At 30.1% G+C, this 72089-nt stretch overlaps 5 protein-coding genes and 1 long non-coding RNA gene across 8 annotated transcripts; 5 read left to right on the top strand and 1 right to left on the bottom strand.

The window, feature by feature from the left end:
* Positions 1 to 5779: 5779 nt before the first annotated feature.
* Positions 5780 to 6563, top strand: CLE12 (CLAVATA3/ESR-RELATED 12). Its single transcript, XM_088095627.1, has one exon. The coding sequence runs from the start codon at positions 5949 to 5951 to the stop codon at positions 6264 to 6266; it is 318 nt and encodes a 105-aa protein (XP_087951753.1). The 5' UTR covers positions 5780 to 5948; the 3' UTR covers positions 6267 to 6563.
* A 7455-nt stretch (positions 6564 to 14018) lies between these two features.
* On the bottom strand, positions 14019 to 21981 carry LOC124829594 (protein CHUP1, chloroplastic-like). Of its 3 annotated transcripts, none has more exons than XM_047303132.2 (9): positions 21312 to 21981; positions 21083 to 21174; positions 20208 to 20936; positions 18359 to 19717; positions 18126 to 18257; positions 17754 to 17935; positions 17321 to 17432; positions 16309 to 16452; positions 14019 to 14220 (listed from the first exon to the last, which is right to left on the bottom strand). In XM_047303132.2, the coding sequence occupies exons 1-9, from the start codon at positions 21394 to 21396 to the stop codon at positions 14197 to 14199; spliced, it is 2859 nt and encodes a 952-aa protein (XP_047159088.2). In that variant the 5' UTR covers positions 21397 to 21981; the 3' UTR covers positions 14019 to 14196. The 3 variants fall into 3 exon arrangements, with proteins under 3 accessions (XP_047159088.2, XP_087952791.1, XP_047159089.2); XM_088096665.1 differs by having other exon boundaries at positions 14019 to 14227; positions 21312 to 21977; XM_047303133.2 differs by having other exon boundaries at positions 14019 to 14227; positions 21086 to 21174; positions 21312 to 21974.
* LOC148194650 (uncharacterized) lies at positions 14458 to 15976 on the top strand. Its single transcript, XR_015781609.1, has 2 exons — positions 14458 to 15307; positions 15371 to 15976. It is a non-coding gene; the product is annotated as an uncharacterized LOC148194650 (long non-coding RNA).
* A 15066-nt stretch (positions 21982 to 37047) lies between the features above and the next one.
* Positions 37048 to 39678, top strand: LOC124829589 (uncharacterized). Its single transcript, XM_047303126.2, has 2 exons — positions 37048 to 37715; positions 38286 to 39678. Exons 1-2 carry the CDS (start codon positions 37506 to 37508, stop codon positions 39507 to 39509), a joined length of 1434 nt encoding a protein of 477 aa, XP_047159082.2. The 5' UTR covers positions 37048 to 37505; the 3' UTR covers positions 39510 to 39678.
* Positions 39679 to 54321: 14643 nt separating this feature from the next.
* On the top strand, positions 54322 to 55011 carry LOC148194651 (protein IDA-like). Its single transcript, XM_088097882.1, has one exon. It carries the CDS (start codon positions 54489 to 54491, stop codon positions 54768 to 54770), a length of 282 nt encoding a protein of 93 aa, XP_087954008.1. The 5' UTR covers positions 54322 to 54488; the 3' UTR covers positions 54771 to 55011.
* Positions 55012 to 62684: 7673 nt separating this feature from the next.
* On the top strand, positions 62685 to 70589 carry LOC124829588 (phosphoenolpyruvate carboxylase 4-like). The gene is made up of 20 exons (XM_088096494.1): positions 62685 to 62990; positions 63415 to 63578; positions 63753 to 63867; positions 64187 to 64264; positions 64379 to 64447; positions 64596 to 64674; positions 64760 to 64836; positions 64913 to 65008; positions 65593 to 65728; positions 66036 to 66140; positions 66301 to 66368; positions 66445 to 66690; positions 66830 to 66955; positions 67027 to 67128; positions 67199 to 67345; positions 68166 to 68264; positions 68592 to 68680; positions 68978 to 69104; positions 69192 to 69398; positions 69600 to 70589. Exons 1-20 carry the CDS (start codon positions 62835 to 62837, stop codon positions 70422 to 70424), a joined length of 3111 nt encoding a protein of 1036 aa, XP_087952620.1. The 5' UTR covers positions 62685 to 62834; the 3' UTR covers positions 70425 to 70589.
* Positions 70590 to 72089: the final 1500 nt, after the last annotated feature.

Genomic DNA, 72089 nt, shown 5'->3' on the forward strand with positions numbered 1-72089 from the left:
AAGATATTTATTAAAATGTCTTTAATAAGAAAGAGAATAAAGTTAAAAATAAAATTTTTAAAAAAACTGGGAATGCAGGATGTCATAAGGCTAAAAATGAAGTATTTGAAAGTGCAGGATGAGATGTTGAAGGTGTAGAATGAAACATTCTAACATAAAATAGGAATGTGAATAGCAAAACCCAGTTAAGGCCCACTACTCATTTATACTTATTTTGTGCTTTGGGCTGTCATTCTTTCGACAAACCTAAATATTTTAATGTTGCTTCCAGCATCCTATTAAATTTCTCACTGCATCCCATTAAAAGTTTTTGGAAAATTATTTCAATAATAGGAATGAGATGATTGTCTTCCAGAAAAAAAATAATTCTGAATTGATTTTAAGGTGTTTCAAGAAATGAAATTCGGAATGATAGGATTGGGAGATAAATTTGATATGGTGCAGAAAGCAATAACCATATTCTTTCAAACCCATATCTTAGAGTACACAGTTACGTTAATGTGTTGACTCTACCATTTACAGTTCGCGCTTTTACCTACACAGTCCCCCCTTTTTTTAATTAAAAATAATATATTATCCTTATTTTTTTCTATTTTTGCTAAACACTCTTATTTCCGTACATACGACCTTCGTCAGCTATATTTTACATATTCATACCATTGAGTATTTGAGTTTCTAAAATAGTGTAAAGTGTTTGGAATTATTATTATTTGACCGGGACTTATTCTAAAAAAATCGATGCATTTTAAATTATTTTTTGAAAATCAAGAGAAACCTTTGAAATTTTTTTCGTATAGGACTTTGGACATATCATAGTTTCGAATCAAATTTTTTTAAAAAGAAAGTCATTGTATATTTTTTCCGAAAAGACTTACTTTTCGTAGTTTTAAAAAGTACTTCAAAAAAGGAAAAAAGAAAAAAAGTACTTTAGAGAAAATCATTCTAAAAAAATAAAGAAAAAAAATTATAGTTTAATTAAATATAATAAAATTTCAATTCTCGAAATTTTGATTAATACTATTATTTCAAAAATACTTTATTTTCAAACTTAAACATAATTACGAATAAATATAATTGAGTGATTTGGGAAAATTACTTTCATGAAAGTAAAAAATAATAAATAAACTTAACTACTATTCTTAATTAACATGAAAATTATTAATTTTCTTATAATTAAGATTAGAGGTAATGCTTTAAAAAGGTAATTATGTTTTAAGATACGAACCAAGAGTTGGGCTTTACAAAAAGAAAATAAACAGCCCAGTAACGTAGTAGCCCGATCCAGAAAAAAAAATAACGTAGAAGTTCGAAGATCAAAACATTATGAAAATCACTCAACTGCCTAGATTTTTCTTTCCAAAGTTTTGTATCGACGCAGTGTTACAAAAATATTTGTTAGTTTCAAATTCCTAACATTTTCTAGTTATGTTTTCAGTCTTTATTCTTGATTATGATTAGTTTAATAATAAAAATGAAAAATATTAATTAATAGAATTCAGATAGACTAATATAAGTAGACTTTTTATCACCTAATTTTATAACGTAATGTATTTCATATTTAATAGGAACATTTTGTTTTTCTTAATCAGTGATTACTCTCAATATAGTATTATTATTAAAAATAATTGTAATTTGATTATATGTTTATAATTTATTTTCTAGATATTAAGTTTATATATTTTGAGTGATGGTACAATAATGTATTTTATAATATATGATAAACAAAAATTTAAGTACTACTCATTAAAAAATACATATAAATTTTATGCAATATTAATTACTTTTTGTTTTCTTCTTTACACAACATAAAACATATATTTAAAAATTTAAGATGGAGTAAAGTAAAAAATATATGTTTAAACCTCGAGTCAAAGCAATGATAAAGTTTGAATTTAAGTGATTGCGAACAAAATTAAATTACCACTGATTCCTCAGTAGATAATAAATAAATGAAATTGTATATATTTACAATTTTAGTTTTTAAATAAAATATATAAAAAAACTATATTCATATATACCAATTCACTTTTTATTTAAAGGAAAAGAAGAAGCCCTTTTAGAAGTTGTGGATTTAATTTAGCAAATACGTATATGTATTTCTGCATTTATGACTTTGCTAATGATAGGTTTGTTTTTGTATAATAATGCTTGTATTATACCAACAACATTAAGTAGGCATAAATATGTAAGGATAAGAAACTCTTAATTTATTACTATTTTATTATAAAAGGGTAAATCTAACATAGGAAAAACTACGTGAAAAGAGAAGTAGAGTGGTAAACTTTAAAAATAAATTAAGATCAATAGACTCTTTCCTTGTATTAAAAAAAATATAACCATATTTTACCTTTTCTCTAACTATTATTTATTTACCTTCCTCTTTCGAATTCTCTCTTTCTTGTCCCTTAGTGAAATTAAACAACTGTTACTACCTCCAGTTAAAAAGGTTAGTTATATTTAAGATGTAAATGATTAGAGTTATAAAGTTGGTCTAATACTAAAAGTTAAAAGAAATGATAAAAGAAGTTGTGGGTTTAATTTTTTCACAAATATTTAAAAAATATAAAGTTGGTTTGAAAGATTTAAAAACAACATTGGAAGAGATTGTAGGTTCAAATTTTCCAATACAAAAACTAACAACTAATATTTACTGATAAAGAAAATTTTAAATGATGTTTGATTTTGCATGATAATAAAGTATTTGTTAAGATAAAATGAATTAAGGTTCCATGCATTATAATGAAGTGATTGACTATATACGTAAATTTATATTGCTTGGTAAGATATAATTATTTCCTACAGCTAAATTTTCGTCAATGGCCAATGAATGTTTGGTAATCGGTAAAACGTATGTCATACTGAACCCTGTAATGGTAGTTTTGTTGTGTTCAGTTAAGCACTCTTGATTTCGTTAATTATTGGATTGTTCCAAGATAAAGATTGTCTTTCAAATGTCACACTTTATTTAGATCGACATGTTTTGAACAAATATTAAATATCAATAAATAAATATTCCAAAAAGCAATGATATATAAATATTTATTTTATATAAAGAAGTTGATGTACTTGTAGTGTTAGAAATGAATTAGAGTTAATGACATGTTTCTAAGACTTTTTTGTGGTATTATTTATTTTGGTTTATCAACTCTATAATTTTATCTTAATTAGACATAATATAATAAAAGAATATGATATAATAATGTATGATTGCATGGATGTATACAAAATAATAAATTATGTTCAAATAATAATTTAATTAAAATTACAACAGCGGAATGATTAACGCATTCAACAAACTAAGAGGGGTGAATTGGTTTCTTATCATTCTTTTAATCATTTTCTCAAGTAAATATAAATTCCTTAAAACAATTTAAACAAATTATACGAGTAAGAAAGAAAGAACATTGCATAGGTAATTTTTATCTTAAATCGGATCACAAAGATCCTACATCCAGTTATTAATCTGAATCGAGAATTAATGCTTTACTAGCACAAACCAAAGAAAATAATAAACAAGTTGAAGGTTAGAACACCTTTCTTATTACCCGAAATTCACTTTCCTTGAAACACATAAGGGATGAACACCTCCTTCGAATGTTTTACGAAGGATGACCACCTCCTTTAAATCTTCACAAAGGATGAACAACTCCGAATCTTCACAAAGATGACAGAATTTCAACTCAACAAGAGCAACAACACTCAATCACACTCCCAGTGAAAGTTCTCACTCTATGCCAACACGCAAAGTTCTCAAAGCCACAATACAAGGGTTATACAAACCCTAAAACACTTATCATTGCACACTACAAATAAGAATGTAATCCATTATCCGCTAATTAACATGTTATAATCAACGTTTAAAATTCATAATTGCTCGTGATAATCAATTATGGCAAGTCATAATTGATTACTGATAATTGATTATTTATAAGTTGATAATAGATTATCTTGACTATTTATAAAATGAGGTTTTCTATATATAAACCTACTAAATTACAAAAGGTTTAACATAAAACAAGTCTTAATATATAAACCTACTAAATTACAAAAGCTTTAACATAAAACAAGTCTTCATTAAGATTTTCTTGCAACAATATCACTTAAGACTTGACTTTTAGACGTAAACAAAACTTGTTCTCTTCAGCTTTATGCTAACATTATATAAAATTATTTTTTTTTCTAAATTATGTAAATAATAAAAAAATAAATTTGAATTAAAATATAAAAATTTACAAACAAACATTAAATTATAATAAAATAAATAATTATCATTTTTCATATGTATTCATTACACGAATGAATCTCGTTGGAATCTTTTAGAAGAAACTGTATTAGAAAGATTTCACAACAATAAGTCATCAGCAAATTTATATAATAGATTGTGATATTATCTTTAACTCAGTATTACAACAAGTTTGTTGATGTTCTCTTTATAACTCAATATTGTTAAAAAAATTATAAACATTTCATTTATTGTAAAAGTATTATATTATATGATCATTTTTATATAATGTATTTTAAAAAAAATTTAAAAATATCACAATCACAATTATGATAAGGAAGACTGTTAATATGGTAAAAAAAAGGCAATATGAGTATTGATTGAAAAAATATTAAAAATAATTATTTTAATTTACTGTATACTGTATAAAAAGTCTGTTGAAAGTTGAAAACAGTTATATTCTATTTGAATGGGTTGAACAGTGAAGAATTGGGGATGCGGATATATTGATTTGGGTATTTGGGCTAGGATGAAATAAATAAATAAGAGATACTTGTTTTTTCAGAGATTAAATTATCAAAATATCTACATGCCAACCTTATAGTTAAAATTGGGAAATTACATAAATATCAACAAGTAATTGTTCTAGCTTTTCCCCACTTTTATATTGCCTAGTATATATATATATATATATATATATATATATATATATGGCACACACTTTTTAATTTCAATAGCAACCATATATTGAATAATCTTTGTTTTGGTTTGACTATTATGCTATATATAATTAATTACAGTTTGCTAAATAATTTAACCAATTAATAATTTAACAAGTTCTATTAAATAAAAAAGCTATTCATAAAGCTTGGTTGTGAAATTTATTAAAATGAATTAAAAATTTATAAAAATGTCACCGACGAGTTCTGTAAATTCAAATATTTAAGTTCATCAAACTATTCTCAACAGTTAAAATGCTTATCTTTAATTCAATCAATAGCAGGGAAACCTCCTAATTATCCATAATGTAGAAAAAAAAATGAACATTAGACTGAACAATAAGAACAAGAACAAAAGAAAAAAAAAGCATATAATAATAATTATAGAGCCTCTCTCTAAATTAACTTTTTCAGATAATTTCATCTATTACTTTGTCCTTCACTTTTATGCAACAGTGAAAATTGTATTGTCCCCTACCTTTGTGAAATAGTTCTCAGATTGCTTTGCCGATAGAAAATATGGATTGCATATTCCCCACCCTTTTGTTAAGTTGCAATACACTCAAAACCAGCACGGACCTTTCCTTCTACCCAATCATCTCTTATTTTATTTCATTTTTTTTTCTTCTTTTTTTCAAAAGATAAAAGGTAAATCTTAATTATACTCATTTTCCCAATGCATCTGTAGGTTATACAAGAGAATATATAATCATGCATAATTGTAGATTTGACAATTGACATTATGATTCTAAAAGTTGAGTATTTTTTTCCCTTTATTTCTAAGGAACTTCCATTGGGGAAAGTGTCTCCTTCTACCTCCCATATTCCTCCCTCCTCTCATTCAAAATGCACCATAATAAAAGGTACTAAAAACTCAGGTTTCAATGAAAACACCAATTCACACACATTTCTCATCTTAAACCCTTCTCAAAACTCTATCTGCTAAATTCCTCCATATCTTTCCATGCGTCCTCTTCTCACCCTTTGCCACCTCCTTCTCTTCCATCATGGCCTTAAAAATCTCTCAACCACTTCACATTCTTTTGTTGCTGTCCCTTCTATTGCTAGTTTTTCATGAGTTTTACAATCTCAAGTCCAACATCAGCAACAACCACACCGCACAACCGACACCATCTCATCACCTTTTAACAGGCAGAAAATTTCTTGCTACAAAATTTGACTTCTCTCCTTTCTTCAACCACCATCATAAACACCGCCAACCGGGTGTTGCAGTACGCCATGATCCTTCGGACACAGAGATTGATCCACGTTATGGGGTCGAGAAGCGTCGCGTTCCAACCGGTCCAAACCCATTACACCATTGATCATGGCTCAACCGGACATGTTTTGCAAAAGAAAAAAAAGTGGTTAGTAGTGGAAGCTTGATAATGATATCACCTCATTACCACTAAATATTTTTTGTTTTCTTCATTAACTTTCTTTTCTTCCCTTTTTCCTTTCACGGTCTATATATTGGAACCAGAATTTGATCAAAATTGACCTACCTATTGTGTATATTAATATATCTATCATCATCACCATCACACTGGCACCATGAGATTGTACTTGTATATGAAGTTCATTTGTTTGAGTTACTGAAAGTGAATACTATTGATTTTGGAGTTTTGAGTGCATTTGATTTTTTTTCTGTGATTACCATGATTTGCTGATTTCTTGAACGTAAAGATTCATGAAAGTTATAAAAAAGGGAAACTAGTGTTGAAACATGAGTAGCTGAGACGGCACAACACATTCTGGAAATTTTTAGTTGGAGCAGAATAATGATATATATAATAATATGATGCGTTTGGTTAGCGTCAAAGCATGATTTTCTCTCTGGGGAGTGAAGATTAATAAACACACTTTCTCATTGCAAGTCATCGTAAGTGGTTGTGGTCGACAATGTGAAAGGATTTATTAATCCAACATTGGATTCAGATTTCTCATCAGGCGCATTTTTCTTCATATTTCCTCTCTCTGTATAAAAAATCCAATTAATTTATTCACTGGTTTTATTATTAGGAAGTTTATAGTTATAGAGAAAAAAATATTTACATATGTTTGTCTTGTAATTTTTTTATTAGATTTTTTTATTTTTTTTATTCTTCTCATTTTTCCTATTTTGTCAAATAATATTTAATACTCTATTCAAATTTACCTAAATCTAAATTACGATTGGCTACTTCTTATATTATTTTCTTTTTAAAATCTCAAATTGAATCATCACGAATGTTTGTACTAATTTAAAGGAGTGGTTATATTTTTACAAAATTATTCGTTATATTTTCTTTACTAAAAATAAAAAATAATAATAAAGTTTTAGAGATTAATTACTGATCATAATATATATAAAAACGATGTTCTTGCAACACATTTAAATAAACTTGTATGGTTGAAAAACGTGGATAGACAGACAATTAAATTAAATAATAGTATTTTGAAAAATACAAAAATAATTAGAGCGAGTGAATATTTATGACAAAAAAAATTATTCACAGAATAAACGTGGAATTAACTTAGGTTCGTTTGGGATACGTTTACATCAGCAGCACAAATGAAAAATTAGACTTTCTAAAACATGGAAGTAAGAAAAGAATTTTATTATTTAGCAGATTTTAAGAGGTAAAGAAATATACAGAGCTAATTATGAGTTTGGGGATTTATAAATTTGTGATATAGAAAAGCTAGGAGCATTTACAACCAATGATGGTTATGGTTCCTCAATTAACATTTAAAAGTACTATATATGTGTTTTTCTCTATGAGACAAGTAACCTCTTTGGTTTCTTAAGATTGAGTTGGGTGGATGTCAATGAACCTAGATATTGTGGGCCAAAAACCTATCCTCCATATTAGGGGATAATCATATCAGTATATCTTCATTATCACTTCGTTTCACAATAATATAGTTTCTCATAATAATAATAAATGCGATTATATACATAGTTAAAAATGAATAAGACACCAATCACTTTATATATAAATGTTACACCGTGAACCATTGTTTACAAATTAAAAAAAATATTATTATACATCTTTTACATATTTATTTTTTCTCTTTAATTATGTCTGTGAATTTTAACTACCTTGGATGATGCTTTCACATCTTCCTTTATTCTCTGCCTTGTCTCTTACCATAACACATGTCATTCTATCACCAGCGATCATCACAAAGGACACAGAAATTGTTGATGCGAGGAAGAAACTCCACATAATTGTGCACCTTCTCTACCCCTACATGTTTCAACTGTTCATGGAGATTCACATGGTGCAATGGGACAAGGTTTCGAGTGAGAAGTTCCAATTATATATATTAATCTTACATTTCATTATGTATTTGACAAATTCTATGAATACATTACCTAATTAATATAATGGATATATATTTTCAGTAAAAAAAATGTATTACATATAGTAAGGCATGATTAGAATTAGATTTAGCAGGATGAGAAGATTTCCTTATCATGATCTTTTTAAAGTGGTGCTTTCGGATGTTGATGTGCGTAATTCATTGATATGATGAGGGACAAGAAAAAGGTACTGATACTTGATGTGCATAATGCCAGCATATTCTAAACGTATGCCTCAAGCTTTTGACAAATTATATACATACGGTTCAAAAATTTTAGACATTTATAATTTTTTTAAATACAAAACCTAAAAATAAACTAAAATAGATGCTTTATCATATGTTAACTTTTATTTATTTAAAATACAAGATAGATATCATTATGGAATATAACATCTTAATCAGATTTACATCTCAAATAAGTTTATATCCCATAATTCCATTGAAACATGTTTAAGTGAATGTAAAAAAACACAAAAGATAATGAAACCAAACCATGCAAGCCAAATAGAAAAATACGAAAACGGGTAACTCATCTATTCTTATAAAATACTTTGCGTAACATCAAATAAAAAATTTATTTTTATCGGTCAAACTAAATTTAGTTAATTCATTAACATGTTTGTTTTTTTTTATCATATTATATGAATTATATATATATATATATATGAGCAAAGTTAAGATATTTCCCTCAGCTCTCCCTAATGCCCCATATATAGTGTACCATGGAGACATTATTAAACAATGTAATGATCAATTATGAATCATATTATAATCAAAGCTTATGTCTACTTGTTCAATAGCATTAATGACAACAAAAATATGAAGAATGCTAAAAGAAAATGGTTCACGTACACCATTTTTCGCTACACTATTCCAACACCTTAGCATAGTGTAAAATATTCAATGTTTTAAAGTGAAAGATGACATGGTATTGCTCCTTTATTTACTTGATGAGAAGAAGAAGCGGAACCGCGGGGTGCGGGTGGCATGTGTGAGAAATGGAAAAGGATAAAAATACAAATAAATACAAATAAAAGGAAAGAGAGAAGTAAAAGATGAGGAATAAATAAATAAATAAATGATGTCGACTCAGGGAAAGAAATGAAAAAGAGAGAAGTGATAAATCGTGAATTTGTACTTAGGTAAGCTCTGTTTTTGTAAATAATGGATTTAGTGTTTTTAGTTCAAGGTAACCATTGTCTTAAATAAGTTTGTTGTATACAAGTACACATGCATACAAGGTCAATGTAAATTTATTTATCTGTTGTATAAATGTACACATGAATACTTGATCTTAGGCATGAAATTGAGTGATTGTATATTGACTTTCGCTTATAAAAATATTCTAAAACTTACTTAGATCTATTGGATAAAAAAGTATCAAATAGGATGGTTATATTGACTTTCTCTTATTAATTAATGTTTTTAAAAGCTTAATCATTTTACATTTTTTATCCAATTCAATACAGTTTATTATAAATATTTCAAATTATGTATAAAAAATATTTTTCATTTTTTACTTACCTGACCTTATTTAAATTTACCTAAACTTATTAATTACCCAAATGAGTTTTGTCTTTTTATAATATTATTTTCATTTATTTTTTAAAACTAAAGTCAACAATTATGTTCATTAAATTCAAAAATCCAATTCTTATCACAAATTAAATAAACTCTTTTATATGTTTACATATATGGTGTCCATCATGTTATAGTAGAAAAGAGTGACCCTCATGCTGGTTTTCACGTGTTAAATCATGGCAAGATACTATTCATGTTACAAATTCTGAAATGCTTGCTCGGAGACCGGAAAACAAATAATATTAACATTGATAATTATATATATATATATATATAAATGAAAATGTTATTTTATAATTAATTTTATAGAATTCAGTTAAATTTAAAATTTATTTTTTAAAATATTATTCTATTTGTCGAATGAAAAGAGTAAATGTAAACTCCACAACTATCCTAGGAGCTCAAATTATTCCAAATAACACTGAAAAAAAAAAGTTATTTCTCAACATATTACTATTTTCTTGAAACCTAAAAGTTAAGAAAACCTATTTGTCACGACCATTACATTTAAAAAGAAATAATGATGAACATAATTAATATCTTACCTGACACACGTTCTAAATTTTACCAGACACGGAAAGATCTAATTGTACATGTTTATTTTTCGTACTCACCTATCGAAAGTCTTTTTACTAAGTTTATCCCCTATATATAGTTATACATATAAAATTATTATAAAGATAAATTTGGTAAAAATGATTTTAAATAGCTCTATATATTAAATTTTATTAAACCATTAAACAAAAAAGCTAAAAATAGTTAATAGTTTGGAATGGGTTGAAGAAAAAGTAGTGTTGTGTTTTTGATGATGTATTTAAAATGTAAAATTAAAAAGGGTTTGCCGACTGTCCGGGTTGGCGTAGAGAATAATGGGTTCATGCACTTATTCAACCAGCTATGTCGTTGTCATACTGCATCTTCAAGTTTAGATATTAATTAGCACTTGTAATGTAAAGTAATGGATCCTGTGGCATTGTCATTGAAAGATATACATTGTTGCAATTGATGGAGCCAAAGACAATGACCACTATGATTGCAATTCGTACACAATAACTACCCAGACGAACAAAGTGAATGTGGAACCTTACCTAATAAAAAACCTTCAACTTCTAAGTTCCACTCTGCCCCATTCCTGGGATCCTCATATATTGTCAAATTAATTCTCTGCTACGACTTTTATGTGGAATAAATTTTATCACAAACAAATAAATACTTTAATCGCTGCAAGAAAATATTATATTATTAATGATAAATAAAATACTTTGTTAAAAATATATTTTTTAATATATTTTATCAATTAAAAAGTATCCTTAAAATATAATTTATTAGTACAATTTTGGATTTTAAATACTAATAAAAATATCTGTCAATAAAAAAGGAAAAAAAGTAAGGAGGAAAAGAAAGAGTAAGAAGAGGAGGAGAATAAGAACAAGGATGTCGGAAGCCCCACATCGACTAGAGATAAGGCCAAATTATAGTATATAAGTGTGGTGCAAACCTCACTCTACAAGCTGGTTTTGTGGGGATGACTTAGGCTTAAAAACTCACTTTCTAATATAGTATCAGAACCATGGTTAGAGTCTACTCTAGCGAGTACTCTAGCGAGTTTTAAGTAGGCATTCTATTCTTCTATTCACCTGCTATCGAAATATTTTATGAATGAATTTTAGCTAACAAAAAAATCATTAATAAATTTACTTTATTAACATTTTTGTGTGACTATATTAATAAATTTTAACAGTCAATAATACTAAATTTTTTTATAGTGAATAATCTCAATTACTTTTAATAATGTTATAATTAATGTTAAATTAAAACGTATAAATAATTGTAAGTTTTTGATTTTACGATATATTAATTTATATTTCAAATTATTAACTCTATGGTATAATACGAGCTAGTCTTAGAACATTTACACCCACCTATTTAATTTTATGTTTGACATATATTTTTCTCATTACGAGTGAGTATGTTAAAAACATCAAAATAATTATAAATAAATTTAAATTAATATATATATATATATATATATATATATATTTATTGTTTTTTCATTTAAATTGTGTTAATCGGTATAATTAATTAGTAATTCTTTTAATATGTAATTGTGTTGGAGAAAAAAAAATTACCATTTATAATGATTCTATTTTATACGGCTGAATTTGAGTGAATTGTTATGAATAAAGATACATGTATTATCACAAACCATCAATCAGATCGATTTAATTTGTTAATGATTACAAACAGATTCTATGCTTACTTTGTAACTCACTTTATGATCACAAGGGAGTGGAGAGAAATCTATTAATTAAAATTTGCTTCTACAAATATCATAGGTCACGAAATCTTCACTGTTAATGTCTGCTTATTAATTATTGTGATCAACACTCTGATTAATTAGCTTTCACGGTCTTTTTTCTTTCGTGTACAAGAATATATTGTAAGTTCACCTTTTCGTAATTAATTAATTACCATCTAATTAATCTTCAACGTTAACAATTAATCAAGCACTTGGTTAAGGTGGAACCATCCAGTAGATTATGATATGAAGCAACACCATGTAATCACATCTTAAAAAAAAAAAAGTATTATAGGATTTCCTCATGTAATCACATCTTACAAAAAAAAAGAAGTATTATAGGATTTCCTCACGATCTAGCATCAAATTAATCTTTATTAATAAAATGTTATCCAATAATAGTTAAATTATTAATATTTAATATAAATATAATGAGATAAAACTAGCGTTTTCACACAAAAAAAAATATTTATTATAAAGAAATTGTCAAAATATTTGTTCATTGATAATTATTAAAATATTTTTTCATCGATAATTATCAAAAGATTTACAGACAATTTTTTCGTTTATAATTATCGAAGAATTTGTTTATAATTAATTACAGGATTTATCCATCGTTAAATTTGTTTGTAAATACATGGGTGACAAAGTCAAATACAATTTGTATTATTTATTTATTACACAAACAAATAATCAGACCTACACATAATATGTAATTTGTATCCAAACAATCAACTTTCCTCCAAATATCGAACTACACAATATAAATATAAATTGGATCTTGTTATCTAAACAATCAAACTTGTAACATTATATTCAATCCACGATGATTTAATAAGACCTCCAAATATCTAACTGTATAATATAAATTGGACGTTGATATGTATTAATAGCACTCTCCAACCAAACAGTTCATATAAAACAAAAGAAAATGAATATTTATAAAAAACATAAAAATCATAAAATACTATATATTTAATTATATAATCCTAAATTTTAATACATTTTATTTTTTAATTTTTAAAAATAAATATAACTTTTTTAATTTAATTATATATTTTTTTCTTTTTTATATATATTAAAGAATCTTTGATAGTTGAACTTAATATATCAAATGATATATATATATATATATATATATATATATATATATATATATATATATATATATATATATATATATATATATAATTTAAATATCAGTAATAAAACATTATTTAACACAAACGATTATATTCATTCGTTGTTTAAGATTGAAGTCAAAATACATTAAAATTAAAAATAAAAACAAATTTTAATTTAATGTTCAAATTTAAAGACAAAAACATGTCTAACTATGTATATAATCAAGAAAAATCTGATAATAAATGATACAATTAACTCGAATTTTGACTAAATAAACTTTTTTATAACTTAGATACCTTTTGTTTTAATAATAAAGGTTACTAAACAGTGTACTTTGATCTTGAGCAACTTTTACAAATAAAGACAATAGACAAAACCTTGAATCAAATTTAAAAAATTAAATAGTGGAACATGAAGTACATTCCCGCAAAGCACTGTTTTTTTTTTTTCATTTCCTTGTTTAAGGAGAATAAATCATTTTAAATCATAAGTGCTAATTCGAACTCGTCCCAAACTGACAAAATAATCTAGCCGACCAGATTTAGATACAAATATTATGTTACTGTTGAGCATGTTTAAATACATCAATTTAATCACATGTATTTTATTTATACTTATAAATTGAATTTTGTTTATTTATATTAAAATTGTTACACAAAAATATTTACCATTTTATTTAGTTAGCTTTTTTCCGAGTCAAATTAGCATTTAGCACATTGAATGAAAATCGAAGCAGAAGAATGACATATACAGCTGACGAGGTAACACACATTACAGAACCAATAACATTTGTGGAAAAAAAAAAAAACTTCTGTTGATCATCTATCTATGTTTCTGGCTACTACTATCTTCACCTGTTGGAGCATGGATGCTGCGGCTTCTTAGTTCTTCAAAAGCCTTCATGCTCTCGGTATCAAAACCTCCTGCAAACTAAAAAGAGTTGCACTTATTTATTTGTGAGGTTGCACCAAGAAAATGCATAGCCTATTTCTCGGGCCAACAGTTTAGCGGCCCAACTTGTCCCATGACAAATGTTGACGGTTCCCTATTTCATTATTACTCAAGGATAACTTCATATATATATATATATATATATATATATATATATATATATATATATATATATATATATATATATATATATATATATATAGGCTTAATAGCCTCTTTTGTCTTCAGGTGTGTTCGGTTTTGTCAATTTGGTCATTGGTTTTAAAAAAGTGTCTACTTGGTCCTGACTTGGGAAATTTTGTGTCAACTTTGTTCCTTCCGTCAAAAAGAAACAAACAGAGTTAATAGTCTGATGATATTACAGTTTCTTTTCAATTTTTTTTTTAATCTTTGGGCCACCTATTCCCTCCTGCCACGTCAGTTTTGCCTTTCCCAAACAGCAGAAACCCTAATTCCTCCACCGTCAGCCAAACCATATCTGCCAACACCACCTTGCCGCGCCAACACCACCTTGTCGCGCCACAACAGTGAAGTTCAAACCCTATCCAACTGTGCCGCCGCCACCCACACCGTCAATGCCGCAAAGAACCTGCAACTACCACATCGTCTTTCACCATCAATGCCGCAACCACCCACACCGTGAAACCCATCCACCACCATGAACCATGTCGCATTGTCACCACCATGTCGCGTCGTCACCACTATGCCGGAAATCGCACAACCAGGTTCGAACCTACCCTCCATCATCAATCTCGCGCAACCCAAATCACCAACAACAACATCATCTTCTTCCTCACAATTAAGACCCAGAAAAACCCAGAAAAATTCCCAATTTTCGAACTCCCAATTCGCGCAGAACAGAAATGAAGGCATACCATGTGGTAGCCCTTCCCCACCCAAAAATTAGGGTTTCAGACTGGGGAAGAGTGCTTCTGCGCCGTTAACTCGCGAGAATTGGGTTTCGGCCTTCCCATCTGTGGTGGCTACTAGTAACGAGATGGTGTTTGGCAAATTGGAGGTCTTTTCCTTTTTGCAGGCGGTGAATTCAAGTGGATGGAGGTGCGAAGATGCGAACTCAGATCTCGTAGGATGAGGCTTTTTTTCTGATTTTTTGGTTTGCAGGTTTGGGCTTGGAGAAGGTGATGAAGGTGTGGTGGTTGCAGGTTCTCGCGTTGAGTGGCACGATTCTTACGGCAGCGACGGCCTGAAGTGGGCTTTGCAGCGCAGTAGCGATGGTGATGGCATGAGGCAGTGGCGGTGGTGAGGTCGCACTTGGCTTTGCGATCCTGCATGGAGAGGTTTGCTCTGCGGCAGCATGGCGATTTAGGGTTTTGCTTGGTGTGGTGATTTTTGGTATGCAGGTTTGGTGATGGTGAAAATTGGTGGCGGAGCTCGCGGGTTTGATGGAGGTGCGAGATGGTGGTCGCGGTAGCGTGCGTGAGCTCGTGATGGATGGTGCCTTGTGGCTGTTTTGTAGCGCTGGTGGTGGTCTAATGAAGATATTTCATGGTGGCGGCAGCGCATGATGTTAGCAGCGTCGTAGCTGTTGACAACGGCGATTGTGGATGGTTTAGCAGCTAAGGTTTGGTGCTTGATGAAAGTTAGGATTTCTGAAGATGGTGATCACGTGGCAGCCAAATTTATACTGTAAAATCCAATCTGTAACATCCACCTCAACCTCTCATTGACATGTTACCAATTTATAATGTCATATCATCAATTCATTAACATCGTTAGTGTTTTTTAACGGAAAGGATAACATTAACACAAAATTTACTAAGTCGGGACCAAGTAGACACTTTTTTAAAACCAAGGACCAAATTGACAAAACCGAGCACAACTGTGGACAAAAGAGGCTATTAAGCCTCTATATATATATATATATATACACTTTTTTTTTATGCCAGCGGATCAAGCATTCTCAGGTTTTAAAGGAAAAGCTCTTGCAGCCAAAATAATGGAGTTGGAACCAGGTAAGTAAACTCTGTTACTATGCAAAATCAGTTTATTTTCATGAGGGATGTAGAAGTGAAAACAAAACCAAGAGCCTTAAAAATTACCTGATGAACACGAAACGCAAAACGTACTCCTTGCAGAATAAAAAACTCTCTGTTTGGTTCCTTGTCGGGTCCAGATAATATATCAAGTTCGGATGCAACACGTTTCATATACTTGTTTGCCAGTTGCACAGAGGAAAGCTTGATCTGCAATGAGAGAATTACCAGTAGCAACTACTGAGTGACCATTTGATAGCTTCAAACAGAAGCAGGCATCAACAGCAAACAAAGGCATGCACTTGTTATTATATTTTTAAGTTTTTAGTTATCTCTATTTTGGTCACTTGAGATATTCTTACTACTAGTAATTAGATCATTTTAGATTGAAGGGAAGCCTCGGTGGGTCCTACTTGTACTTAATGAAATAAACTTGGAATATGGGTATCACTAGAAGTATTCAATGGTTGTTCTACATCATCAAAACAAAAAACTATTCAGAGTCCTATCAGTTAAATACATTTTTTTCTCCCTATTCTTTCAGAGTATTCATGTCTATTACAATACGTGAACAATTCTGTTAAATTGGCAAACGGGATACTATTTAAGATATGATAGAATTGCATTTCCAAGGTGTTTCCTACGCGTTCTAAGGAAAATAACATAAATTTAGTGCGAGAGAAAAAGTAGAGTACAAGGGGAAAAAAACAGATATATTTATAAAATTTCATAAAGAAAGATCTTACACTTTTAATGAAAATATATAAATGATTCTGGGAAAGGGAGCTAGAGAATCAACTGGCACAATTAATTGGATTATTTCACTCGTAACACTAACCAAATAAAAACTTGCAACTTCAACTTATAAACACATAAGAAAGAAAAATAAGAAAAAAAAAATCAAATGAATTAATTCATAAACTAAAATTATTACCTTATACACAAGTCTTATTTTTCTTTTCAAGAAATGTTAAGGGAGAAACTCAGTCAAATATGGCTATAGAAAGAAACCACCTTCGGGAACAAGTTCTTTATGTTTAACAGGAACACAAACTGATTCTGTAATTTAGAAGTATACCTTTCCCATAACTCCCGTATCTAATAGCCAAGTCACTGGTATTCCAAACTCTTTGTACCGCGAAATAGCCATATCTCTTGTCCGTAAGATTGCATATACGCTTTGCTCCACTCTAGAAGCAAAAATAGAGAAAGATGGAACATGTACACCAAGAAACATTATAGAGAATAAATAAGCTTCACTCTATATCTATAGAGAATAGCAAGGAACATGTACACCAAGAAACATTATAGCACACAAGTTTATCACATTTTATGTTTGTGACTTGAAATGTCTGAATAGCCAGCATTTAAGTAGACATAAGAAATAGTTTGCATTCTATTCGGATAAGAGTCATTCTGGATTGTGTTTTCAAGAAAATATCCACCAACGATTGACCTCTTAATCTAGTATTTATGGTACATCAAACTATAACATGAACAATGACGCTTACTTTTCAAGCAATGAGTACATTTTCTGCAAAGCAACATCACATGAATGTTTGGGGTCATCGGTGAAGGTGGAGACTTGCTTTTCCAATTTCATCAGATCTTGATATTCAAAAGCTGCCTCCCTCAGCACATCAGTTTTCCCTTCGGGCCAATCAAAATGCTTGAGAACAGTTCGTTCATCGACCTTGAAAAAAGGAATAAATTGAGATGAATAAAATGCACATTGGATGTAAAATTGTAAAGGACGAATGCAATTTATGTGGAAGAACAGCACAAATGATCAACTTCCATACTATCTCACAAGATCTGCAATTTATATGAATTCGTTTCTAGAAGCTTGTTAATGATAGTGGAGCAATGACACAAGCACTTACCAAGAAGGAAAGCTCCCCATCTAACCAATTCACAAAAGCCACCAGATCTTCAATCTTATGGAAGGAGGCTGCTCGAACTTCATTTGCCAAGGACAAGACAAAGTCGCCCTGTGTTTCCACATCGGCTTTCACCTAGGTCCATATACATTAAAAATAAGGTTCTAAAATTTGTAATGATAGAAATGACAATATAAAAAAATAACAAAACCAGGGTAAATTTGTAATGTACATACAGCTAAGAGGAATGATGATCTGTTCTCAATCTCCCCGATCATGTTGCTCCTAGCATCAGATGCATTAGTTGTAGACGAAAATAATGATGAAGTTTCACTCTTTTCTTCTCGTTTCATCAGTGTCTGATAAAATTCAACTAGCTCAGGAAAACGGTGAACTTTATCAGAAGCTAATGCTCCTCGTGATAGGTTTCCTAGTGGAGTGGGAAGTGGTCCACCTGGTGGTGCTGGTGGGGGTGGAGGAGGAAGAGGCACAGATGGAGGGCATGATACTACATTTGAAGAATTTGAATTTGTACAAACGGGAGCACCACCAAATGGTTTAGGAGGTGTCTGAGGCACCCTAGGTGCCCTCTTCTCAATGTGGACAAGGTTCATCTTGCTAATGGTTTGACTATCACCATTCTTAGCATAGTCAGGATGATCATTTGAACTACCACAGACATGTGCCTTCTCCTTTAATTGAGTGAGTTTTGATGGCAAAGACACTGTCCTCTCTCTTTCAGCCTTGGACATATTCAAATTTGAATTGTCACCAAACTTTTGCACTCGTGCTTTCTCAGCCTTTTCCTTAATTTGTTTTTCCCTTTCTGAGGCCAATTTATGGCGGTCTTTATATGCAGGATATTTTCCATCCAGATGCCCAACCACTGTCTTAGACATCAATTGGAATGAAGATGCAACAGAGTTTAAAGATTCACAGGATGAAACTCTTCTTATGCTAGGAAGAGCTAGTGTTTCAGGAGAATTAGAAGGTTCCTGATCATTCTGTCCAAAGGTAGTGATGGCTACAGAATCACTAGCATTCCTTTGCATCAACGATTCCAGGGAATCCCTAGGTCTACTACTCATATTCATCCTGCTAGGAGAGCCACCTGAAAGATATCTGGCTGGTGATGAAAGAGCACTTGAGTCATCTTTGCTTTTGCCCCATTTCTTCAACTTTTGGATTAAACTAGTTTTCTTGCTAACACTACTATGTTTACTCATAAAACTATCAATGGAAGAAGTATTGTCAAAATCTTCACTGCCTGGTGAAGAGGTATGAGAGAAGTAGCTATCAAGATCTGTATCTCCTTGTCCATGCTCTGATCCGGCATATTCTAACATTATCTGCTTAGCCTTCTCTTGTGATTTTGGGCTGAGACTTGTGTTTAGATCACGGGTTGATAATTTTCCAGGAGGTGCCTGGTAATTCTTCAGCTCATACCTTAAGCATGCATTTACCCAACGAAGATATACAAGCTCTTCAACTTCACTGAACCTATTAATCTGGAGTCCTTCTACTTGCTTTAGCAAGTCTTTATTCATATGCCTCAGGCTACTTACCTCCTCTTTTGCCTTGGAAACCATTTCATTCTGCAGTTCAGGGAAAAACATCTCAAAATGAAATTATACTCATTACGAGTAAAATATATAAATCTAATAACTAATTTATCACTATCATGAAAGAACTACACAACCACTTTCAACATTTTTTCTCAAATAATTTCCAAATAATAAAATAATCGATATCGATATACATCTTAAAAAGAAATTGCTTCTAAATGTTACATCTTAAAAAGAGGTTTCTTTTATATGTATACAAACCTCATTTAGTTAATGCTTGATTACTCTCAACCATTGAGGTTAACTTTCAATCATCATTTCTTACTTGTGTGGCAAGTGTTCAGTTGGCTGACAAGGTAAACAGCGAGGACTCATTGATGTTAAATCATTGATTAAAAAGAATAACTTTAGGTAGCTGAAAACTTATCATACACTTGTTCAACTATGAGCAATTCTTAAATATTGGTTTCATGCATCTGTTTAACTCTTAAAAGGACAAAGTTTACTGTATGATTCTGACCTCATTGGAGAGTTCTGTAATTCTAGAATCAGCAGCATTGAGTTTAACTGTTAATTCTCGCTTCTCAAGTTGAAGTTCTTTATTTTCTCTCTTAAGCTCCACAATTTCAACCTCCAAGTCATTCAGAGCTTTCAATTTTTTTCCAATTTCAGCATCTTTCTTGACAGCCTCTTCTTCCTTCATCACTAAACTAGAAACTTTTTGTTTAAGCAACAACAGCTGGGTTTTTGCCTGGTTAGCCTCAAGCTGTATCTGCCTTCGCAGTTCCTTGATTTTGCTTCTTGCTGCCTCAAGTTCTGTTTTGGCAGAAGCTCCATGTGTGAGCTCTTCTTGAAGCTTCTTCCTCTCTTCATGCAAGGAATTAATGGTCATTTTAAGCATATCTATTTCTACAGTCTTAATATTCAACTGCCTTTGCAACTCCACAAAGTCTGCTTCCTGCTCCTTCAAACCATAGTACTCAAGCAATTCACCTTCGAGTTTCACTTCCCTCTCCTCCAATTCCTTCACTAGATTCCTCAACCGTTCTAATTCACTGGCCTTGTTAGTCATATCAGTTTCATAAACTTTGTCTTTCTTCTCCTCATCAGTCCTATCAGTAAGTGATGGAAAATCAATCTCTCCAGATAGAAGGCTTTCAAGTTCAGGAGGAATATCATCTTCAAAGTCATCGGTTCGATTGGTTACGCTGTTAATTAACATAACCTCCTTTTGCTCCTCTTCTTGCCTCTGCAACAACGTCAAATAATGTCACGAAAGTAATTAAGCATTCCAATTCTTTTCCATTCATATGAAGACAATAAAGCACACAAAAGAAATCCCCGCGACCACCATAAACAAAATTGAATTCAACAACTTCAGCCGAATATACTCACAACCTTCGTGGTGAGACCATCAGTAGAATAAGTGACCTGCTCCTGTTCTGTACCCTCATCTTGACTTTTTCTAAACTTCGCTTCACCATGTTCTGAATCACAATGAGAGAACTAAGTTCAAACTAAAGGGCCAGCGTTATTTATAAGAACAGTCATCAACATGAAGTGAATTGATCAAAATCAATGAAAACAATAATAAAAAGAATAAGTGGTGAATAAACACAAGTACCTGATCTTGAGTTATTCACATTCAGCTGCTTAACTGTGAGGGCTGCAATGGAAGCAGCAACTATCACCCCTAACCTGACTATCATGAATCTAGAGGCGGCATCAATGTCCTAACTATACCCATTTCCCCTAATTTTAATAACAAAGTTCAAATCATTGGAGCTTTGAAAGTGAAAACCAATGACTCAGAATCCACAACTGCGGCAGAACAAAAGATAGCAAAGAGAAATCCCGAAACAAGAGCTAAGCAAAACCCAGATTTAGAAACGCAATTTCCAATCTTTCACGTTGGTACAAGCTTACCAATAGACACGCAACGAACAAGAGCTAGTGGGCAATCCGGGCACACAATGGGTGGGTCTAATACGTCACCAAGATCCGGTCAGAAGAATGTTATGAAGTTACACTTAAACGCAAGCAGAGGAACAATATTTACTGAAAATAACTTGTCAGAGTAAAACTACAACATGGACAAACATCTCCGAAGGTTTTATATCTTAATCCTATGATATGGTTATGGTAATTTATTTATGAAAGAGATGAGAAGGAAAATACGAGAAATTGGTTTGACTATTGCCCCCCTTCACTTTCATTTGATGTAGCCGTTTTCGCCCGTTGTTGCTCGTTCCAGTTTCCCCCCTCCTAAATTTTTCACATTTGCCTCTACCAGTCTTGTTCCTTTTTAACTTCTTGTTTTCAAAGAATCATTCTTTTTTCTTTTTTTCCTTTTAAGCTTTATTCCGTTTCTAACATTTAAGTAAAATATATCTGCATGTGATTAGATGAGTATTGTATTATACAAAGTAGGTGATAATAATAATAATAACTTAAAAAATGAAATCAATTAAAATAGTTTTAAAAACTTGAACTAAATAAAATTGTATTATATTATAAAAACTAATTCCCTCACCTCCTCATGTTATAAAAGTCATGTGTGTATGACTTAAATATAATGTTGTAATATTCAATGGCGCATCTGATTTCATTCGACATTGTTCAACCACCAACAAGAATACAACATAGCAGGACACTGAACTACGAGTCTTACCACAGACTTTCTCATTATAAACTTAAAACAACATCAGATTCTAAAATCTTAATTATACTTAACCGTCTAAGCTGACTTTAGGTGATTAATGTTACTTATTCACTGAACAAGATTAAAATCTTTCTTCTATATAAATTGATTTTATTTTAAATTGGATAATTAATAAATTATGTGTTTTAGTTTAAATATTCTTCTTTTATATTCACTTGCAAAAACTTTTCCAACACTTAAGAATTTATCTTTCTAATAATATTTGAGTGATGAAAATAAATGGAGTGAATTCTCTTTGGAATTATATAGTGTATTTATAGACTTTTTAAATTTATAAATAAAAAATATATAACAAATTTAGTTATGATAAAAAAATTATATTACTAATTATTATTGAATATAATAATTCAGTACATCAATATTTGATTACGTAACTATTTTTGATAAGATAATATCTCAGACTATGTAAGCACATTTATATTATATCCTTCAATTGAAATATACATTACATAATATAAAGTATTAAGAAATTATACCATTAAATTTTTCCATTATCTTACTGAAAAAATTATGAAAAAGAAAAAATATATATTATTATTCGTAAATGAAAAGTTAAAAGAATAGATTTAAAAAGACGAGATATAAATAAATAGATTTTTCAGTAATTTAAATTAACTATACTGGAGACTCTAAAGCACCAATTTTGTCGTAATCAAACCTAGATATAGTCATCAATAATTGTAAGTAATTTAAACATGGAACCTTTTTCTAAGTGCATTATTAGGCTTAGGGAGTGTTTGACAGAATTGTATAAAAACAGAAACATTTTATATCTGTTGAGAGGACCCACGGTATATACAGATTAAGGACTTTCACTTTGTCTGTTTTGTGGCAAGGTGGGTCTATTCTAGGGCGACCTGTATAAGGATTGGCACAAAAATGTAATAATACCCAAATTGATTCTTTGTTTTGGAACCGTAGGAAAATAAAACAAAGACAAAAAGAGAAACAGGAAGATAGAACTTTAGCCCAAAACAAACACTACTTTAACAAAAGCAGGAATTAATCAGATTAGGCTATTTTTAAGTTTTTGTAATAGTCAAGGCTAAAAAGAAGTAGGCTGTGGGATTTATCCTCTTTCTTTCCTTAAAATTCTTGAATATTTTTAGCTAGATAAGGGACAGTTGCTTCCTTGTCAGTTAAAAATCACAATATAACAATAACCAAAACTATTGATATATTCACCATTGATTAAACAATTTTTTGTTCGGAACAGATATTTATAAACAAATTTTCACTTAATTTATTTAAATCTAAATAATAAACGTGAAAAACCAATTATCAGTTTATAATATTTTTATTTATTATATTTACTTCTTTATTTTTATTTATCTTTCCTTTTCCTTGATCAAATAATTTAAATATTTATTTCATTTATTATTTATTGTAATTCACGTCATCTTATCAAACTTTAAGAAAACTTATAAAAATTATGATAAATATTTTTCATCATAAGCTAACATTTGATATATCATGAATCCACCTTATCTTAGGTGGCTTATGTCTGTAGTGTCAAAATAGCGCAAAGCATTTGTTGTCAAGTTAAATATACACACGTTTCCAAGTTAGAACTAAGAATTAGTTTCTCCTTATTTTGAATTCATGTTTGCATGAAAAGAGTGAAGTTGAAATAGTCTTGAGTTTTGAATTTATTAGGATCATCAAAGACTTAATATGATCGTTAGTAACTCTACATTATCTATGAAACTAATCAACCAAGGTCACTTATCCACGGTTAAACTTTGTATACATTTATATCAAATCCATATATTTAATTGATTGAATACAATTCTTCATCCATGAAAGACCACCAAAAGTGACATATGTCATACATACATTATATCACTCATCTCAACATCAATTATATGTTTATATATATATATATATATATATATATATATATATATATATATATATATATATATATATATAATCGATTTCACCTTTTATACATTATATCATCTTTATAAACATGTATAAAATTTTGTATCACACCAATAAACAACATTAAGCATGTCATAACATCATCACCCTGGAGCATGTTATCACTTGTGTGAGTTATTATTGTTTGAGTAACTTGATCAACCTTCATAAAGTAACCTATATTTACATAATTACTTATTACTTCAGCAACTACTTTGTCACTTAAATGTCAATCGTTCAAGCCTTATAGTCAATGTTTCGACAACATTTTATAGTCAATGTTTCGACAACATGAACTTATTGAAAAAAAAAACTCAACAAATTATATAAACTCATCCATTATCATAGGATGATTGAATGTTAAACTAGTGTTTGAGCATCAAAGACATGTGTAACACATTGACTAATATTTAAAACGCGTAGGAGTGGAAAAAATTAACTGAATTGCAGTAAACAATTAAAACTTGTAGTGAATGAAAAATTAATTCATTTGAGTTGAACTAAACTAAAAATTAGTCTATGTTTTGTTCTACCAAACTACACTGCATTGAACTGCATTAGACTGCATTGAACTATAGTATGAATTGAACTGAACTGTTATATACCTTAATATGTTTTCAAATGGTACTAATTTTGAACCGAACTACACTAATCTTGAAATGAATTGTAATATTTTTTAATTAAAAAACTAAATAACGTAGTATTACTCACTTGATTCATAATATAGGCTCCTTATAAAAAAAGGACATAACAGTAAGTAGATAGAAAAGATTTGTCTCTACTCAAAAACATATGTTTTTCCATAAACAACAAAATTCAAAAATTTAATTCATCTTCAAATATAAGTTGCATTACAAAATACAACTTATCAACACATCTTCAATCATTCAAATTAGTAGCACTTGAAGGTCTCACTTCATCCTAAGAGGTTATCTCTACAAAAATAAAATAAAACATTTCATAATTTTTGAAAACTTAAATTATAAACTAAAAAATATATGAATTTTTCATATAAACTCACATTGCTCACATTTATTAAATTCTTTAGGATCTTCATAAAAAAGTATAAAGAAAGATGTTTCTTTCAACCAATCTTATGTGTAAACAAGTTAAACAATTATAATAAGGACTAATCATCCTTGCTTTTGTAGTGAATACACACTTTGATACTAGGGTAAACATGGTATCAAAGTACTTATGTGTGAACAAGTACTTTCACTATTTTAGGCGTTAAACAATTATAATAAGGACTAACCATCCTTGAAAGATGTTTCTTTCAACCAATCTTATGTGTAAACAAGTACTTCCACTATTTTAGGCGTTAAACAATTATAATAAGAACTAACCATCCTTAATTTTGTAGTGAATACACACTTTGATACTACGGTAAACATGGTAATGACTAACACATCTTAGTCACGTCACTTAAAAGTTATAAATGTTTTATTTTATTGATATAGTTAATTGAGTAAACAAATTAAAATGTGGGATTGTGTCTTTTCATTTTCAACTACTTCCTTGATTTATTTACTAAATATCCATTGTTATTATATTGTTATTATAGTCATGGAGTCTACATTTATATAAATATAAAAATTAATATTTTTTTCATTTATGTAATTTAAAAATAAAAAAATAGATCACAAGATCAAAAATTTATAAGAGAATAAATTTTAAATTATATAATTTAAAAACAGAAATAATTCACTGTTGTTTGTGATTTGGTTGGAGGAGTGCAAATCTAAAAGAATTAGTGAATTAATTGATTAAAGTTGAAAGTAAGAGAAAAAAATGATTTGATCACAAAATACTATAATACATAAATTACTTTTAGTTTTCGATTATATAATTTAAAAGATATTTTAAATTTTTAAATTATATTTAAAAAAATTTAAATGTAAATTATACAATTTTTTATTATACATAAATTTTTATTTTTATATAGATAAAATAAAAGTGACAATAGAGTGTAAAAGAGAAAGAAAAAAAATAAAATAAAAAGGACATTTCAATTCAGTTAGCAGTTAACATATACAAGTTTAATTTTTTTAAACTGAACATATTTCGAATAGTTCAACTTTTTTTTAGTTTATTATACATAGCATAATTAAATTAGTTTTGTCCAGTCCTAAAAACACGTGTATATATATCACCTTTGTCATGTTTGAGAGGTAAAATTAACTTTTGAGTCACTAATTATATCGTTTAAGCATTCTTCTTAACACTGGACTGAAGTGTTCTTCCCAGCATTTGAGTGGTATGCTTTCGGAGGAGAGAGAAATGGTAAGAATATGCCACATTCAATTTAAGAACTAAGGCCTGTTCATTTGAGTAATTTGAGGAAGTGAATTTGAGGAATTTAAAGATAATTGTTTTTGTCTTATTTGAGTGAATTTGGAGATAAACGAGAATGAATTTGGAAATAATTTTTTTTAATTTGTCACGTCAATACAATTCTATACTAATTATCACAAATTTTATTTCCAAATTCACTCTCATTTACCTCCAAATTCACTTAAATAAACGACAAAAAAATTTATCTTCAAATCCTCTCAAATCCCCTCAAATCTACTCTCTCAAATTCACTCAAAAGAACAGAGCCTAAAGGATAAGTGTAAGATGAAAAAGTTTTCCAAGACAAAAACTCAAAGTAAGAGAAGACAAACTTCAACTCTTAATAATGCATACAAAGAGATTTTTTATTCATTCAACTCAAGATATGATTATACAAAAGAAAGAGACTCCCATTTATAGGTGAGGATCTAATCCTAAGGGAGAATTAAAGAATTAGCTTTGTTAATCAAGAATTAACTTCTCTAATCATGTTTATCTAAACTAATTTCTTGAAATTAGAGAAATACATGTACTAGTTCCTAAAATCTAGGAAAAGTGTTTGAGTTTGTTAGATGGGAGTGGTAGGTGGACAAAAGTCTAGCTACAAAGAAAAGGAGCCCAAGGAAAGGAGAAAGTGACCAGATCCATTAGAGGTAACCTAAGGTAGGTGAATGCCTCTATAAATTTGGAATCCTTCTAGTTTTTATATTCATCCTTCCTTTCAAGTTTCTTCCCTCAAGTTCTATTTCTCTTTGAAGTTACCATTTATTTATTCACATTTCTTTTAATGATTTGAGTTTCCTTCTTGCTAGCCTCCCTTCGTATTTTTCTTTAATTTCTTCTTTTTTTTTATTCTTTTTAGCCATGCTTCTTGTTTGAATTATTTATTACTCGTTTTCTCTTTCCTCAACAAGCTCTTCATCATCTTTATTCACATGAAAAAACCAAACAACTTCAATGCAACATTTTCAAAGACTCTCTTATCATTAACAACGATTTACATATTCCAATCATACTAAAACAATGCTCATATACTCTAAAAGTAACATATCACCACAACTCCACAATTTGATCATATGATTTGTATATCATCATTTTTTATAAAATTTATATTTTAAAAATAATCATCATCATATTTCATAGAAAAAACTATCAGCTCTCCTATCTCCTAAATTGAAGTTTATCTTATATAACGAACCCTTGAGAATCACCCCATCAATCTAGGTATGTTTTGAAAACTCTACCTTACACTGGAAACATTTACTCTTGACTGTCCATTTCAAAATGAGAAGAACAAAAATTAAAACATCAGTAAGGATAGGAACAAGCTATCAAAACTAAGTTTTATTGGTTGAACTTTATCGATTTCAGAAATCTTAATTCTCAACTATCTTTGGGTCCATTACTATTCAAATTTGATTACTTTTGCAAATTAAATTCCAACTCGATTTTCTAATTTATTTTAAAATTCAAAGTGAGTGAAAAAGGATAATTTTCTTTGAAAATAAAATAAAAATATTAATTAAAAATACCACTAATTTACAACTTCTTCGATATTTTAATGATTTAAATAAATTTATTAAGTTTATTATATAATATATGAGATATTATATAAAATTAAGTTTTATCAGATAACATGTTAAAATATTTTTTTAAGTAATATAATATTCTTTAAGTTGTTCAAATATGAGAAAATTATTCCATAATAAAAATTAAAAAATTAGATTATAGTTTAAATTAATATTTCAAATATGTATTTAATTTTTTTAATATATTAATAGTGATTTTTTTGGTATTAAAATGACCAAAACTATCACAACAAATAAGTTTATAAGTTGAGGTTGTATATATCGTCTCAACTAATTTTCAAAAATAATTGATGATTAAGACAATTACACTAAGTAATAATGTAAATAGGTAATAATATAAATCAAACTTAAAGTAGAAGAATAATTAATATTGTGTAGCTTGATTTAATCTCATATCGTTTAATATTATATTGTTCTTTATTTTGATATGTAAGCAATCCTATAAAACTTGAAATACCCACTCAAATAAAAATATTCTCTATAATAATGGACATAGACATACACAATACGTTGAACCAGTTAAATTTTTATGTAATTTATTTTTTTCTCATTTATTGTCTTGTTCCTAACATTTTCCATCAACTTTATATTATCGACTAATACTTTGAAAGGAATAAGGTTTGGATTGCTCCAACAAAACAAAAATCTTTACGTGTAATAAATTGAATTGTTTTTTCAATAAATATAAATTTTTTTATATGATCCTCACATTTCATATTTATATGATCATAATATAAAATATAAATTATATGATCTTTTTCATAATTATATGATTCCTAATATTTTATAAGTTTGCATTCTAGTATGTACCAAACTCTTTATATTAAGGTTTAATGTCTCAATAGGTCCCTATTTTTGTTCAGAATTTGAAATAGGTCCATTTATTTTTTGGAGTCTCAATTGGGTCCTTATTTTTGTTAATTTGATGCAAATAAATCCTTTCCGTCAATTTCATCAAACGGCGTTAATGAATGTGTGACGTGGCCTCAGGACAGTATTGACACGTGTAAGGCCACGTCACACATTCATTAACGTCGTTTGATGAAATTGACGGAAATGATTTATTTGCATCAAATTAACAAAAATAAGGACCCAATTGAGACGCCAAAAAATAAAGGGACCTATTTCAAATTCTGAACAAAAATAGGGACCTGTTGAGATATTAAACCTTATATTAAAATACAAACTTAAATGAAGGCATGGCAGATATGTATCTTTTCACTTGTTAGGGTAGTCGGAGATTGTGTTTGAGTAAAAAATCCATGTAAGATAGTAATAAATGTTAAAATTAATATGTAATAATTACTCATAACATGTTATTTCATGTAAAATATTTAATTAAAAAATGAAAAAAAAAATGATTTAAATATTTCAACTTAAATTCAAACTCACTCTAACTAATACGATGACTACGTGAACGGGGTGTGTATGAATTGAAAAACTAAAAATTATATATATTTGGTTTTCTACTCTTGGTTGGTTAACAAAAGCATATGCTGGGTGGAAATGGAGTTGGTAAAGGTCCAATCACCTTTATTTAACTTCTTATATTCAACAACCAAAATAATACAACATATTTCAAAATGTTAAATCACATTTACTATACGACAAAACAACATGCATGTACTGTACTTTATATAAAGAGATAGAAAAATAATACATCTACGTACAAGTTTTTATAGTTTTATATTTTTATTGTAGTTTTATTTTTGAAAGATAATCAATCTATTTTATTTAAAATACATTCATATATCTAATAAAGCATGGGATTTAGATTCTATTACATGCAGAGGCGGATATATGACTATTTAATTTACTAGATTAATTGGATACAAGTTATTTAGATTAAGATTAATTTGATCGAATTATTTGGATTATAAATTTACATTAAATTAGGTTTTTAAATATTTTTGTTTTAAATAAATGAATATAAATATAATAAATTATTAACAAAAATAAATAACATGTGTAATTTAATGATAACTATTATAATAAGTTACGATTTTGTATAAGTTATTAATAAAGTTTAATAAAAAAATATCATACTAAAAATAAAACAAAAATGCATTAATAAATGTATAAATATCAAAACATAAATTATTTTTGGATCAAATATCTATAAAGTTCTAATTATATAATTATTTATTTTATTTATTCAAGTCCGTTATCCGACTACTCAATTGTGTGTTTGAATTTCTTTCGTATTTCTTTAAAATTATTCAGACTTAATATTCAAGAGAAAAAAAGAAAAAGATATAATTAACCAAATATGATTCATTTCCCCGTCCAAGGAAACCTGAAAAATATGTTATTTAATAATAGTATTATGAATATACTTCAAGTGTAACTTTAATAACTATTAATTTCTTAAGCATACCGTTTTCCAGTAAAATTGGCTGTATTCACGCATTTTCCGCTTGCGACAGAGACATAGAATGAAACACGTTATTAATGTGGAAAAAGTTTAAAAGTATGTGAACACACTCAACTTTTTTTTTCAAAACGCATTTAATGTTATGATAATATTTCTGTCAATAAGTTTAGGAATTTGTTATAAAAGTAAAGAAATTTAAATGCTGTCTAGAAAGACATATCATAATAGTTAGTTCATAAGAAAGGTACAGTTTTTGAGTTGGAAAAAAAAGGAGCGTGTGGCAATGTAGTCTAATTTTAATGATTATAGCAGATTTGGACCAAGAAACTTGCCTACTAAAACGATTCCCGTTGCTTTCGCAGAGTGGCTTCAATAAAAGCCCTTCTCTATTGAAGCACGTTTATGGTAATAATTACTCCATTAATATGCAACTTTTGTAGGTGGGGGCTAACTTAGGCTAAAGAAGGTCATTTCTTCCTATGTTAGGGTTATTGGTGGAGTGCGCTTAGCAGTTTGGTCTTGGACCCTATACACTACAAGGTTTATAGTGTAATTTTAGTAGAAAGGTTCATATGAGTTCAACTTGAGTGATGCCTCGGATATTGACTTATTATCAAATTCATTTGTTGTTTGGTCCAGATGGTCCTCACTGAAAATATGGTAGGTTAGATGGACCCATAAATTTTAACTTCTTTTAACAATCTTAATAATGCATAAATAAATAAATAATAGTCTCATGATAAAATATAAAACTATCATTTTAATAAAATTATTATATAAATGTGTGTACATTATAGTATATATTTATTATAATATATATTTTTATAAATATTTATAAAAACTATTATTTCTCTATAATGCAAATCTTCTCCTCTCTTTAAAATATTTTTACATAGATACGTCTATTTGTTTGAAGATTGAAATATGTTGTAGGACTAGAGAGACAATGTTTACCTTTCTATTTGATCAATTTGTTGATAGAATAAGTTTATATTTTACTCTTTTTAGAGTCTTTTGATAAATTTGCTACATGAGTGATGTCTAGGGCTTACATGTTTTATCTAAGAGCTATATATGAATCTCTCTTCAATTGAAATTGTTAGGATGGGATCAAATATTGTTTCTTATATGAATATGAGTATCTAAAGCTGGGGAGTTTGGGTGTACTTGCTCATGGTCAGGTAAGAAAAACTAAATATTATTGTGATTGTTAAATGGAATTGCTAATGCAATACTGATTGTGACGAATTGAATTGTGACGAATTTAATTGTGTGTGCATTTTTGTTTATGCATATTATTGGTGAAATGCTTTAGAATATGTTTATATGATGAAAGGAAAGTGATATACGAATCAATGAAATTGAAATACTTTCTATTTAACTAATGTAATGATGATATTTTAATTAGATATATGATGTAATTAAGTGAGATTTAATTAAATGTGATGTGATTAAATTAGAATATCTTTTCAGAAATAAAGTATTTTACTCATTTAAACTTACGGTATATTAGGGATTGAATTAAGAGATTATCCAAACTCTACTAAATATTTTAACTCATATAAAGGAAGATATTTAGGTAATAAGGGTAGTTGGATGTTTCATGGCGAAAATTAGTTTGAAAGAGAATAATTTTGGTAAGTCATAATGAGCTAACCTTGCCATATGAAATGGACATAGGTTCTATTATGTGGTTGAGTAGAGCCCAAATATTAAAATTCAGGATTTATTTGACAAGCGTAGAATATGAGTCCAATTCAAAGTACAAATATGCCTAAAGTAGAAAAAATTATACTTGGTCTAGTTATATGCCTAAAGTAGAAAAAATTATACTTGGTCTAGTTAATTGTGAACAATTTATGAATTGATTGGAATTTGATGTATATAATACTTTGAAGTGTTTATGAGTTCTTAAATATTGTAAATATAATAGCTTACCAAGTTTGTGGTTGTGTTTATGATCATGTATTTACACAAGAGCAGGAGATAATGCATGTGAGACTTTCTAGTGATGTTAAGAAGTGGACTTTAAGCTTAACTCATTCCCACAAAATCAATTTTTAAGGTGAGGTTTACACCCATATACACTCTAGATTGATATTATCTCTAGTCAATGTAGGACTTTCAGCACCTCCTTCATGTCAAGGTACACGTGTCTCGTGCGTAGGACTAGATATTAATTAATGATCTGATAGTGGTGGAATGATATGTCCAACAAACACAAATCTTGCTAGGATAGGTTATAACTCATATCTCTTATATTATGTTAAGAAGCGAACTTGAAGCCTAATTTAGCCCCATAAAACTAGACTTTCATGTTTATTATAATAAAAACTATGTATGAAATTAATCTTTCGTTGTGCTGAATATACACATAAGGTACTATATTTATAATACAAGAAATACGGGTTAAGTCCAAAATACAGATAAGGAATAATAACAAACAAACTAAAAATAAAATATAAAGATAAGATATTTATCTAAAATATCTAATAATCTAATATATATATATATATATATATATATATATATATATATATATATATATATATATATATATATATATATATATATATATATATATAACACTTCCCTCAAACTAGTACATACAAATGCATCAAGCTTGTTACAAAATATTATTAATTCTCAGTGTTGGTAAAGATTTAGTGAAAATATTTGCTTCTACACCAAAGTGATACAAAATTGTTTAATGATTTGTGAAGATGACATACCAACCCAAAAGACCTCCCCTAAGCAACAAATCCAATAGGTTGTTCCGTATAAATCTCTTTTTACAAATCGTTGTTGATGAACGTATTGTTGATATCTAGTTGATAAAGAGATTATTGTTGAAAAATCACCATAGTTATAAATAAGCTAACATGACAATAGAGAAAAAAATATATATGAACATGTCAGATGTATTGGTGACATAAAAGATGTCAGAAGAGACTGTAGTGGAAGAATCCTTTGACAAACATAAGAAAGAGAGAAATCATATAAATTCAAGATTCTTCAATTAAGGCACAAAACACATATCTTAGAAGAGTTGTGGGACGCAATCTTAGAAGAGTTGTGGAGTTGAGTTGGGTTTAAAGTCTACTTCTTACCAAATAATGATATATATAACTTAAACAGTTGTTTATATTGGAAAAAGATAAAAATGTATATAATATTTTTCATTTTAAATATTTTCTCCACTTTTGGGATGTGTTATGGATGTGTTATGTGTTGGAAGACTTTATTATAAACTTTAGGAATAATGTAATTAATATATCATATACTATATACTTATTTTGTTTAATATCAATTATGAAATTATTTAATTTGTTGAATGATTCAACTAATTCAAGATTTACACATAGCAAATAAACTATAATTTTTTTGTGCTAATGGTTCAGTGTTGGTCATATTAATTTTCAAAATATATTGATATTGATACATCAAAATAATTTTTAATATATTTTAAAATACCAAAATTAATACTCATAAGTATATTTTAAAACACAAACATACAAATACTACCAAATTCTCAACAAGAAATCCAAATTGAGATTAGAAATTTTTGTTATACTATAAAAAATATAATTATATAAGATTTATCGTATAAATAAACTTTATGTTTCTAAACAAAAGTATTTTGTTTTGTAGTTATAAATTATTATTTTTTAAATAATTAATCTATTTTATTTAAACAAGTCAATCTAATGAGCATTGATCAAATTAAATATTTATTTATTTTTTAGAAATTCTACTTTAATGTAAGTATTTATTTTTTATAATTATTAACGTTACAATACTAATAAGATCATATAATGAAACGTTTGTTACTTCGATTTATAATATTATTTTTTAAGAAGTTGTACTGCATAAAAAATTTAAAATTAACTCATTAAAATTAAAAATAGGGTAGTAATTAGACCGTGTTTATAAAATTGAAATATTTAATAATAGGCAAAACAAAAATTAAAGATTAAATAGAAGTGGTATTTATAAAGTTGAGGTGTTATTGTATGCGAAGATAATTTTATAGCAATTTCTTGGGAAGAGAGGGTCTAATATAGAAGGACAGTGACATGAATTGTGGGGGAAGAAAGCGACTTGTGATGCTACATTAGTTTCTCAAAGAAAGGTAACAAACTTGTGCTGCCTTTGGCTACATATGCTTAACCTTTTTATCATTTCGTCATCCCAGGTGGTCCTTCTTCTAAAGTCCCACCATTTTCTCTTTTCTTTCGATCTTCTCCTCTTTTCTCAATAACTGTTTTCTTACACGTGGCTCTGTCCCTTCATCTTCTTCCCATTCTCATCAAATTTCATTTCTGAATGACAAACACTCAATTTTAATTAATAAATTTATAATTTTGTTTCTACTACTTTACTTAACTTTTTCTTTTCTGAGTATAAAACTTAAACTTAAATTTGTATTCCTTATCTTTAAGAAAATATAACAAAAAAGATAAACACCAAATTAAAATGTTGGTAACAGTAAAAAAGACTGTGGTAATTTAACTTTGGATATTTGTACTCTCAAAATCGTCATCGGTCACTGCTAGCTTACATAGGGTAGGAGAGAGACAATTTGAGTTTATTTTCTTCTCCATGGCGAAACCAGAAGCAAAACAGGAAATTTAAGTTCCGATGTATGACAAGCTTGTCTTTTAGTTACACAAGGTATATATATGATTTAAAAATTAACGAAAATGTAACTTTCTGATAAAACAGAGTAACTTGTGTACGAGAAATATACAAATTTTATATTTATAAATAATAACCAAATTTATTTGCCCATCATATCATCACATATTTTATCAATATTTAATAGACTGTAAATTTCCAATTATTATTAGTACTGTAAACAAATTTCTTTACACGGAGTTATTAAAATAAAAGTTTGAGTTTCGTATTAAATAAAAAATAAACAATAAATAAAAAGAAGATTCACAATTCTATTATTTTAAAAATTATATAAATATCCTCAAAATACGTAAACAGTAATATTAAAGTCCATATATGTTTTTACTCTTATACCATTTTTTATTGTATTAGACACTGATATTTTGACATTATAATTCTTTTTACACATTATTATTTACTCTTTATTTTTAAATATAAATGCTAATTTTTGTTAAAGCTATTTTACTCCTGTAAAAGTTGTCATATGATACTCACATTATGTCAAGTAAACTTTTTCCTTTTTTCTAAATGCTCCTATCATAATAAAACTCTTGCCACACTAATAAATATATTAAAAAATATACCTTTAGCAAATAAACCGGCTAATTTGGTAGCAAATTCAATTACTTGTAAGTAATTGTTGCCTCTAACTGTTTTTCATCACACTTATATGACTAATTATTATTATATATTTATTCCATTCAGAAATTGCAAAAAAGTGGGCCACATTGTCTATTTTATATGAACTTTTATCAAAAATTAGGAATTGAAAATTGGGAGAAACAGTGACATAAATTTTTGACAAAGTTAATACTAAATTGAGAAGAAGGAAGAAAAAATTATTAGCACCGGCAGGGCATCTTCCGATAGTTGATGATAATTACTGTGCAAACCATAAATTCCGCAGTAATATTAATAGACACGAAGGCAATCTAGATAAACTTTATTTTGTTAGAGTGTAAGCAATGAATGGATTCATTGAAGAAGTTCAGAAAAAGAGATTTCCTTTGGGTTTAATTAAATTAGCAAGCATTTAAAAGTGCGTCCACTGATAGTTTTCTTTAGCCAGTTTGAAATGTATGAGGGAAAAAGGTTAAGTTTGGCTAGTTATTTACATTGAAAAAAAAGTTATAGAGATTAGGTAGGTACAAATTTTGAGGAAAAAAGAAACATTGAAGGTACAAGTATGGTCCAACTGTTATATGTAGCAATGTGATTAAGTGGTGTATTGAAATATGAAAAGGTAGCTAGTGAGGTCTCTGTTGTCCTTTTAGTTTCAATGGAGCTGTCAAAAATACACCAGCCAAAAACACTAGACAACGAGGCAACAGCCGGATGAAAACCTTATTTGTATTGCATGTTTTTACATGCACCTCTTCCTTTTGCATGAACATGGTCCCCTGCTACGCAACGCTCTTTCTAGTCTTCAACTAATCCCTCAACCCTATCCCTTTATTGCCTTCAACTACCAATTACACTTTTAAAACACTATCAAACTTGTGACTACTAACACACATAATTTCCATCATACTTATTTCTCGTCTAATAATGGTAATGAATAAGACAATCATATAGGGTGTGCAATTTCCATAGCATAGCTGCATAAAAAGGAAACACTGTTTTTTAACTTTTTTTTGCTTCCATTTTATAGGCTTCTCAGTTGCTTCTGCTCTGATCATATTAATGCCATCGTTATTATGACTTTGAGCTTCGAGAACTGTGATAAGATATCGTGTTCTCTCTTAAAAATTATTTATATATATATATATATATATATACTTCCTTAGTTTTTTCTATAAACACCATAAGAAGGAAGAGGTCGGGCTTCTTGCTCAGCTTTTGTGTTTCCTCCATTCCCACTATCCTACTAAGTCTGAGCATAAATTCAGGATCTTGTTCTTTCTTTCTTCATACTACAACCCGTGTTCTTCCAAAACAACAGTAGTTTTCTGTAAGGTCCCCTGTTCGGGTACCCACTTCATTCTTGAGGTATTCGGCCACCCATTTTAACTTTCACCCTTCTTTGTATCTGTTGTCACTCAGTTGAACATCTTCTTCCTCTTTTTCTTTCTCCATCTCTAAAATGATAAATGCACATGTAACCCATCAACCATAACATGCTTCTTTCTTTTTTATCAATTTTGCTTCATCCATCTTGAATTTCTTTCGTGCTTGGTAATCCTATTTTGACTCAAAATCATGAAGAGTATCAAGACCGTTGGCCATGCCATATTTGTCATTTTCATCCTCTGCCTGAGTGCAAGATGCTGTGGACAAGAAGACCTTGATATTGCTCCAATGGAGAAAGCAGAGCAAGAAGCTCTGTACTCCACCATTCAAGGCTTTGTTGGTAATTCCTGGAATGGCTCAGATCTCTATCCGGATCCTTGTGGTTGGACTCCAATTCAGGTACCTTTAACCAGACACCTAGCTGTGCCATCATCGGTAGTACTACAATACAAGTTGTCTAAGCAACTACTTTATACTGTGCTCGAGATAAGTTTTGGGTTGTGAAAATTTGTTTTTGTTAGGCCACCGTTTCTTGATGAGTGTCAGAAGGAATAGTATAGCTACAACGATATGGTTCCTGTTTGGTTAATGACTTGCACAGACTTTTTCATAATCAAGAGTTAAACTCTGAACACAAACACCCTTACTTTTCTCACTCTTGAAGATTTTTGCTAAATTTTGAAGTCCATATAAATAAAAGGCTTTGCACTCAATTTCATTAATGAACGCTGAAGCTTTTTAATTTCTGGTGGATGCCAAAGGTAAAAGTACAATCCATTGGTTTAATTTTACCGTTTGATCCGTAGTGTATCGATCGTCTTTCAGAAGTTCTCTTCCCTCTCTTTTTTTTTCAGAAAAAGTTCAATTGCCCATTATGTATTTGCATTTCAAACCGGAATTATAAATTAACCAGAACATGGTGATTGATTAGTTGCTTAATTGTGATGTCTGTGTTGTCTTCTTCTGCAGGGTGTCTCTTGTGATCTGTTTAATGGGTTTTGGTATGTTACTGTCTTGAACATCGGACCCGTCCATGACAATTCTCTGAGTTGTGCTCAAGATTTGGAGTTTAGGCCAGAGTTATTCTCGCTCAAGCACCTAAAATCTCTATCCTTCTTCAATTGCTTTCAATCAAAAAATAGCTTTCCAGCTACCATTCCCGCTAGAAACTGGGAAAAACTTGCCAGCAGCTTAGAGACACTAGAGTTTAGATCAAATCCAGGTCTCGTTGGAAACATTCCCTCAGGTTTTGGTGTCCTCAAGAACCTCCGATCACTAGTATTACTAGAAAACGGTGTAACAGGTGAAATACCATCAAGCATTGGCAATCTCGTGAAGTTGAAGAAGCTTGTTCTTGCTGAAAACTACCTTAATGGGAGGATCCCAGATGTTTTTGATGGGATGAACGAGTTATTAATCTTTGATTTGAGCAGTAATTCGTTATCGGGGTCTTTGCCTTCAACACTCGGAAGCTTAACTTCAGCATTGAAGCTTGATGTGAGCCACAATGACCTCGAAGGGACTCTTCTAAAGGAGTTTGCTAATCTTAAGAATCTGACCCTTATGGACCTTAGGAATAACAAATTGAGTGGTGGATTGACCTTATCTTTGCAAGAGATGCAGTCATTAGAGGAATTGGTTATGTCCAACAATCCATTAGGTGGAGACATGAGGGCATTAGAGTGGGAAAACATGAAGAACTTGGAAATTTTGGAACTCTCTAACATGGGGTTGACAGGGGAAATTCCCGAGTCTATCTCAGAATTGAAGAGGCTCAGATTTTTGGGACTTAGTAACAACAAGCTCACTGGCAATCTGTCACCAAAGCTGGAAAATCTTCCTTGTCTCAATGCACTTTACCTAAGTGGAAACAATATCACAGGAGAGATTAACTTCTCGAAAGAGTTTTTGGAAAAAATGGGAAGGCGTTTTGGGGCGTGGAGAAACCCCAACCTTTGCTACCAAGTTGGAGTAATTTCAACAAACCATGTTCCATATGGGGTAAAGCCATGCCAGAGAGAGGTCAATTTGTTAGAATCTAATTCAAAAACTGAACTGATCAATGGGGATAGGAACGAGACTTTCCATTTCATAGCCTCTAAGGGATTTTCTAGCTCTGCTACAAATGGACTCTGGTGGACATTGATGGAAGAAATAGCGATGATGGGTTTAGTTCTAATAATTCTTATATAGCTCTTTAGTCTAGAAGAATTCACCTTGGGCTTTATTTAACCTTTTAGGTGTTACAACAGCTTGTATGTTTTTTATATTTTCTTCTAACATGGCCTGATAGTCTTGTCAACTTATTATATTTTGCCCAACAAGTTAGTTATTGAAATATGATACCTCAGCTTACTTGTTACATGCACTTGCTAGTTTCCTTTTGTCCTTGCAGCAGCACGGGCTGCAAAGGTTTTTTTCTTTAATGGTTCGAGGTACCAAGAATTCTCTTTCTGAATTTTTAGGAGGGAAATACTGGTTGGTTTTTCCATGTTTACACAACTTTTCACCGAGAATTCTGTACAACTGTACCAATGGAAACTTTTATACATAATATGGAGTTCAGTAAGTGGAACAATTAAGTACTAGGCAATAATTTAACTGTAGAGTGTTTTGTTGCGTAGTCATTGATTTTAGCTGCATAGCAAATTCATTGTGATCCAAAAATATGTAGCTTTCAGCTGAGGCTTGTCGTCATCTCTAGTACCAAATGGAGAACTTTAGCTTCCAACTTCACCTAGACAACAAGAATCCTTTGCAATGTTACTTATTTTCTGTCCTCTACACTTTTAAAGCCTTTTCTTGGACACTAGTTTAATTTTTTCACTTCAAATTTCAGGAATATTTCTTCCACTATAATTTATAATATCATAAAGGTGGATTAAGATTGTTATTTAGACAATATTGTTGACGTAAAATAATATTATGGTACCTAAACATAAAATTAAAATTAAATTAAATTCTTTCAAGAAATTAAACCGATGTAAAAATATTAAAGAATCGTTTTATTAATAAAATATTTCAATATATCTGCTCTTGTGCTGTAAATTACAATAAAAGAAGTAATATCCTTATTTTTTTCAATTAACAGTCTTAATTTATCTCTCTTTAACATGTATTTTAAATATTTCTATTATCCGAAAACTTTTTCCTTGATCATTTCAAAATACTACATTTTTATTTTTATTATGTACTTTATTTTATTTTTATTGCTTATCTCATTGAATCTACCGTTTTTTAAATTTTATTTCTAAATTAAATTTGAATAGGTTTTTTTAAAATATATTTTCCATATAATTAAAAAGAAAATTTTATAATTTTTATTTTATTGTGTAATAATTAGTCTAAAAATGTTTTTTTTCTATTCTAAAAAATAGTTTTTTCAGCTTCTTTTTTTAAAAAAAGTATTTTTAGTTAAAACCATAGTAACACTTATACTAAAAAGAAATAAAACTAGTAGAAAATTTGAGAATATTTGTAGTAAATATGTATTAATTTAATATTTCTCAATCAGTATATTAAAATCATAGACAACTATTATTTTGAAACAAATAGAAGATTCATTATGAGTTTAATTATAAAATAATTTATATATAACAAAATACTTTATTATCAATTAAATTATATAAAATTAAATATTACCATGTCCTATACACACACACGATATTCATATTTTAGGAAATTAAAATTAAGATGTAAAAAATAGCATTTATCTTTCATTTAAAAGTGTATTTGGTTGTGGCTAGTTACAATTTTTTTTTAATTAACGGTTAAATAATAAAGAATAGTTTTTTTCACAACAAATATACTTTTGCAATGTTATATATACATTATCCACTTTTTATTGAAATATGGGTCGTTATATTTTATAATTTAACTATTTCTCTCTCTTAATTTTTAAATATCTACCATTCTAGTGTTAAAATTTTGTTCCCGACCCCTTAATCTTTTATTTTCTGCAAATTTATTCAATTTTAAAAAATCACTGTATTTAACATTGCAATAGTTGTGGTCTGACCTCCTATTAAAAAAAGAGTCAAAATATCATCTAGTTTTCGCAATTTCATTATATCATGTCCAAAATTATAGATAGTTAAAATGAATATTAAACAAAGTTATATGTAATTAAAAATCAACAGATCAAATTTGCGTGAAAACAATTTGAGGCTAAAAAGATATATATATATATATATATATATATATATATATATATATATATATATATATATATATATATATAAATTAAAAACTAAAACTACAGGAAAATAATTATGGCCTGGAATTACCATTAAGCTTTATTTTTTTTATAAAACAATCCTCGGTCAAAGGAAGATGAGAGTGTTTTCAATTTTTTTTATAAGTATGTTTTTATTTTTAAAATTTTGATATAAAATTAAAATTTATCCATATTTTAAATTTTGATATAATTGTTTCTAAACTTTGAAAAGAGAGTAATGGTTTTAAATTTTATTAACTTATCAAAAACCTTTTTAAATACCGTTTGAATTATTTATTTCGATTTGACAAGTTTTAACTTAAATATCTAAAACATCATTTAATAAACTCAAAAATATTAAATTTAAAAATTTATATTTATTAATTTTTAAAATTTTAGTATCAAAATATATTAAAAGACATTAACAAATTTCAATTTACAAGTTTAAAAAATAAAAGTATATTTAATGAATGTCTTTTCTCCTAAGAAACTAGAGTTTTGGTAGTGTTTAGAAAGAGAGGAAAAAAGAAGCAGCAGAATTTGAATAGTGAAGTTGGTATATTTCAAACGGACTAATAATAAATTAGTATGATTTGTTTTATTGATATGTATATTTACAAATTACTAAGATTGTAAAAAAAAATTGTTAAAACAATATTTTTCTATTGAAAATGAGGTGTGAAAGGATGAGAGGTTTAGGCAGCAGTTAGGTTAATAGGGCCGTACTAGGTTGTAGTGTGTAGGGATGTGTGTGTAACAAACAATGTATGCAATGATCGTACAGTGCTTTTAATGGACCCCTCTGTTGTCTATATACAAAAGAAAAAAGAAGTTTGCTTATGCTATGCTGCCATAGCCTTCCATCCATTCCTCTTCTTCAAACTTCTTTTGCAATTTGTTCTAAGGGCATTACACCATGTGTATCTGTCAGTCACCCAGACAATTTAATGTTACAGTAAATAAAAGGTTATGATAGTATCAATTTAATAATGAAAACTAATCTAATAGTAAAAGCAAAGCACAATATTAGTTGAGTCCCTTCAAAGTGGGAAATATTTTTTATTCCAGCTTGCTACAAAAACTTTGCAAAACGGATGGAAATAATGTTTTCGTACAAATATCAGCCTATTCAAATGACAATGAGACATGAAGAAAGTTGATATAAATAGTTTTGCAAATCAAACAAGCATTTCATTTTTCACAATGTATATGAAAGTGAGATTGGTTAAGTGAAATTTATATGTTACTATTGGTAGTGTGAGTTTGATTTTTTAATTAATATATCTTTTTTTAGTTATGAGGTGGTTTTATAGTGTTTAAAGCAATTTAATTCATTGTAGTTATGAGGTGGTTTCTAATTTTATTTATGTCTAAAGAAACTTATTTTATAAAAAAAATTGGAATTAACTATTAAATGGACTAATATGTTTCATAAAAATAATTTTTTTAAAGTAAACAGATAATGAATTAGTTCAGAAAACAAAGAAATATGAAACTAATGATCAATTTCTTAATATGCTGAAAATTTTGTTTATATGAAGTTCAAAATATCAAAATGATTTTTATGAAAAAACCATGTGTTTATTATTAACTATCAATATTTTTACTTAATTTGTTTAGGGGTTAAACAAGTTTGAGTTTGAAGATGATTTCATGTATAATTATTAATAACAATTCTTTATTAATTTTTATTTACTTTTTCATAAATGTTTTATTATAACACTGAATGTAGGTTTATAATTTGATCTTTCTAAATATTATAATATTGTTTAATAATAATTGAATAGTTTGAATTTATAATTTATTTATTTGTTGAATTATATATGTTAATACTTTTATTTTTTAACTACTATTTTTATAATAAAGATTGAAAAAATGGATAAACATTTTGACTGTAATGCTATATGAAAATAAATATAACTGCAAAAGAAAATACAAAATAAAATATAAAAACAAAACATAATTAAGTATAAGTCAATATAACAACCTTGAGAGATCAAATGGAATTATAAATGTTTACTCTTAATTAGTGCTCCCAAAATTTATTATAACACGCGAGACTAAGCTGACTCATCACAAGTTCGGGTCAAGTTGGATTTAAAAAAATGTCATTTTTTCATATGGGTCAATTTTTAACTCGACCCACTTAAAACCCGATTTACCCGAGTTGAACCCCGTAGTGAGTCCATTTGGCTCACCAACCCACCTAATTTAATTTAATTATTTATTGCTTTATGTTTCAATATTATTAGTTAACACTTTTTTTATTGTGTTACAAATAAAGATAAAGAAAATTATGTTTAAGAGAGAAAAATATTATGAATTTATTCATTCAAGACTCTAATATTATAAATGGCTAAGTGATACAAAAATGATCAATTTTAGAAACTTATTTATTCGCTTTTTGTGCCTGCTTTTGAATTACATTTGGATTGTATAATACATTTTTTTAATTATCTTTAGAGTTTAAAATCATTTTAGAGTGAAATTTATTTAAATTTTAATTACAAAAAGTTATAATTTTTTTATTTTAAGAAAATATAATTAAGTGAATAAATGAATTAACTCATTTAATCCACCAACCTGTAACGACCGAATCATGTTCAAATTTTTTCGGTTTACTAATAAATGAGCTGGATAGAATTGACTGGATGACCAAATCGATTTATCTAACCACACTACTAACACTACTAATAACAAAAGTAAATTGAATTGAAATTGATTCAGATAAACATATGAGCCAAATTTATGTAGTCATATTAACTTACTTTAATACCAACCATAAAAGTTGATCCCTATGTATTTTATTCACATTCACTAGTAGAACATTAAATTATAAACTCTTTGAGTTAAAAGACACATCAACAACACACATCTTCAATTTAAAATTTTACAATAGTGAATTTACAAGTTTCTTAATATTCTGTTTATTTATTAATTTATATTAAATACAGGGCTTCCAATTTATTTTTAAATTCTTTTAAAATTATTTGTTTAACTAATATCTTTTTCATAAAAGATTGCAAAATTTCTATAAAAATAATTACCCATAAAATTTCTCCAATTAACCAAAAACATCCTAAAGATTAAAATACATTTTTGTTAACTTTTTTCTTCTTTTGAGAATAACTAAATCTTGTATTCCCCACACCAATCACACAGTACAAAGTTGTACTTTGAGAAAAAGAAATTAAAAAAAAAATAATGATGAGCTTTTATCAATGGAACAGTGGTTGCAGATTGACTTTTGCAGTATTATTTATAAATGTAATTCATCTTGGAAATCCTTCTCCTGTTTTGAGCAATGTTAGGTAAATAGGTATGAAAGGGCGTGTGCAGAGTTCATAGGTTAAGTCATGCTCTCACTTGAATAGTCACCATGTTCGCCATGCCATGGCGCTGCCACATTAATTGATTGCCACCATTCTTCTAAGTCACTATGTAATCAACAGCCTTTCTTGTTCTTCTCTTTAACACACCAAACACAACTCTATGTGATCCCTGTCAAACTATTCCATGTCATTTTAATTAGTTCAAACACCAAGTTCACCTCCAATCAGTTTCAAAAGAAATTTCTCCTTCTTCCTTGATTTGGTACAACACCACCAACATATTCTAGAAGAAACAAACGTTATTATGAGTTTCATAGAATTCAAATTATATTTTGAAATATATTGTAATTAAACTAATCAAATTAATGTAATTATATTTTATAATTATATTTTAAATTTAGATTATATATATATATATATATATATATATATATTAAAATATATTTATTTATTTTCAATACAAAATACAATGTATATTTAAATAATTTTTTACACAATATCATGAGTCTCTTTCTCAATTTATATATCATTTTTTTATGTCTGACGTGTCTTTTTTTCTTTTTTTTGCACCGTCTCATGCTTCAAGGCTCTCTCTTATGTTGTTGTCGTTCGTAATCACTATCACGTCTTTCCTCCATCAACAACTTGCTTTCACATCCTCACTCATTTCTGTCTTCAACTCGCACATTGTCTTTCCTTTTTCAGTAGTCGTTAACCACCCCTTCCTTCATGCTTGCATGTTGTCCTCTAATCTTAGTAATCGTGTGTCGTCACATGCCAACCCAGTCGTCATATTTTCTTTCTGTCATATACCTGTGTCCCATCATTAATGTCATGTATTCAACCAACTCTTATCTCATAAACACAATAAAAAATATAAGTTTCAATATTTTACAAAAAAATCTACTAAGTATTGACACTTATCAAGCAATATGTTAATTAAAACATTTCTTCATTATTAATCTTATGATTATAATTCATTTATGAATTGTAATAGTTACTTATTTCTCAACTGTTCTCAAAAGTAAATTCTTTGAATTTTTTCTTCTTATTATAATAATTACAATGTCTCACGTATAGTTGTCAAACTAATTTTTCATAAATACACAAATAACTTAGAGGTTGATTGTCATTTTTGTTTAAGAAAACTATCAAGTCGATTTGATGCAATTACTTCATGTTTCTTCTTTTCGTCAACTTGCTAATTTCTTCATGAAAACTGTCTCACCTAGATTGTTTGATTTTAATCTATTCAAGCTAGAGTTAGTAAACATATTTATGCCTTTAACTTAGTGATGTTAATAGAAGAACGTCTCTTTTTGGTCCACATAACATAACATAACATAAGAACAACCCATTTCTAATAAGTTAAGTTGTAAACGGGTATTATCTTTTGAATATAATAAGTTGTAATAGTGAGTTATATATAGATACCAATCACAAGAGCTATGATTAAGTGGGTTCATGAAGAATAGATTTTTTAATGAAAATAAAAGGTATAACATCCTATTTACATGGATCATCTCTTAGTGGATTTATATTGTAATTGGGCCAAATTGAAGCCCATTAATTCATGACCAAGAGAAGCATGGATAGGCAAGGAAACATGTGTTGAGTAGTGAAAAAAAAGTACAAGAGAAGCTAATCTCACTTAGAAGAGTTTATGAAAACTTCATTTGTATAAATCTTTCTTAACTCTTATATTTTTAGATTGCTTTAATATTAATATGTAATTGATGAAGGAAAATTTTGCAAAAACAAATTGATTTAAGTATTCTTTGGTCCCATTCAATCATAATCACTCATGAATAAACATGACATCGTTTGAACACCTAATCAACTAGCTAAGAATTTGAAGTGCATTAAGCATTTAATTTCGGTATTAGCTAGATTACACTACAAGCTAGATTTAAAATGTCTCAAAGTTTAATTTAAAATTTAGAACTTACAACTTGAACCCGGGTTACATTTTGTTTCTCACTTTCTACACTTCATGGCTTTAAATAACCTTCAAATATAGTTGAGATGTTAATTTTGACATTGTTTTTGAATTAATTTGACATTTCATAAGTATTCAATTCAATTTAGTAGCATTCGTCACTCATATCCCTCTTAAACTAATTTAAATGTCCAAGGGCATTTTATATATAGACTTCCACTCCTTTATTAAGACACATTAAAATAATAAAAAATTATCATTCATCGAAGTAATCTATACTATATATATATATAAAAGAACTAAGACTATCATAACTTGTGTAAGAGTATAAACAAATTGAAGCATATTATTTGTGTTTTATGAATTTTATTCATTTTATCATGTCATTTTCTTAGAAGATATTACACTACAAATAAAATCAATTTACTCACAAAAATGTCAAAAATAAAAATTATTACCAATAAAAATTTGTTTATAAAATATTTGTCAATAAATTTTATTAACAAATATAAAATATCTATAGATAAATTATTGATGACAAAAAATTCATATGTAAAATATTTGTAAATAAATTTTGTTGACAAATAAAAATAATCTCTCAATAATTATTCATTTATAAATGTTGTTGATGAATTTTAACTATTAGATAAAATTTGTAAGTAAATATCAAGTTTGATTCTTCTTCCTATATTGTTCATATCATTTATGTTTTTGTTATTCTTCTTTTTTATATTGATGAATTTATAATAAAGTTAAAAAAAAATAATTACCGACAAGTTTTTACCATGATCAAAATTCAAAGAAAAACTGAGGCTCATTTCAATCTGAGGCAAATATAAAATCCAAGTAAGATCATGCAATGAAAATGAAGAATTTCAATTCATCTGCATGTAAGGAGAAGCTTGTCTCAATAGGTAAGAAGTATAAAATAATCCTCTTCTCCAGGTTTTGCTGTTAAAATCGATGAACACAAGAAGTAAAAGTTAACAAAAGGAATTAGTGAAATTGAAGATTTTGAAAAAAAATCAAATTTATACCAGAAATACATAGGATTCTCATAAAGGAAAACCCCCATGTGGGTTAGTGTAACTTTGATCAGCTTGGAGAAAATGAAGTTTGAAAGCTGTACATACATACCGAGGATATGCGCTTCTTGCCCTCGAAATAATCTTGTAGGTACTGAGTTAACTGCAGTAGCCTTAGACAAAGTCAAATTTGTTCATAACTATTTGAACCAAATGAAAAGAAATGCATAATGCAAGGAAACAACTCATCAACCGTGGAGTTTCTGGCGTAGGCAAAGATTGTTATCAAGATGTGCGGAGAGATGATCGTCAGGAGCGCCATATTAAATAATAATAATAATAATAAATTTACCTCGCGGTCATTTTTGTTATATATTAAACTTTGCTACGTTGTTGTGTATTAGTAATCATCATGGAAGATGGGGTTTTTCGCATAGACAAAGATTGTTATCAAGATGTGCGGAGAAGATGATCGTCAGCAGGTTGACAGCAAGAGCCATGAACACTTAGGTGAGTGCCAACTTTGTGTTATTAAATATTTTTACTGAGTTATACCTTACAATGATCTTATTAGGTGCTAAGCGCAAGAAAAGTGAACTTAAGGAAAAGCGTTATATTAAAGAAACGCTGGTTGAAGACGGCAATGGCAAGTGTGATAAATGTTGAGAAAAGTGTCATATTAAAGAAACCCAGGTTAACGACGACAAGTGCAAAAACGATGAACTTAAGAAGAAGGACGATATTAAAGAAACCCATTGGCGAACAAGTTCTTCCTGATGACGTTTTATTTAACATTCTTAGCCGCTTACCATTCGTTGACATGATGAGGTACCGAACAGTTTATCGGTTTTTTTGGAATTCTAAATTAGTTTCAGCCGAATGTTTCAAGTTGGCAATGGATTTTGAGTTTGTGAGTGGAGGAATAATGGAAGGTGATTTGTAGTGTATGTCTACGATTTTTTGTAACATGCTTTTGGGGCTAAGCCAAACAATAAGGACTGGAGCTTAGCCAGCCAATCGTATATGCGGTAACAATCTAAAACTAATAAAAATGTTGTTATATATGATAAGTATTATCTCTTAGAATATTTACCTTAAAAATAATTTCCACACACACCACTCCAGAAAACTAAACCAAAAACACAAAAAGTTAGCAAATTCAAAACCAAAAAATCACAAAAAAATAACAAAAGAACTTCACGGTAAAACCAAAAATACGAATGGGGAGAGAATGAGGGAAACCTAAAACAGAGGAAGACGTCTTCAAGGCATTCGAAGAGATTTCAATTTCAAAATACTTTCAAAGTAGAGACACGTCAGTATGAGTAATAGGAAAAGTCCACGTAGCCTTCAAAACGTACATGTGTATAACTCCAGAGTCATTTCTAGTATTTTAGAAGTGGTAAATAACGGAAAAACAAATAAAATGGACACGTGTTAAAAATTTAAACAGGGGTAGTCGAGTAACTTTCCCACCAATTTGTTATGGAAAATGATACTTTAACAACATTTGACAACACGTGTCAAAATGTGAGTGGTGCACGTGGAAAATGAATTTTTAATACGAGAATGCCGTGACAATAAGAATTGGAGGCAAATTTCAAATTTTGGCTTCATTTTCTCATTTTCATATTTGCAATCCGAGGGACATTTGAGAGAGAACCTCTAAGCGCGAAAACTAGAGAGAGACTCGTCTTCCCTCCACCCAACCACCATTGTGGTCGGAATGTCGTCGTACTTCCGGCGTTCGTAGGCAAAACGTAGACAGTGTCGTCTTCCCTCCACCCAACTACCCAGTGCCGCGGGAGTGCTGTCACAGTGCCGCCGTTCGTACACGAAACATAGACGGTCTTGTCTTCCCTCCACCCAGCAGCTACCCATTGCTGCCGGAGTGCCGTCGTGCGTACGCGAAACCTGCGCTTCCTCCCACCCACCCATTGCCATCGGAGTGCCGTCGAAGGAACCACTTTTTATACAATTTATGAACAAATACGTGGTAAAGGAAGCATATTTACTAAGAGTCATTGTGCAGGAACAGAACTGGTACCAAAGGCAAAATAAGTGGGTACTTCAGGTAAATGTTTTGCACAGGAATGTCAACCATGACCATGAAACTCATTTTGGAGTGCCTAATTTTTGTGTCATCATTTTTTCCAATCATAAGTAATTTTTTGAATTTTTCCGAAGACAACAAACCGTCGTTGGAGATACAACACTTGCAGACTCCAATCCAACCAAACTTGTAAGTTTGTAATGTTTATTTTTGTAAATATAATATTTATTATATCATTGATATGTTAAATATCATTATTTTGTTGTTGGACTTGGTTTGTTGTATTTGATTGTGGAGTAATTGTTTTGAAAATTATGGAGTTATGAGATGACATTGAGAAATACGAAGGAAACACAATGCCCACTTACACAATTATAAGTTGTAAAAAGTTTCATGTTGTGGAGCTTTCATAGAAATGTTGCATTTTATTGATATGTTGTGCATTTTTGTCTTTGCAGGAGGAACTGCAACAGGTTAGGGAGCAATATGTTTGTGAATGAATTTTGGATGTGGACAATGTGCGGAGGAATCAAGTTTTGTAAGATTTAGGCATTTTGTAGAATGTGGGGGAACAGTGATTTTTGCAAAGTTATTCATTGTTTCTTAAGAACTTTTTCAATATATATTGATACTGACTGTACATATTTGTTCTTAAGAATGTTGAAAGGAAAGTAGTTGTTACATTTATTGTTAATGAAATTTGAAGATTAGAATGATCAATGTTTAAAATGTTTGCACTGCAGTCCGTACTAAATTTGGATGTCAGGATTTATGAAATATTGTATGTACAGGATTGTATGTAGAAAGAATAATTAAAATAAATTGGCTTAAGTGGCAATGATGAAAACAATTGGTTCCAAATTACTTATTATTGGAAAAAATGATGATAAAGAAATTAGACACTCCAAACTGAGTATTATGTACATAGTTGACCTTCCTGTGCAAAAACTTCACCTAAAGTAACCACTTATATTGCCACTGGTACCAGTTCTGTTCCTGAACCATGACTCTTAGTAAATATGATTTTTTTTGCCACGTATTTCTTCATAAATGGTATAAAAATTGGTTCCAAAATACTTATAATTGGAAAAAATGATGACAAATAAATTAAACACTCCAAAATGAGTTTCATGGTCATAGTTGACCTTCCTGTGCAAAAAATTCACCTGAAGTATCCACTTATTTTGCCTTTGGTACCAGTTATGTTCATACACCATGGCTCTTAGTAATTATGCTTTCTTTGCCACATATTTGTTCATAAATTGTATAAAAATTGGTTCCAAATTACTTATAATTGGAAAAAATGACGACAAAGAATTTAGGCACTCCAAAATGAGTTTCATGGTCATAATTGACCTTCTTGTGCAAAACGTTCACCTGAAGTACCCACTTAGTTTGCCTTTGGTATCAGTTCTGTTCCTACACAATGACTCTTAGTAAATATGTTTCCTTTGTCACGTATTTGTTCATAAATTGTATAAAAACTGGTTCCAAATTACTTAGTTGACACGTGTCCCGTGTCAAAATATTGTCAAATATTGTTGTTAAAATTGGAAAAAATGATGACAAAGAAATTAGTCACTCCAAAATGAGTTTCATGGTCATAGTTGACCTTCCTGTGCAAAACGTTCACCTGAAGTACCCACTTATTTTGCCTTTGGTACCAGTTCTGTTCCTGCATAATGACTCTTAGTAAATATCCTTCCTTTGCCACGTATTTGTTCATAAATTGTATAAAAAGTGGTTCCTCCGACGGCACTCCGACGACAATTGGTGGGTGGGAGGAAGCGTAGGTTTCACGTACGCACGGCGGCACTCCGGCAACAATGAGTGGCTGGGTGGAGGGAAGACGAGACCGTCTAGGTTTCGCGTACGAACGGCGACACTGTGGCGGCACTGGGTGGCTGGGTGGAGGGAAGACGACACCGTCTACATTTTGCCTTCAAACGTCGACAGTACAACGGCACTCCGGCGACAGTGGTGGCTGGGTGGAGGGAAGACGAGTCTCTCTCTCTAGTTTTCTCGCTCAAAGGTTCTCTCTCAAATGTTTTTCAGATTGCAAATCTGAAAATGAGAAAATGAAGCCAAAATTTGAAACATGCCCCCAATTCTCACTGCCATGTCATTCTCATATTAAAAATTCATTTTCCATGCGCACCACTCACATTTTGACACGTGTCCCGTGTCAAAATATTGTCAAATATTGTTGTTAAAATATCATTATAAAGTATCATTTTCCATTTGGGATAATGATACTTTAAGAACATTTTTTTGACAATATTTTAACATCATCTACGTGTCATTCTGTTATTGGTTCAAAATTACTCCACAATCAATAATAATAATTATAAACACCAACATGAACCAAGTACAGAATGACACGTAAATGGTGTTAAAATATTGTCAAAAAGTTATTGTCAAATATCATTATCCTATAAATAATCATCATATACTTTATTTTGAAACTATTTTCAATTATTTATTTTTTAAAAAATGATATTATTTTAATATAATAAAAATACAAGCGTACGTACATGTGTTTTTGGTGTTATGTATAGTTATCGTAAAATGGAATCTGTGACGTTATGACACGAACACATTTTCTTGAAGCCGTAAAGTCTGAGCAGATTTCTAACAAAGACTTCTCTCTCACAGACAACAATCCAATTTTCAACCAAACACCTTTCCATAATATCCGCTTTTTCTTTTCTTTTGCCCATCGCTCTTTGTCGGTCACACTTTCTTCAAATATTTTTGCCTTTCCGTTACTTCCTCTCTTTAACCCTTTCCCAGTTTCAATCCATCTTTCATTTCACAATTTCACGTCATCATCATCATTCCACCTTCACTTCTCAACCCACACAATTCTATCTTTATCTTCTTTTTTATTCTATTATAATTATATCTCATTTATATACACTGTTTTCATACTTTAATCTGTAAACGTGCACGTTCAGCAATACAATTTTTCTCTACAAATTGCACATGCCATTAAGCTGCTGCCACACGTATTTTGCAATGCATTATCTATACACACTGTCACTTTTGTCTATTGTCCTTATTTTCATGTTTCATTTTAATACGTTTAATCGAGTTTCAAATCGATCACATTGTTTGTTATAGGCTATGGATAATGATAATTCAATAAACGAGTCGTGAATATGTAATTACTTTTCAGCGAAAACACTATGCACGTATTATTGTTGTGGCAGTATAAACAATTAGAGAAATTTAAAGTATTGTTAGAGATTGAGGTTGCTTGCTATTAGTAACCATCGAACAATTTAGATAAGGCTTGAATTAACATCTTGCTAGCTTCCAAAAGTAAAAAAAAGAAAGAAAGGTTAATTTACTTTAGTATTAGTGTCGATAAGTTGAAGGTATTAGATGGATAAGTGGACCCAAAAAATGGCTGTTTTCTAACAAAAATTGCACGCAAAAGATTTGTTTTTGAGTGGGAGGAAGAAACCCAGGCATGTTTTTATTTTCCAAATAAACAGCCCCAATTAATGATGTCATAAGCACTAAAAAATTTAGCATCTCATGGACAGCTAGCACTTAGTAAGAATTATTAAATGGCTTCTCAACCAAGATGCCAATAATTAATGCCATTCAGTTTTCACCAAAGAGTCTCTCTTTCTTTGTTGCCAAAAATGTAATGTTTGCCAAACATAATGTTCAGCTCCACGCGCTCCCGCTATTTTTGTTTCTCTATAAATCAATCCTGCATGCCAATGCCCAAAATAAAATATTACTAACATCAGTTTATAAGCATTGTATATATACTTTTAATTAAAATATTTATCTTTTTGTTGATAATTATATTTATATTCACTTCATTCATGACTTATTGTCGTAATTTATTTGAGAACATCGTTTATTTATTCAAAGACATTACAAAAGTTTAAACTATTACATTTCTACAATGCCACGTTTGCCATACGTGTTTGAATCCAAAACTTGCTGCGCGTGAAACACGATTTAAGATTCCTTAAGAAATTAGAAAGGTGGAAGAATTCAAGATCTAGGATTTTCTGTCTGCATTACATGCCATATCAGAATTGTAATTCTAATTCTGATTTTGTACGATTAATTTGCCCAAACTTCATAAAATGAGGGGAAAATTGACGGTGACAATTAATCGTTTTTTAATTGTTGGGGTTTCAAACATGTGCTCATGTTTTCAATTTTTCACATTCACACGTTTTGGTATGTTTTCCTGGGAAATCGATCGTTGTTATTGACCTAGAAATAAGACATTATCATACACTTTAAAGTAATAAACTTGGTGCCCCAAGTCCAAGCATAGCCGGCGCCAAATACTTGTACCAAAATATTCAATATTTTTTAACAAACGTTGACCTCAAAATTCAATAGTCTCTGTTGCGTGCATCTCACTTTACTTGTTCATATTTCCTACCCTTCATCACAAACCCCCATTTTTCATTGCTCCCCATGCAAGCCACCATATATAAAACCTCTTCCTTAGTTTCTCCACAGTCAAAAATTCTCTGCAATAAATTCCACACATTCCTTAAACCTCTTCCTCCATAACTACCTAAAATCCTGCCCAAGCAAAACTCCCTTATTCCAATCCTTCCATTTCCATGGCCACTTCTCATCATTCTAAAACCTTCCATCTTCCATGCAAAGCCTTTTTTCTGGCTTCCCTCCTTGTTTACTTGCTTCTTGTTGGTTCCTGCACTGCAATAAGGACTGGAGCAACTATGAAGCTCAACAAAAGCTCAGAACTTCTCCGGCCAAAGCAACGATCGCGTTTTCAATACAGAGGCCTTGTTTTCAACTTCTTCCCCAAAGGGGTGCCAATACCACCTTCAGGCCCTTCAAAGAGGCATAACTCAGTTTTGGATTCCACACCTCAGAATTGAGTTCAATAAGGATGTCCTTTTTGCACAAGTTTCTCCATTTTTTGTTTTCTTCTTTAAATTTTGGGTTTTTGATTTGATAGAATAGATGCAACGTTTACATCTGATATATATCAGGCACAATGATATCAGATCCTTAGAGGGTCTGATTTTTATTTTTGGCTATGTGATTCTAAATTTTACTGTACATAAGAGATATGCAGATAGTAATAATGTATTTACTCATTGTTCAGTACGAGATGATATTGTTATCTTTTTATATATTCATTTTGTCCATCTGTTGATTCTAACTCTGATGATGATGAGAAATGAAACCAAATGGGTTCTCTTGAATTGAAGGAAATCAGAATTCAGAAACATGAGAAGAGTTGAATGTCATTAAAGTAGTACATAGTACATGCCCCCACCCACTTGTTGTGCGTCTACGTGTAACATTGACATGAAGTAAATGATGATAAATAAAAAAGCCAGGTTTTGGATCCATTCCAAGAACTGTTGGAAAAAAGGCAATAATAGAAGGCTGAAAGTCTTCCAAGTTGGCCTTGGGAAAACTAAGGCCTAAGGAGTGAGTTGGCCCACTCACTTGCGAAACTTCCACTCAAGGAAAACTTTGTTTCTTCCAAACTCTGTTCCTTGCCTTAAATGAGCTACGCCTTTGTGCTGTGTTATTGAAGAAATTTGGCACGTAGTACCCATTGGCTTGGCACCCATTGAATTAGTCCAATGGGACAAGCTATGGCTATGGCTGAGATCTTGATGTTGGGTCCATATTAGGTATGAAGTTCACTTTCTTCAAGGGCTGCATCTTGTGTATTCTTTCATTGTAGCTTGGAATTGTGTGCGAATTTCAATGACTTCAAATCCCTCAAGGAAAGGGAATTATTAGAATAAAGTTCATAATTCGACGGCTGTACAAATGCCAGAAATAAATTAATGAGTGCAACCGTTTTTCTCCTTCAAACCAATCGAGTTTCAATTTTGTCAGTTAATGTGATGTTTGTCACCTTGACCATATGCTAATGGGAATTTCCGACCCCTACCTACATATTCATTAAACAAGAATAAATTCAATTAGGAAAATGATGTATATATGGACATCACTATACAAGTTGACAGCTGGAGAAAGAAAGAAAAAATGACGGAAAAAATGTAAATATGACATGTAATTAATTAGGTATTATTTTCTTATAGGCTGAAAAATTAAATATGTTGTATGAAGATTAGTTGAAATTATAAGTATTTGTAATGGGGATTAAGTAGTCTGTGAAATTCTGCTTCTGAAACTTGTCAATAGAGTCAGAACTTCAAAGTAGTATGTTAAGTATTGTTCTTCCGTCAATATTACAAGATTTTATGAGTGTTTTACATGAAAAACTGATGGAACCAAGATATAGTGGAGGTTCATAAAACGAAGAACTGATGAAATTAAAAAGTAAAAGGGCACACATATGTCTGTTATCATGACACCATGTCCTGATTTAATTAGATATAGCAGAATGGTTAGCAAATCTTTAGTTAGAAGATATGTTTGCAAAGTTTACGCTGACTTTAAGTGCATATGCAGCATGCAGAGTGCAAAAAGAGGTAGCACAAGTCAATACATGAGAATATAATAAGGGTTACACGTTTTCAACACAGGATACTCTCAACACCATTTGTACGTTCATCTTGGGGCCTTCGTGCCATATACCTAGAATTCCGGATATAGGTTCCCGTTCAGCAATTTTTGGCGACTTTCAGGCCTAGATCATCTCCTGATCAAATACTGATTCAAATCTTCATTTGGTTGAAAAACAAAAATGCTCTGCCACCATGCTAAAAATATCAAATTAATAGGCAAAAGGTCAATTTTGTTTTTTTCGTTTCAACAAGGCAAAGTCATGACTTTATTACTGGGTTACAATAGTTTGTGACACTTTTGAGGAGTAGGACTTTCTGTCACTACTTTTTATCAAGTTAGGAAAATGGTGTATCTAGAAATCAGTTTACTTGAACATATATAATTGGAGTTCCTTATGTTTGTTAATCTGAAACAATTAATCTTAATAATGTTTGAAAGGCTGAAGTTAATGACGAAGAAGTAAGGGGTTATTGGTGGTTGTGGTTCAGTGATGACTGGCCAATGAATCGCTTGGATGCATATAATAATAAAGGACATAGAACATGCAAAATACCTAATTAGAGTTTGATGTTTACGGATAGCATATTATATAGCGAGAGACGTGACCTCAATTTGTTTCACTCCATCTTCACTTGGGGAATCCATGAAAATTCAATACTTTTATGTTAGAAAAAAAACATTTTAGCTGGGTATGAGACGACACTAATTCTATTCAATTATACATATAGATTCAACATGCATCAATGCAATTGTGTATTTTAATAATATTATTTACTACTCTTAGTTGAGAGATACACGAAACTATAACTTTCAATCAGACTCTCACTTTAAATTAGTACGGAATTCAGTTAAAAAAACATTTATTTTCCTTTCAGTTATATGTCCAGTCAAAATATACAGCTATTTAAGTGAAGCTAAGGTATATGAATGAAATTTTTTATTCAAGAAAATAAAACCCAACATTCCCATCAATTGGACAATTTCTGAATCAAGATAATCTGTCTTGTTAAAGATTGTCTCAATTATTTAAATTAAAAAAATAAAGTTTGAGTTTATTTTATTTAACTCTTTTATATTTTTTTTTTAAATTACCAAGTTAGCGTTTGGTCAATATTTAGTTCAAAATGATAATTAACATACACATATGTGGTTCGAATGCAGTTTGTGAGATTCAAAATTCTATAAAATTCAGTTTTCATAAATTTGTAAAAAAATTATATTCTCGACTATTACAAAAGAACAAAATTATTAAATTAATTTTAATATTACCAACCATACACAATTCTATAATTTCTACAATAAATATACAAAAAGTAACAAATAATTAAAATCTTATCATCAATTTAGATAACAAGTTGTAAGTTATCAATGTCAAGTTTATAAAAGTTAAATTTTAGTTATTTAAATAATCGAACTTAATTTCAAACTTAAGTTTATCCATTCAACCAAACAAACAAACTAATAAAAAAATGTATTAAACTCATTCGTAAATGTTGTGCTAATTACAACTTTTAGCATTCTAATTCTTAGAGTCATTATTTTGTGAAGACTTTTCTTAAGTACAATCTAACATGAGAAATTAGACTTTCTTGCCTAACTATTTATAACATTAAAAAAAAGAAATAATTCTTTGACTAGAGTTTTTAGTTGTGAAATTCCATTCGATTATTGATGTAGTTGATAGTGGATTAATGACTCAATGACAATAACTCCTTATTAAAAATAAATTTATAGTATAACTAATAATATGATAAATTTAATGGAAATTAAAATTTCAACTACAGTAAATATTAATACATGAAATAAAAATGAAATTTAAAATAAAAAAATTCATTATTTCAAATTTCGAAATACTATTATAATAAAGTAACCAAAATAAATTATTTAATAATAGGACAAGATCATAAAACAAAACTTGAATAAGCCAACTTTATATATATATATATATATATATATATATATATATATATATATTAATAATTATCATCTAATTTTTTAATTTTAGAAATAGTGCACGTCCGTTTTCTTTCGAATAAAATTTGGCACTCTATATCCACCTGCTACTTTTTCTTACAATGATTTTATTACTTCTTTTTACCATTTTCAATCGGACCAGTTTTTATTTTGCATTAGCTCAATCTCTAATATATTCTCTTAACATAATTAATCGAATAATCATGTCAATTGAAAAATATATAACACTTCACAAGTCTCAACTAATATTCTCTTCATTGATTCAACTTCCTATTATAATTCTTATTATTTTATATACACCAACAACTATGTTTCAAGTTTTTATTTTTTATAATTGTAAGAGTTGACGTAAATCTTAACAGCTTCACCACAGTAGTAAGTTGAAATCTTGCGATCTCAATTATTGAACTCGAGTAGTAGATTAGGGTATCTCGATTGGAAGAAAACGAGGCCAGAAATAGATTAAAATTTGTTTTCTGTGTAATATTATAAGAATTTGGTGAATTTTAATATTTGATGTTAGCAAACAGTAGTCTGCATTAGGAATCACAACGGATGACAACTTGGTTGAATGGGATGGATGTAGGTTGAAGTATTTCATTTCTAATTTTTAAATAAAAATTTATGTTTATATTTATTTATATTTTATGAATATGAAACTTTTGTTCATTTTTAATTGAAGAATACATATATTTGCACATGTTTTTTTTACTATTACAAATGTTCACTAAATAACGTTCTTGAAATAAAATTAAAAGATCAAATCTGTATTTTAAATGTAAATTATGAAACTAAAGAATAAAAAAAATTATAGTAGAAATTTTAAATTACATTAAAGATATTTTAACAATTTAAAAGAAAGATATATATTAGGATAAACAAGAAAAATTAGATTTATTGACAAACATGGTAAGTGTAAAAATCTATTGATAAATTAAAATTATTGATAGTTTATTATAAAAAATTCATTAATATTCATTAATAAATTTTAATGATAGATTTAAAATTTTGTTGATAATAAAAAAGTTGTCAGTAAATATTGATAATCTAAATTCGACCATAGTAGTCCATTGATAAATAGTTGTCAATAATTATTAATAGAAAAATTTTATCAATAAATATTATAATTTGAGCTTCTTCATTTTCTCTTCATCTTATTTTTTTTATCCTTTCTTTCTCTTTTTCCATATGTCACTATTGGTGTTGTTTGGTGTCTTCACTAGGTTCACTCTTGACTCGTTCTCTTCTCTTTCATCATTGCTATATATTGTTATAGTTATCATCACCATTATCGATACCGTTGTCTCCTTTTCCTCCTCTTTTGATTTGTTTTCTTACTCATTTTCATTTAATTTATAATAAATTCTATGGAAACTTTAATAATATTTTATTTATAAATTGACCAATAAAATTAATAATGAATTTATAAAAAACCGATAGATTTTCAAAAATTCAATTGAGAAATTTATCGATAAAATTTTTTAAAAAATCAACTACAAATTTATCTATATTCAATCAATGTTATACAAAAATTTTCCAAATCAATGCCCAATTGAAATGGTACTCATGCATATGGCCATTTGCGATTCCTAGTGCATTTCACATAGTCCGAAATAAACCGCCTTTAAATTTTGTGCTGCGTTTTTATTCTAAAATTTATTACCTGCACTGATTTAATCTATTTTCCACAGCTTTTTTTTTTTTTTTCATTTGCCACCTGGAATCTCTCACTCTATTGTAAATATGTGTTACACTCCTACATAAATTATTATACCAACATATGAATAATAATAAAAAAACCTAAAATGTTTTAACAGAGCGGTATTCTACCACAAAATATATTTAATAAAATGTTGTATAAATGAACCTCTGAAATTAATATAATTTTAAATATACAAAAATAAATACTTGTTATTATTAGTATGAGTATATTTTTATAGGTGGTGTTAGATAAAATCTTATATTTTAATTAACACTCATCCAATATCAATCATATCATTTTTTTTATTTTAAAATATAAAACTATTTAAAAAGAATCAACTATAAAAGTAAAAATATTATTTTTTATTAAGTGTTTTATTTATAGGTATAAAAAAACTTTATGATGGTCATTTAAAATTTTTCCATTTTTATATTTACGATGATCATTATGAGTGTTGTAATTACGTGAGAGTTACTATTAGAAATGAATCTGACCTACTCGAATGACTAACTCTATGGGTATCCTAATATTAAGATTGGATAAACTCTGATAGTATAATAGAAATAAACCACGCTTAAAAGCAAACTTAAAAAAGAATGATTGTCCTAGCCTTAGATAAGAATATTCTAAGCATCTTTCTTTCAAATGCTAAATACTGCAACGTTTAGTTAATGGGCTTCCAAAAGTGTGCTCTGAATGTTAGTTTGGACTTGGACTCAAATATGGGCCTAGACTAGCTTTAGTTTCCCACAATTAAGCAAACAAGAAAATGTTTCTTTCATTAATCTTGTAATGATAAATACGTGAACAAGAGTGTGTGCAATTCATTCAATGATTATCCATAAAAATTATCTGCACTGAGTATAGTTTTTATCAATCAATTAGGTTATGGTTTGGGAATTTTCCTTACAAAACTTTTGCTGATATAGATATTATATTACCCAACTAATATATTTATATTCTATTTCATGACTGAAATTTGAAAGTTTTTCAAACATTTGAATATTAAGTCAGGAAACGTATTTATAATGGAGTACTTTGTATATTTATAAAATTGTATTTTATCGATTATGAAATAAATTCACATAAGGAATGATAATGAAAGTGTTAATTATTAATATAAGTTAAGGTAGAGTTGAATGTTTTGTTTGAAATATGATATGAAAAGAGACATCATAAGATGGTGGAAGAGAACAGAACCAATCCATGAAGAGGTAGGTGGAGGTGAGAGAAATAATTGGTTTTTTTTTTTGGTGGTTGAAATTTTGAGGTTGTAGGGATGAATCAGAAAACATTGGCACTTGGCATGTAAAAAGGCACGTCATCAAAAGATACCTGTGACTGTCTCAGTGAAAGAAAGTGTGAAGCTTTTATAAAGCAAGATTTCAAGGCAGAGACGTAACTGTTATGGAAAACCATCTCTTTCATATAATACAACATCACTTTCTCAACTCAGAAAGCCTCCAAAAGCTAGAAGTGAGATGAAAACTTAATAATAGAACGAAAATAGACTAAAATAAATAAAATATAAGTTAAACTACACATTAAAGACAATATGCTGAAAAGGGATATAAAGTGATAATAAAATATAAATCAGAAATAATCAAGGGAATTCTATTACTTAAAAATGAGATTTTTTACTTTACTTTTTTTTTTCTCTTCTGAATATTTAATTTATTTACATCCATTTTTTCTATTTTTCGTTTACCGAACACACAGGGGGAAAATTAAATATATTCTCACTTTCTATAAATACTGTTAATTATAACATTTTAAAGTATAATTGTTTAACAACATCACTCATACCAAATTAATAGATAATAGCTAATTTGAAATAATAAAGTTAAATATACATCACATCAGTAATAAATGGTAATAAAAGTCAATCTAAAAATTAAATTATATGAAAATTAATAATAGTAATAATCCGAGTTGATTTGTTAATAAGTGGAGTAGTGTTTAAGTTATCTTAAATGAAATTATCTATATCATTAACAACAATTTTGAAAAATGTAATGATTTAAAAGTCTTTTGGCATTTAATTTTTTATTTTAAGAAAGGTGAACTGAATACAAGGATTTACATTGTAGAGGATCAAATGAGAGGATAGAAATAGAAGGAAAAATGAATTTATTGTTTGATTTAATATAAAATATGAAAACTGCATAACGGTACAGATCATATTCATATCTGGTATATTACAAAACATTCAAACAGTACACTAGCATTTTGATCTGCTATTATTAATCCAACAGTAGCCTCAGCCAAAATTATTAATAGTTAAAAAAAGTTGTGGTGAAGTAGCTGGCATGGCGTGGGAGTGGGAAACATGCTTTCGAATATGCTAAACTTGCAAAATTTGTCCCATTGCAGATAAAAAAAAAAGTGATTTTGAATATACAATGATGATGATAGAAGGGTGGTGATTAAATAAAATGGAGGGTTTAGAGAGAAAAGATAAAATAAGAGCAATAAAGTGAAGAGTGATTAGAGGGTAGGATCACATGAAATGAGATGAAATGAAAGGAGAGACAGTAACACACATTGATGCCATACAAGTGTACAAGGTTACAATAGTTGGAGTGTGTTCCATTCCATTCACACTTCAATAACAACCGCTTGGTTCCTGCTGTGTCTGCTTGCCACATGTTCTTTGTTTCCTTCAACTTTTACACTGACCCCACTTTCTCTTCTCTACTCTACTCTCTCAATTAATAACACTCCCACTCCTTCTCCTTCCTCCATTTCCTATCTTCCTTCTTTCCTTCCAATGACTGACATCACTGATGATGTGGCTGAGGAAATCTCCTTCCAGAGCTTCGACGATGACTGCAGGTTGCTCGGGAATCTCCTCAACGACATTCTCCAGCGCGAGGTTGGCACCAACTTAGTTGACAAGATCGAAAGGATTCGAGTCCTTGCTCAGGTCAAGCCAACCTTTCACCCTTTTTCCTTTTCCTTCACTCACGGGGCTCTCCTTCTTTTGCTTCCTCAGGGGGTGTTGTTGTTACCTGTTTATATTTTTGTGTTTAATTGTTATGTTCTGTCACTTTGGCAGTCTCTGGCTGACAGAAATTAAAATTGAAGTTCCTATCTTTCTTAAAAATTAATAAATTTAACATGCATGGTGGTTTGTGATAGAATAAGATTTATACTCTTTTACCTTTTTTACTGTTTCTGGGATATTCTTGTATATGCATTGGTGTTTCATGAACCATGATGCATGGGGGTTCATGATTTGCTAGCTTTTGTTTGTTATGGATTGTGATGGTGCATGTGGTGAGTTCGTGTGATGAGAATCTTGGACGTGGAAATTGGTTGGCACTGAGTTCAATTTCTCTTTTTGGCAGAGTGGTTGTAATATGAGGCAGGCGGGTATTTTGAACATGGCAGAGCTGCTTGAGAAGCAGTTGGCTTCGGAGTTGTCGAAGATGACACTGGAAGAAGCTTTCACCCTTGCTCGTGCCTTCAGCCATTATCTTACTTTGATGGGCATAGCTGAGACCCATCACAGGTACTTCGGTCATAGCTTATTGGTTTGTATACTCTCATTACTTGATGATTAGTCTGTTCTTGCTTTTATAGGTAATACCATATCATTTTAAAATCTGAACAATTATGTTTTATTTCAATACTTAGAGAGTACTGCTGGACAGGGTAGTCCTTTACAGAATTTGTGCTTTTGTAGGGTTCGTAAAGGAGGGAATGTGGCACAAATTGCAAAATCTTGCGATGATATATTTAACCAGCTGGTGCAGGGTGGAGTTTCCCCAGAAGAACTTTATGACACAGTCTGCAAGCAGGTTATTGTTTTGTTCTTTACATGTCATGTGCATAGATTGATAAGCAAAGATGAAACTGAAATTGAGCGGCCTTCCGTGAGAAGTATAAAACTTTTAGCCTAACTTCTCTGAGACTTTTTCATCCAAATTTCTGCTATGCTTCCTTGAATTTTTCTGGAAATTATTGAATGCACCATGCAGACCAAGATTAGTAATTTTGAATCTTTGTTTATTTTCTTTCAATTTGGAATGCAATCTTTACGTTGATGGTCTTTAAATCAGTAAACTAGTTCCAGCTTCTCTTCCTTCTAAAAATTCAATTTGATTTCTGTTGCTACAGGAAGTGGAAATTGTTCTCACGGCTCATCCCACACAGATTAACCGTCGGACCTTACAATTCAAGCACGTTAGAATTGCTGTGAGTTTCTTTGGCCTTGTTGGGCCATAGAAAATATTTCCACAAGCTTGAAAATTTCAATCTATATTGTCACATAAGCATCAGTCTTTAACTACTTTCCCCTCTTCCATGTAGCATCTTTTGGATTATAATGATCGACCCGATCTTAGCACTGAAGATCGAGAAATGGTGATTGAAGATCTGGTAATTATTCTGAACTATATTTTCACTCTAGAAAGCTGTTTGACTGTGTTTAAATGGAAGTTAGTCTCCTTTACTTATGAAATGGGTGAGAACTTTTTGTTTCTGGAAATACTTTTACTATTCTCATAGATCACAAATGGTTTGGTAGGTGAGAGAGATAACTTCAATATGGCAGACAGATGAACTGAGGCGCCAAAAGCCCACACCAGTAGACGAAGCTAGAGCTGGTAAGCTGCTTCATTATTTTATATGTCAGCACTTGCATGATTTGGTTCACATAAGCACTGTTTGTTGTTCAATAAATTCCTCCAGGTTTCAACATTGTGGACCAGTCACTATGGAAAGCTGTCCCTCATTACTTACGACGTGTTAGCAATGCTCTAAAGAAGGTTTATCATCTTTACTTCATGGTCTTGGCTTTAAATTCTCTTCAAGATTTTCAATACAATCTATTCTCCCTCGCAGCATACAGGAAAGCCACTTCCCTTGACCTGCACTCCCATAAAGTTTGGATCTTGGATGGGAGGTGATAGAGATGGGAACCCAAATGTGACAGCAAAGGTGAACATTTTTAACATCCATTAAAGTTCATGCTGCCTATACTTTACAAAGTGATTTCACTTTTTTGAACAAGTGGAAGAGTCTTTTCAACGAGTGTGAACTTTTCCAGTAATGCAATAATCATATTTTTGTGATAAATTTCATTAATTTAGAATTTAAACATTTCTTGTGTGGTTTTGTAAAGGAAAATTTGAATGCTTTCTGAACATTTGTGACAAAATTTTATTATTTTAAAGTTTAAAGATGTCATTGTACTTTTGTTGGGGAAAATTTTAATGCTTGTTGAACGTGGAGATCTGTCGAGGGTAAGAAAAGTTAGCTACCTATTATTATGTTAAATACTTCCTGAAGTATTTCTTTTTATAATTTTCCTGGAGTGGTGGCTGGATGTTCTTTACTGGTTCAATGATAGACATCTTCTGTGTGTAATATACACAATATCATCAACTCACCAGAATGTATTGTTCAATCTTGGGTTGGATTTTCAGTGCAGAGAACATTTGTCTTACCAATTTTGCTTGAACCCTGTAAATCTTGACAGATTTAATAGCTTCTCTCTAAGTGTTTTTCTTTTTGTTACTCAGGTCACAAAAGATGTTTCACTTCTATCTAGATGGATGGCAATTGATCTCTATATAAGGGAAGTGGACAGCCTCAGATTTGAGCTATCCATGAACCAGTGCAGTGATAGGCTGTCAAGACTGGCACACGACATTCTAGGTGATTTGCCTGTTGAGTTTTGTGTTTGGGCGACATCCTCAAAATGCCAATGGAATATAAGACCACTAAGCACTGATTGTCGAAAGTAACATAAATAACTTGTGCACATCAGATTTGAGTGCTTTAAAATCATTCCAATTCAATTTTTTCCCTCTTTTTATTAAGCCTAACTTTTTAACTCATGTCTTCTAATATATTAACACAACTTTGGACTTAATAATATAATAAGATTAGCATTGAATCAACTGCTAGTTTGATACTATTGTAATCTGTATCCAAGAGTTGATGGTCACCTCTTCCTCTGCAGAAGCTAAACGTGATAATCCCCGTGAGAATTGGAACCAATCCGTGAATAGAAGTCCCGCACTCCCAACACAACTTCCAGCTAGAGCTCATTTACCTTCCATTGCTGGTACACATAATGGAATTAATATTTTCTAGCTGTATCATATGTTATATATCATTGATGTCCACATTTTTGTTTCCTTTGACTCCAATTCTGTCATACATGAGAAATGGGGCATATTTGACATTCTAATTCATATCCTGTTTGAACATATTCTTTTGTGTAGAAAATGGTGAATCTCGGCATCCTAGACTAGACATTCCAGGACCTGATCACATGCAATCTAATCACAAGGTAATTCAATTTTGTGTTTCTGATATTTCTGATGCTGCCATAGCATATTAGATAATATATATTTTCTAATCGGTAGGATGGTGGGGCTGCCTTAAGTTCGACTACATCGAAAAATGCCAATCCCAATATTCAATCTCAAGGAACAAGTTCAGCAAATTCCAATGCTTCTTCAGCTACAACTTCATCTTCCTTTGGTCAAAAGAAATTGTATGCAGAACCCCAGACAGGAAAGTCCACTTTTCAGAAGCTTTTAGAGCCAATGCTGCCTCAACTTCCTGGACTTGCTCCGTATAGAATTGTCCTGGGGAATGTTAAGGATAAGGTATGACTTCAATTCTATTCCAGTATTGGTACTTGAAAGATGACTTTATCAATGCTAGAACTTGGAATTCCAGTGATTTTCTAAGTAATTTTAAGTTGTCATTTAATGAACGCAAACATCTTTGCAATTTCTTGTTCAGCTTGAGAGAAGTCGTAGACGATTAGAACTACTTCTTGAGGATGTTGCTTGTGACTATGAACCTTCGGAGTACTATGAAACATCTGATCAGCTTTTGGAACCTCTGCTTCTCTGTTACGAGTCTCTGGTACTCTTTCTCTTTCTTTCTTTTTCCTGAAGGGTTGTCCACAATTAGTATGTAACTCTCCATTTCTTCAGCAATCATGTGGATCTGGGGTGCTAGCTGATGGTCGACTTGCTGATTTGATTCGCAGAGTTGCTACCTTTGGAATGGTGTTGATGAAGCTTGACTTGCGTCAGGTCTGACTTAAATTGTAATTTTAATATTGCTTAGATAGTCAGTTATGACTCGAGAATTTAATTATGACAGGAATCTGGGAGGCACGCAGAAGCACTTGATGCAATAACAGAGTATTTAGATATGGGTACTTACAGTGAATGGGATGAAGAAAAGAAGTTGGACTTTTTAACAAAAGAACTGAAAGGGAAGAGGCCTCTAGTTCCTCTTAGTATTGAGGTAAGTGAGATGGTTAGAGTTTTCAGTATACTAAGCACCTATTTGGCAAGCTCTCTTGTGGGACAGGAAAGCTTCGTTTTGTACTTTAGAAAAGAAAAGAAAGTTAATTTCATTGTTGAAGGGTGAAAAAATTGAAGCTATTCTCTCCTCACTTTTCTTTATGATTACCTGAATGTCGATTAGTTCCAAAACCCTCTTTGTGATCTTTCGTAGCTGAAAATTGGAATAATAGCCTTAGTTTCTTGAACCAACTATAGTTACTGACACACAGAGAAGTTCATTATTGAATTTCTTATGACAGTTGAAAAAAAAAAGTGAAATATAAGTGTCTTCAATAAACACATAAAAATAGTTCACCAATGTCGAATTTTGACACCAAACCTATTGGATGGGATATTGGAAGGCCGTTTTAATGTTTACTATCGGAGAACCAAACTGATGATACTGTATCTTTGGAGGACTAAAATGTTCACTCAGAATAGAAAATAAAATACCTTGATCTGCTACATGCTAATCCCCTCCCGCCCCCCCCCCCCCCCCCCCCCCCCCCTTTTTTTTTAATTTAGACATTAAGGTCGCATTTACCATATTCTAATTATATAGCATAACATCTAAGTTATTTATAATTCAAAAACAAAACATAATGTTATTACCAAGATACAAAAGAATATTTGAGCACGAAGCAGTTCCAAATATAATTTAAAGTTAACTATTCTTATTCATCTAAAGTGACAAAGAATTGAACTGCATGTAATAATTTAGTCCTTACTGTTCCATGTTCATAGTTATTTCTGATTGGTATCTTGATTTCTTCTTTTAGGTTCCTTCTGATGTTAAAGAAGTCTTGGATACATTCCGAATTGCTGCTGAACTAGGAAGTGATTCACTAGGAGCTTATGTGATCTCTATGGCCTCAAATGTATGATACTTGTTACTACAAACTATGCATACAATTTGCCCCATATCAATTGCAGATTCCAGTCTCATCTGGCCTGAATGGTGTACTAAATTGCATGCTCTAACAGTCATCAAGTCATTTTTATAAATTTTATTCTTGGCGTTTGATTTTGCATGTAAAAGTTGTTTTCCCTATTTTCTGTCAAACTGCTATTGATAACTTCTTTCATGTAATATGTTTTGGCATTTCAACTCATTCAGCTGTGAAGGACACAGTCTTGTTTAAAAACTTGAAAAAATTGAAATTGATATTCACCCTGGTAATAATGGTTTTATACTTGATAATCAGGCAAGTGATGTCCTTGCAGTAGAGCTTTTGCAGAAGGATGCACGGCTTGCTGCTATTGGAGAGTCAGGGAAAGCATGTCCTGGTGGAACGTAAGTAGGGAACCTTAGGTGGAACTTTTATATATATATATATATATATATATATATATATATATATATATATATATATATATATATATATATTATTTCTGAAATAAAAACTTGTTTTATCATGTAAATTAGAGCATGAAGAATAATGTATTTGGGAACTATTTTCTTAATAGGAAAAATTTAAGGGTACTGGTGAAAAGAAACTTAGTGATGCTTTATGATGAGATTGTGGTAATTTGTTGGATAATTTAGCAAGGAGTTAGAGTGTTTTGAATTTTACTGACGTGTTTAAAATAGGTTGCGAGTGGTACCTCTGTTTGAAACTGTGAAAGATCTGAGAGGAGCTGGTGCTGTTATCCGAAAACTTTTATCAATAGACTGGTACCGTGAACACATCATTAAGAACCACAACGGACATCAAGAGGTACCATTTTAATCCAAGGTTCATCTTATTTTTTGTTATGTTCATAATGTGAAGTTTACCTTAGAGAATTATAAACTGTATATCCAGGTTATGGTTGGATATTCTGATTCGGGTAAAGACGCTGGTCGCTTTACTGCTGCCTGGGAACTTTTCAAAGCTCAGGAGGATGTTGTAGCGGCATGCAATGATTATGGGATAAAGGTTACACTATTCCATGGCCGTGGAGGCAGTATTGGTCGTGGTGGAGGGCCAACATATCTGGCTATTCAGTCTCAGCCCCCTGGGTCTGTGATGGTAGGTTATGCATCATTGCATTCTGTCTTTCAAAACATGAATTTCAGTCTCATTTTCCCTTCTAAAATTATGAGCAATTTTTTTAGTTACTGTGAATTCCCTCTTGAAAATACCCATCAAATATGAATTAGATTCTAGTAACTATTGAGGAATATTTGCTTCTTTCGAAGAACAAATTTATTTTTCCATGGTGCATTGCAGGGAACCCTTCGGTCTACTGAGCAGGGAGAGATGGTGGAGGCGAAGTTTGGGTTGCCACAAATAGCTGTTAGACAACTTGAGATATACACAACAGCGGTGCTACTTGCAACCCTTCGTCCTCCTATTCCACCCAGAGAAGAAAAATGGCGGAATGTGATGGAAGAGATATCAAACATCAGTTGCCAGTGTTACCGCAATGTAGTGTATGAAAATCCAGAATTCCTGGCCTACTTCCATGAAGCCACACCAGAGGCAGAACTTGGCTTCCTTAACATAGGTAGCCGCCCTGCAAGAAGGAAGAGCTCAAGAGGAATTGGACACCTTCGTGCAATTCCGTGGCTATTTGCATGGACACAAACAAGATTTGTTCTTCCAGCTTGGCTTGGAGTTGGAGCAGGTTTAAAAGGAGCTTGTGAGAAAGGTCTAACTGAAGATCTAAAAGCCATGTACAAAGAATGGCCATTCTTCCAAAGTACCATAGACCTGATTGAGATGGTTTTGGGAAAAGCAGACATTCCTATAGCCAAACACTATGATGAAGTCCTTGTGTCAAAGGAGAGGCAAGAGCTTGGTGGTGAACTAAGAAGTGAGCTCATGACGGCTGAAAAGTTTGTACTAGTGATTAGTGGGCACGAGAAACTTCAGCAGAACAATAGGAGCTTGAGGAGGCTGATTGAGAATAGACTTCCCTTTCTCAATCCCTTGAACATGTTGCAGGTGGAGATCCTCAAGAGGTTAAGACGTGATGATGACAACATTAAAATCAGAGATGCTTTGCTTATCACCATAAATGGAATTGCTGCAGGGATGAAGAATACAGGTTGACCTTGTTTCTCAGAGACTATACTGTACAAGCCTTCCTCAGTTCCCATGTGTTCACCCTTGTTGTATAATAGGTTTGCTAAGAAAAGATTAAGACAGCCATAATGGCCATGCTTTGTTCTGTACTCAAAAGATAAATGATGTGATGCATAATAAGTTTTTTCAGTATTTCGTAGTCATAAATTTTCTGTACCTAATCGTGCCAACAACATTTAGTTACTAAGTCATAAGTTACTTCAATAAATTTACGTGGATGTCCATAAATTATTTTTCATAATCCAATAAATATATCCTTAGGTTATGTTAGAAAAAAGAGAAATGACTTTATGAAGTTATTTTTACTCTTTCGGATTATATGATTCAAATTTTAAATTACGTATTTTGAAAGTTTTTCTAAATTATGTAATCTGGGAAACGTTTTTATTTTCAAATTATAAAAAGTAAAGTGGGAATCTTTATATTTATGAAATGCAGAAGAAAATATGGAGGTGGAGGAAGAACTTGCCCTTGGTTTAATACCCTGATTGTTTGTAGCATTGTGTTCTATTACTACATTGAAAATGAGGGTGAAAGAAAATAACATCTTGACAATTGGGTTAATTGTTTAAAGTGTTGGAAATCGAGTTACACCCTAACAAAGACTCACCTGAGTGCTTTCAAAAATAAGTAAAAGTGACGTTAATTATCATTTAAGAATATTATTCAGACAATCGACACTGGAATCACAATTTCATGGTGAGACATGATTTTTTCTAAAAAATTACTGTTTGATAAGAAAATGCTGTTCTTCCATAGGGTAAAAAGAATTACTAGAAAGAAGGTTTACTTCACTAGGACATCAATTATTAATTAATGCAAACCTTTTCTAATTGCTATTATATCAAATTAATTAGGGTGTTGCTCCCTCCACTACCACACTTTTTTCCCTCCACCTCCCATTTACTATTTTGCCCCTAAGTAAAATTTTATTTTTAGGATTATTTTTTAATTTTACCCATTCACAACCTATTCCACTAATAACCTATTCTAGCGTCCCCTTACATGAGTAAAATATTTTTATTTCATTTTAACATTATATTTCTTCCTCTCTTTCTTTTACAAGTTGCAAAGGTTGGTGTGGTGGAAAGAATTATCAAGCAGTCTCCCTCTCGTGGTACAGTGTCGCTCTCGTAGTGCAGTGTGTGGAGTGGTGCAGTGTGTGTTGCTTCCTCAAGGTGTGTATTCAAATAAACCTTCAAATAAAACCCTAAAATAAAAAACGTAACATTTAAGACATCCTTCAACGGATGTCAAAATCCTTCAACGGATGTCAACATCCGTTTAAGGTAAAACGGATGTCGACATCCGTTGAAGGATGTCACCTCCGTTTAAAAGTTACGTTTTCTATTTTAGGGTTTCTTTTATTAGTTTATTCTTTATTTTGGAAATATTTTAATAATTTAATTTAAATGTTTTGATTTATTATTTTTTTAATATATTTTTAATGTATTTTAATAATGTAAAGAAAATGAAGAAGAAAGAAACAGAGGAGGAGAAGTGAAAAGAAGAAGACAGATTGGGTTACAGAGTAAAACTAAAGACAAATTATTAAACGAAAATGAGAGATGGAAAAATTGAATACAGAAGTAAAGTAGGAGAACTAGGTTTGAAATAAATTAAAATAGTAAA

The sequence above is a fragment of the Vigna umbellata genome, chromosome 8 (assembly GCF_029865625.1).
Source record: "Vigna umbellata cultivar VRB3 chromosome 8, Vumbellata_1.0, whole genome shotgun sequence".
Taxonomy (NCBI): Eukaryota; Viridiplantae; Streptophyta; class Magnoliopsida; order Fabales; family Fabaceae; genus Vigna; species Vigna umbellata.

Bases quoted from the DNA above. Each gene is read 5' to 3' on its own strand.
- CLE12 (XM_088095627.1), top strand. From the start codon at position 5,949: ATGGCCTTAAAAATCTCTCAACCACTTCACATTCTTTTGTTGCTGTCC.
- LOC124829594 (XM_088096665.1), bottom strand. From the start codon at position 21,396: ATGATAGTCAGGTTAGGGGTGATAGTTGCTGCTTCCATTGCAGCCCTC. The intron at 17,433-17,753 runs GTAAGCGTCATT...TTTTGCTTCTAG, and splicing joins ATGTACTCATTGCTTGAAAA to AGTGGAGCAAAGCGTATATG. The intron at 14,228-16,308 runs GTAATTTTTAAG...AACTCTTTTTAG, and splicing joins TTGCGTTTCGTGTTCATCAG to TTTGCAGGAGGTTTTGATAC.
- LOC124829589 (XM_047303126.2), top strand. From the start codon at position 37,506: ATGAAGAGTATCAAGACCGTTGGCCATGCCATATTTGTCATTTTCATC. The intron at 37,716-38,285 runs GTACCTTTAACC...CTTCTTCTGCAG, and splicing joins GTGGTTGGACTCCAATTCAG to GGTGTCTCTTGTGATCTGTT.
- LOC148194651 (XM_088097882.1), top strand. From the start codon at position 54,489: ATGGCCACTTCTCATCATTCTAAAACCTTCCATCTTCCATGCAAAGCC.
- LOC124829588 (XM_088096494.1), top strand. From the start codon at position 62,835: ATGACTGACATCACTGATGATGTGGCTGAGGAAATCTCCTTCCAGAGC. The intron at 63,868-64,186 runs GTTATTGTTTTG...CTGTTGCTACAG, and splicing joins ATGACACAGTCTGCAAGCAG to GAAGTGGAAATTGTTCTCAC. The intron at 64,265-64,378 runs GTGAGTTTCTTT...TCTTCCATGTAG, and splicing joins TCAAGCACGTTAGAATTGCT to CATCTTTTGGATTATAATGA.